Source organism: Salvelinus namaycush, chromosome 40, assembly GCF_016432855.1.
Source record: "Salvelinus namaycush isolate Seneca chromosome 40, SaNama_1.0, whole genome shotgun sequence".
NCBI lineage: Eukaryota > Metazoa > Chordata > Actinopteri > Salmoniformes > Salmonidae > Salvelinus > Salvelinus namaycush.
Window position 1 is genome coordinate 18,639,938 of NC_052346.1, and position 72,089 is coordinate 18,712,026.

The 72,089-nt window shown below is 44.8% G+C and overlaps 2 protein-coding genes and 1 long non-coding RNA gene across 3 annotated transcripts in view; 1 reads left to right on the plus strand and 2 right to left on the minus strand.

Annotated features, from left to right (window-relative positions):
• Positions 1–307: 307 nt before the first annotated feature.
• LOC120033603 (transmembrane protein 131-like) lies at positions 308–31,643 on the plus strand. The gene is made up of 35 exons (XM_038980021.1): positions 308–487; positions 1,677–1,738; positions 2,968–3,008; positions 8,554–8,622; positions 10,487–10,607; positions 11,527–11,643; positions 11,976–12,179; positions 12,361–12,511; positions 13,301–13,357; positions 13,501–13,671; positions 13,789–13,897; positions 14,061–14,214; positions 14,480–14,650; positions 15,138–15,248; positions 15,466–15,600; positions 16,079–16,183; positions 16,461–16,547; positions 16,662–16,890; positions 16,991–17,244; positions 18,330–18,439; positions 18,615–18,681; positions 18,789–18,943; positions 21,264–21,406; positions 21,703–21,889; positions 22,024–22,209; positions 22,476–22,634; positions 22,787–23,196; positions 23,393–23,672; positions 24,163–24,302; positions 24,491–24,655; positions 24,850–25,129; positions 25,380–25,504; positions 27,372–27,563; positions 29,624–29,784; positions 30,555–31,643. Exons 1-35 carry the CDS (start codon positions 364–366, stop codon positions 30,843–30,845), a joined length of 5,523 nt encoding a protein of 1,840 aa, XP_038835949.1. The 5' UTR covers positions 308–363; the 3' UTR covers positions 30,846–31,643.
• On the minus strand, positions 21,189–22,181 carry LOC120033604. Its single transcript, XR_005473969.1, has 2 exons — positions 21,983–22,181; positions 21,189–21,440 (listed from the first exon to the last, which is right to left on the minus strand). It is a non-coding gene; the product is annotated as an uncharacterized LOC120033604 (long non-coding RNA).
• Positions 31,644–67,653: 36,010 nt separating the features above from the next.
• LOC120033686 (sodium/potassium-transporting ATPase subunit beta-233-like) overlaps positions 67,654–72,089 on the minus strand; it is a 10,554-nt gene continuing 6,118 nt past the window's right edge. Inside the window, exons 3-6 of the mRNA XM_038980121.1 lie at positions 70,238–70,393; positions 69,714–69,898; positions 69,380–69,463; positions 67,654–69,111 (exon numbers count right to left, since the gene is read on the minus strand). Of these exons, the coding sequence (XP_038836049.1) occupies positions 68,851–69,111; positions 69,380–69,463; positions 69,714–69,898; positions 70,238–70,393 (686 nt within the window). The 3' untranslated portion in view covers positions 67,654–68,850. The remainder of the gene's footprint in view (positions 69,112–69,379; positions 69,464–69,713; positions 69,899–70,237; positions 70,394–72,089) is intronic.

Here is a 72,089-nt window from a genome sequence, read left to right on the forward strand (position 1 = left end):
TATACATAGCGCCTGTCTAGTCTTAACTAAACGTTAAACATTTAACTCCTATAATTTAAAAAAAGAGAGAAATCTATGAAGTTTGGAACTGCTGATAAAAAATATTATGTATGAACATGGAACATAACTTTTATGACTGTTGCATGTGAAATAGAAAATAGAAATTAAGGATGTAAAAACAATAAAACGTGTGTTAAGGTCGAGGGGCAAAGACCAAAGTATTTGTTCTTGTGCTGTTGCCAAGTGCCAACTGCACCGTTCACAGTGTCCACAAAGTTTCCTCGTGTCACTGCTTGCCAGTTCTTGCGCTCAATGTTTATAGCTAGGAGCACACGATCATAGTGATGCAGTCAGAGCAGAAGAATGGCGCAAGCAGAAAGAACACCGAGTTTCCTTCACTTGCCAGTGAGGGGAAAAACGTCTTGTTTCGGATATCTTCGGGTTTTATTTTTTGCACTTTTTCATATAGCTCAGGCAAATAAACAAGGTTTGTATTTTTAGTTGTCATTTTTTTCGCTACATTTAGCCAGCAAGTGTACTATTGCTAGCTAGCAAGCTTAGCTACCGTTAACGACCTAACGTTAGCCTGTGTTCAAGACTAGAGCCAAGGTGTCCAGTGATTGAGGGGGGTGTCGGCTTGTATTTGGACTGGCTTAGTAAAGGACATGGCTCAATAGCTAAATGTAATACTTGGTTGCATTATGATCAAACTAGCTATCTAATATATTCACACATTCCTAACCAGTCCAGTCGCTTCTTTAACGTGTCGGTAACGTCGTTAGCCAAGCTAGCTAAAGTGGCCTTTGAGATTTCAAGCGGTAACGGTATCTAACTAACGTAGCTAGCTCAATTGTTTTGCTAGCTCCAGTCATGTTTCACTGAATAGCCTGAACTTAGGTAACTTACGTAATCATTTTGGATATCTATCGCTAGTCCTGAGTAACTTGTCATCAACCTTCACGTAGCTAACGTTAGTGCTTGTCACACTGGTTTAGCTGTTCTTTTAAACCAGGAAATAAGTGGTATTTTTAGTTTGGCAAGACCGACAAGTTCAAGTTCATTTATTTGTCATTTACATATAAGCTACACATGATATACATCATGGACTGGAGTACAGTGCAACGAAATGATTACTCATCATAGGTGTGTTTATTTAGCAGGTTAGCGTTTTTCTTAGTGGTTTGCTTTGCTAACAAGCTATCTAGCTAGCTATCCTAGTAACGTTATGTTTCATACAGTCAGAATTAAGCCCATTCCTCACTAGGATTCAACATCACAGTAGCTAGCTAGATGGCTACAGTTGTTTAGGGAAGCATTCGTTTCCTAGTACACCTTCCCATATCCAATGAACTGTGACTTTGAAAAACAAAAATGTAGCCTATAGCTAGGGTAAAAAGGAGAACTGTTTCCACCAGCAGTTTCAATGTGTGAAGCAGTAGTGGGTTGAGTTTAAATGCCACAGTTGAAATGCTTCCTGTCTAAAGTATGGCTGTTTCCTGCATTGCTGAACATAATCATGACATGTTTAAGGAATGCACTGAAAATAATAGCAGAGACATGGATATTTTCATCTGTTTTCTGCTCTGTTTACAGTTGTCAAGTCAACTCTGCCACATCCGGCAGAATGTAATTATGGGGGGTCTTTTAATAACTGTTGACAAATTGTGTCTCCACAGCATTCATCCAATCAGACACAATCTTAGAGGTACTTCACTTTGGCGAGGGAGGCCTCTTGCAGGTAAGACACTGTTTCCTTACACTCCCCTCCTAGCGACCACAGACAGGCACATGACCCTCCCTATACAACATGCACAGCTGAACACACTACCACGCTACTATGTAGTTACTCAGTAAACACGAGGCGAATAGCAGCCTTTGAAATCAAATATAATCGCTGTAAAAATTAAGATGAGGTCACTATCTTCTCAAAGCTGTAACTTTCACTTTCTCTGCTATATGTATTTTTACCCACGTAGTCTGTGGTTAGCGTTTATCAGGTGTCCTTGGTCGTGTGCTGTTCAATGTTTCAGACGAGACAAATGACAGACAGGACTTCTGTGAGATGTCCAAAAGGACATTATTGACAGTGATACTACCCAGATATCATAGTTTACAAACATGTCACTGTTATAGAGGCTAGCTAGCTCTGGTCGGCCCGGCGGGGTCAGCACATCTTTGTATCCACTGTCCATCCCACATGTCACTGCTCTGAAAGTCAGTCACCCCTCCTCTCTCCACCACTGTTCACCTGAGCACTTGTGCTGATTGGCCTTAACAGAGCAGTTGAGGGCTCAACTCATTTAAACCCCCTGTGGAGTGTTTGGATAATAGATAAACATCCCCTCTTTATCTATGATCAAATAGGCCCAGAATTGCAAAAAAGTTGAGGGAATGGTAAGAAACAACAGGTAGACTGCCACCACTTCACAGGTTAAATGGTCCTAGATGAACAAGGGCAGTAGTTGTGTAAATAGAGATGCTGCATAAACATGGCCACGGCCCGTTTGATTGAAGGAGGTCCATAGTCAGAGACGTTAAGCTTTTGCTGGTTTTGATGCTTGAATCACTGTAGTGCAAAATATGCATTTTTCAATTAGCAGTGAGTTGGATATAGAGTTAATACAGCACATTCTGAATCCAATGCAAATTGGGCACCAGTGTTGGGTTCAATTGATGGGTGTCAGACAAGGCCTTTGTGGTGGAAACACATCAGTTTGACTGCTGTTATAAAACAAAATGACATCATGTCAGTACTGCTCAAATTTGCATGCACCAGCACGTCTTACTTATTTGCCTATGACTTTCTGCATCTAGACCTGGTTTGTTTGTTCTGATGATATCATTAGGAGTGGGGTAACTTTCGTTTTGTTCCTACATTTTGAGCCGTGTCATATCAGACTAGAGCTATGAAGATCGCCTGCTGCTCATCTGATGGTTACCTGACAAGGATTTTTCTTTGTTTTACAGATAGAGCCTGACCTTCACCTGGGTTCATATCATCAAAAAAGGTATGATGTATATTTTTTTATTATCTTTGAATGCACCTATGACTGTCTCTGAGAGAACTATATTTGTTGTTGCAGGCCACAATGACTGTAAACACTTAATTCATTAAACGTCCTTATGTAACACCAGTTGTACCTAGATAGATAGATAGACTCTAAATGGGAGGGTAAACCCTGGCATTAGAATCACATCTCTACTCAGCTTATCTATGCCTGAGTTTTTATGGCTGCTAGCCAATTCCATATGTAGCGGCTTGGGTTCGTTGGAGACTGATCCTCCGGTTGCCACACCTTGTTCTCATTTCCATCAACATAGTCATGCTCTTGGAGGTGGGGCTGGTTAGCTGGCTGCTGGGAGGTGGAGCTGGTCGACTGGCTGCTGGGTTTCACTGGAGGTAGACGACGGGAGGGTGTGGGTCTGTGTGTGTCCTAGTCACTATGGAGACAGTGGAGGGATGTTAAGAGTTTTCAGGAGGCTCAATCAGAGCCCCCCTGCACCAAGGCAGTGTTAGGATCACATCAGGAGGGGACTGGGTTTACATAGCATGTGGACAGACATCATCGTTAAAAGAGAGAAGTGGATTCCATAAAGTCTCACCCTGTGAAGACCTCGGTTGTGAAGTTTTCAGCCAAACTAGGTGTCAGTTCGCTACACTTAACCTTGGTGGCATTTAGAAGAACCGGTCTGAAACATGTTAATCCTCTTGAATAATCAGTGTGTGTCCTGCCTTACATTCCTCAGGCCAGGTTAACCGTCGCACTCAGCCAATGAGGTTTCTCCAGATCAGAGGCCTGTCTCTTTCCTTAAGTAAACACACACACAGGTGAACTAAACAGGCTTCCAGGGATTGTTTGGCAATCTGTGTCTCTGTGCTAGGGTCACAAAGTAACTCAATCTGCACAGTGCACTCCACACCGGCGGCACACGCCCATCAGGCAGAAGTACATGTGGCGTGACATAATAAGTTGGTCAGATCATCATGAGAACCACATCAGAAAACATGGATGGGGTGGAAGGCCACAGTACAGCATGTCATCGTGGCGATTGTCAACATCAGCAGGGTTTCTTTCCCATGACGTTGTGTGTGCCCTAGGTCTGTTTTGGTGTAAAAATCTATTAGTGTAAAAATAGCCAAAGCACAGGCCTTGATTAGGATATTTGAGTGCTTCTCTCCAGGGCTTTAGTGGCTCCTTCACATGAATATATTTGGTCGGAAAGTGTCTCGCTCCACCTTTTTCACTCTCCTTCATCTGCTCTGAAACTAACAGAGACTATTATGGTGGATGGGATCATGTGAGTTTTAGTAAGTTTCACAGGGATCTCCTCTCAGTATTTACTATTTTCTACATTGTAGAATAATAGAGAATGTCAAAACGATGAAAAAACATGTGAAATCATGTAGTAACCAAAAAAAGTGTGAAAAAAATCAAAGTATATTTGAGATTCTTCAAAGTAGCCACCCTTTGCCTTGATGACAGCTTTGCACACTCTTGGCATTCTCTCAACCAGCTTCACCTGTAATGTTTTTTCAAGGAGTTCCCACATATGCTGAGCACTTGTTGGCTGCTTTTCCTTCACTCTGCAGTCCTCATTTGGGTTGAGATAGGGTGATTGTGGAGGCCAGGTCATCTGATGCAGCACCATCACTCTCCTTGGTCAAATAGCCCTTATACAGCCTGGAGGTGTGTTTTAGGTCATTGTCCTGTTGAAAAACAAATGATAGTCCCACTAAGCGCAAACCAGATGGGATGCCGTATCGCTGCAGAATGCTGTGGTTAAGTGTGCCTTGAATTCTAAATAAATCGGTGTCACCAACGAAGCACCATCACACCACCACCTCCATGCTTCAAGGTGGGAACCACATATGCGGAGATCATCCGTTCACCTACTTTGCGTCTCACAGAGACATTGCGGTCTAATGTCCATTGCTTGCGTTTTTTGGACCAAGAGAGTCTCTTCTTATTGATGTCCTTTTAGTAGTGGTTTATTTGCAGCAATTTGACCATGAAGGCCTGCTTCACGCAGTCTCCTCTGAACAATTGATGTTGAGATGTCTGTTACTTGAATTCTGTGAAGCATTTATTTGGACTGCAATCTGAGGTGCAGTTAACGTTAATGAATTTATCCTCTGCAGCAGAGGTAACTCTGGGTCTTCCTTTCCTGTGGCGGTCTTCATGAGAGCCAGTTTCATCATGGCGCTTGATGGTTTTTGCGACTGCACTTGAAGAAACGTTCAAAGTTCCTGACATTTTCAGGGTTGACTGACCTTCATGTCTTAAAGTAATGATGGACTGTCATTTCTCTTTGCTTATTTGAGCTGTTCTTGCCATAATATGGACTTGGTCTTTTACCAAATAGGGCTATCTTCTGATTGTCTCAAATGCATTAAGAAGGAAATAAATTCCACAAATGAACTTTTAACAAGGCACACCTGTTGAGTAGGTGGAATGAGTAGGTGTGTCAACTTTTGACTGGTACTCTGTGTGTATGTGTGTGTGTGTATATATATATATATATATCTCACACACACACATGTTGCCAAAATGCAATCTGGATAACAATTTTAATCATATGTTGATAGTTAATGTACCAATTATATGACAATGGAACAACACACAACATTCAGATTTTACTGACTTACAGTTAATTTAAGGAAATCGGTCAATTAAAATTTATTAATTTGGACCAAATATATGGTCCAAATTGTCCCCAGCACAAGGTGCACCTGTGTAATGATCATTCTGTTTAATGAGCTTCTTGATATACGTCAGGTGGATGGAATATTTTGGCAAAGGAGAAATGCTCACTAACAGGGATGTAAATTAATTTGTGCACACAATTTGAAAGAAATAAGCTTTTTGTGCGTATGGAACATTTCTGGGATCTTTTATTTCAGCTCATGAAACATGGGACCAACACCTTTTTTTCCCCCCATGTTGCATTTAATTTTTTATGTATTCATTCTGATAGGCCCTAATAGCAACAGCTCATATCGATGCCAATGGAGTCCCCTCACGCCTCCCTCTCTGTTCACCGTTGTCCTCTTAGTTGACTTGATTCCTCTCCATTGTTTGTGTAAACATCCCTAAGGGCAATTATGTTTATAGCTCTCTTATCTAGAAGTGTTGGGTTAAACCAGTGCTTAGATTGGAGGAAGTTGGTATAACCCAGTTGAAGGAAGTGATGTCCCAAAGGTATAGAAATTAATTTAATTATGAAATGGAATGGCACTGAATGGTCTCTCTGCATAAAGTGAATTGCTTGAAGAGCAAGGAATTGGATAACAATTGAGTTCAATTGAGAGATCAATACAAATGGAAAAGCAAGGTGGTGAATGGATTGTGTCTTGTGTATGCATGTGTCTTTTTAAAGTCTGACTTGATAATGAAGGTCAATGTCCAGACTCCAAGGCAGCATGTGTGTATGAGGATGCAGGCGGTGCTCAGAAGAGCCTTATGTTGTGGTTATTGTCTGGTACGGCTGCAGGTGCCTGTTCTATTACACCGGAGTGTCTGGTCTACTGTTTCTAACAGCTGAGATGCCGTGTTTGCTCTTCGTCATTAATCTCTGAAGATTATCTCACAAATGGTTTATCAAGACACAACTTTTTCAGCACTACAGATTTAGCAATTTAGCAAAGTTCTGCTTTGGCTATTTAGATCAGTTTCGATTCAGTTGAAAGAGCCCTCATGGTTAACTTTTATTTAACTAGACAAGTTAAATATGCAAGCCTGGCAATTTTCCTTTCACTTTGACTTGAGGTTTCTGTTCACAACACCAAGGACTGATTGACCACAAAAGCATGAAATAACACAGTGGCTTATGTATTTTCTCTCCAGATGATGAGTAGTGTTCAGCTTGTAAATAGTAGTTATTCATTGTCTAGTCAGCATCGTGTTGAGGCCAAGATTAGATTTAGTAACACGTGGTTAATCTGTTTTCTTAATTTTATTAACCTTTCTCCGTTTAATTTTTGTCTTTCCGTGGCTTAGGCGTCACACCAGTTATTATATATAATGCAATAGGTGTCTATTTATCATGGTTCCACCTCTTCTGGCTAGCAGCCAGTATCATTAGGTTTCTTTTACATTTCTCTACAATATGCAGAAGATTCATTATCTGATTCACTTTATCCCCTGGCCAGCATTCAGCAGGTTTAAAGTTCTCTAGACAATCTCTATAATATGCAGAAGAGACTTTTGCGTTGTTCAGTTGCTTAGTTGGAACAGGAAATGGCTTGTGGCTTTTTAGTCACGATGCTGACTGACAATGCATCTGTTCCTTTTTTTATAGGCTAAACGTCGCACCTCTTCTCCACCCACGGCGAACTAACACCGCCAAGCCTCCCATCTATCTATCTGCTGACATTGCTTAAAAAAACATTCAGTCTACATCAGAAGTTGGCCAATGCACGCCACGCAGAAAAGCCATGTCCTAGTATTTGCATTTTGAAACCTCAAGAATTTCGAGTGATTGACTGTTCCACGGGGGGCTTTTTCAGTCAGTCAGTGGCCCATTATGACCATTAAACAACGCATGATGTGGCTTTGTTTGTACTCTGAAGCTATAGGGGGAAAACTACAGGGAATTTACCTCTGTTTACATTCTAAATAATATGATCTACAATTAATATAAGCTGAACACCGTCTGCATTGTTCGCCACCTGCAAATGTATGTTCAAACACAATTATAAACGCTGCAAAATGCAGGAGTGGAGGAGTCATTCTGAGAGAGGTCTGGTTGGTTGTAGAGCTCCTCTGTAAACACACAAACATACACACAGACAGAGGGGTGTGTGTGATTTACCCAGTTGAAGGTCAATCTCCCATAGCGACATTAAGAGCATGTGCAGTTCTTTTCCGCCTCGCTCTCTTAGAACACACAAGACCACAGTAGTAGCACAACTAAGTTGTAATGTACAACTATGACTTCATAGAATTCATTTGTATTCCAAGTGTAGGCCTTGGAATACAAGGAATAATAAAACATATATTCCTTGTTGCACTCCTACTTAAGAAGCAAATGAGTTCCTGACATTGCATAACATTGGTCATGGATCCACAGTGACACCTTTTTATGACTTGCCTGTGTGCTGTCGGCTTATACGTGTTGTTCAGTGAAGTCATACTGTCTGTGGCGTGTGCAGGGAGCGGTTTCCCTTTTGGGTGCCTTGTTTCTCATGGAAATATCTTGTTTGTCTGAGCTGAATACACATGCAATGAATTCTGTTTAATGCATATCTCTGACTTCAATTTTCTTTGCAAAAACTATTTTGGGGGGAAATTACAATATGTACTCATAGTCAGTCAAAATGATATAGGGAAAACAACTTTGCAGTAGATCACTTGTTTTTGCAAAGCAGGTTTGGCAGGTTTCCTGTCTTGTTTTGGCGGTTGCCCTGAGCTTTTACATATTAACCTGATTCGTGTTACACACACACACTTTTTTTTACATGTTAGGCAATAGGAAGTAGGACTGCAGCATTAATGAAAAGTCGTCCTTGTTTCCCTTCTCTTCCTCACTATGGTTCCTCTTTTTCTCCCACAGCTCACCCTTACAGAGAGGGAACAGCAGGCCCATACGCTTTGAGCCGCCAATGCTGGACTTCCATGAACAGTGAGTTAACTTCCTCTACCTACAGATACACCTGCAAGTAGCCTAGCGCTTAGAGCGTTGGGCCAGTAACCGTGAAGGTAGCTAGTTCGAATCCCCAAGCCAACAAGGTGAACCATCTGTCAGTGTGCCCTTGAGCAAGGCACTTAACTCTAATTGCTCCTGGGTCGCTGTTGATAATGGCAGACCCTGGCCGTGACCCCACTCTCCGAGGGTGTCTCACCCCACTCTCCGAGGGTGTCTCAGGGAGAGTTGGGATATGTAACAAAAACACATTTCCAATTCACACATGTGTTTAACATAGGGCTGGGCGGTATACTGTATTTTACTATATACTGGTATTTATGCACGGACCGGTTTGGGTTTTGAATGTTTGGTTTGTTAAATGTGATATGCCGTGTAACGTCCATTTTTATAGTTTACTCCTCTACTTGAGTCATCCCTCCTCTCTCCATGCTGCTTTCCACACAGACCTAGTCCCACCCCCTGTCACTCAAGGAGCGCATTTGTTATTGCTTGACCACGACACTTTCGTTCAGACTGCATGGTCAACGCATCATATGCAACAATGTTGATGACAACGATGTTGCCACTTTGATCTTAATATAAATCCACAAGCCTTCTATAATTACATTATTTGTTTGATTCTTACATCTGCAAACAGCTAGTTTGTATTTTCTTAGCAACTTAAGCTAAATCGTGTTAGCCAGCTAATAATAGTACTGAGTCAGAGCAAACGTAGCTAGCTAATACAGCCTGATACCAGTACTGGTGGATGCTTAAATCAGCATGTTTGTGCAACAGTATCTTCTAAATCAAAGAGGAATAGGCAAAGAATGAATATGTTGGCTATATGAATAAAGATTTAATGTAGCCAAAGATTATAGGGTCCCCTAGGAAACACTGAACATCACTTTGGTTCCTACCCTGTCACAATAACTCGTCCATGGCATTTTCATTTGTTGTCATGTCAAACAACACTGTATTCAAAGTGCCCACTATTATTTATATTCTAACTATAGAATTATAATAAACATTATTTTTCCATGATTCTAAAAGTTCACCCAAGTGTTTTGATCTAAATCACAATTGCAACATTTGGTTAAAAATAAGGCCTAGTATTTTTGCCCATATCATGGCAGTGTGGAAATGATCTCAAATGAGTCCAGGAAATGCGGAAATTGATGGAAATGCAGGAAATTATTTTAGGTTGAAGTTGAATTGAACAGTATAAAACAATCAGAATGGAGAAAGACCTATTGAAATCATTTAGAATATATGTGTTGCCACCGTAGGGTCACACACTACTCATAAAGCAAATGTAGAACTTTTATTAATCAAAAACATAAAATACTGTCAAATTTGAAAAATACCATGATATGATATTTTGGCCATATCGCTCAGCCCTAGTTTAACAAGCATTTCGCAACACCCGCAATAACATCTGCTAAATATGTGTATGCGACCAATACAATTTGATAATACAGACTTGTACATGTGTGAAATGGGACAAATTCAACCATCAACTATTCTGTTTATTTTCTTCCCGTCACTTTGTTGAGATTTACATTCTGTGCATCACCCTCTCAGATCATTTGACAACTTGGCATTGATACGTTTTAAACGTGCTCTTATCTGCTGGGTATTTCCACAGTTAAGAGAAGAGGCCTCCTGGAGCATGATCGTTTTATCAACATCTGTTAGGAGAGACAAGGAAATGGAAATAAAACAGATTTTCTTTGAGGCTCCATTTGACCCCATTAGGCCTATATGTTTCTGACGGCTGTGTTTCTGACAGCTATATGTTGGTGCAACAGCTATGTTTGTGCGACAGCTTTCACAACATTGTTTCTTTTCCTGTTCCCAGGCCTGTTGGAATGCCAAAAATGGAGAAAGTTTATTTGCACAATCCTAGTGCAGAGGAAATAAGCTTGATATCTATATCAGCAACAACTGCACATTTTCATGCATCATTCTTTCAAAACAGGGTGAGTAGCTAATAAGTATAACCCTATGGCTGTGTCCCATTCCACAAAGATGCAGCAGTTCAAGGCAGGATGTCAAAATTGGCGTGTCACAATCCCAAGGCACCTTTAAATGCTGCCTACCAATTTCATCTTAAATGTCAGTTACCTACTGAGGAAAGTGCTACCTACAAATGTAGGTCCTTTTGGAGCAGGCAGGTAGGCAGCAGGCAGGTAGGCAGCTAGCTTCCTTTTGGTTTGGGACACAGCCGATGTCTCCTGTCTTGAGGTGTCTCCTCTTCTACAGGCATACGCATGGCTTGTTCAAAGGCTGAAAGAATAAGCCCTGTGTTTGTCGGTGGACAGAGGCTCATTTATCCGGCCATTCCGATTCCCCTGCCTGTCAGTCTGACCATGTGACCTGGCTGTTATGGGTATCATGTGCTGGTTTTGTACTTTTTGAAAAACAAGAGGCACGTGCTCAACTGTCAACATTCCGCCATCTTGGGCCTTTTAACTGAGTTGTAAAATTCATGACAGCTCTGAATCCAGTGCACTCCTGAGCAGAGGAGATGGTGAATGGTGTGACTGCTGCTCAGCATGTTTGAGTCCTGAGAGTAGAGCAGGAAAATCAAGTCAAATAAGGAAGCATGTTGGCTGGAGCAAAATACGCCCTCTTTCCACCTGGTCTTTAAACAATGTTATTGTTAAAGAGATTTGTTTGTCTGGCTGTCTTCCAGTATCTTATAAAACGATCTATGGCATCATGACAAGAATCTTCATGTTTACTGCTTTATCACACCCAAGACTGATCTTAATTGGTTGGTTACATTTACAGTTCCAAAAGTAGCTTGACCTTTTGATTCCAATCTTTTGATTGGATAATTGTTGTATTCTTTCTCTCCAGTTAATTCATCCCATCCCTTCTCTTCTCTCCCTGTAGATAATTCCACCAGGGGGGAATACGTCGTTTGATGTGGTCTTCCTCGCTCGAGTAGTAGGAAATGTAGAGAATACTTTATTTATTAATACCTCGCATCATGGAGTGTTTACATATCAGGTGTGTATGAATACATATGTTTAAGGAATCATGTCATATCTATACTAATAATTAATCATGGAGTGTTTACATGTCAGGTGTGTATGTTTACATAATGTGTCACTTTGTATACTAATAATTCTGTAATATGTCTGTCTACTGGAGGTGTGTTCCTGGACACTGTATATAAGGATCCTTTGTGGGTTGCATTTTCTGCTGGTTTTCTCCCTTGCCTGCCACTTGGAAACCAGTTGACACTGTGATCCTCAGTCTTAGTCCCTGCTGTAGGTCCCTGCTGTAGGTTCCTGCTGTAGATCATGAGTCTCATGTTGTTGGTGTCTTATCCCCTGCAGGTGTTTGGTGTGGGCATCCCCAACCCCTACAGGCTGCGGCCGTTCATCGGGGCCCGAGTCCCAGTCAACAGCAGTTTCTCTCCACTCATAAACATCCACAACCCACACAGTGAGCCACTGCAGGTAGTGGAGATGTACTCTAGTGGAGGAGACCTGCACCTGGAGCTCCCCACAGGGCAGCAGGGAGGAACGCACCATCTGTGGGTGTGTATAGATCAGGACAGTCGGGGGCTTTTAGATTATTATCCTGTTACTTCTACACCATTAGAATTGGAATTGAGACAAATACCTGACCAGAACGGAATTTTAATTGGGCAACTACTTGACCCCTGAATAGAAGGACTAAACATGTCTTTTCTGTTCTTTCTTCCTGTGTGGTTGTCAGGAGATTCCCCCGTTTGAGACGAAGGGAGTGATGAGAGCCAGTTTCTCGTCGAGAGACGCAGACAACCACACGGCCTTCATCAGAATCAAAACGAACGCCTCCAACCAGGACGAGTTCATCATCCTGCCTGTAGAGGTGGAGGTCACCTCGGGTACGTTTCCAATAGCAACGCCTCACACCATATGTTTCCAATAACAATGTTTCCAATAGCAACGCCTCACACCATACGTTTCCAATAACAATGTTTCCAATAGCAACGCCTCACACCATACGTTTCCAATAACAATGTTTCCAATAGCAACGCCTCACACCATACGTTTCCAATAACAATGTTTCCAATAGCAACGCCTCACACCATACGTTTCCAATAACAATGTTTCCAATAGCAACGCCTCACACCATACGTTTCCAATAACAATGTTTCCAATAGCAACGCCTCACACCATATGTTTCCAATAACAATGTTTCCAATAGCAACGCCTCACACCATACGTTTCCAATAACAATGTTTCCAATAGCAATGTTTCCAATAGCAACGCCTCACACCATACGTTTCCAATAACAATGTTTCCAATAACAATGTTTCCAATAACAATGTTTCCAATAACAATGTTTCCAATAACAATGTTTCCAATAGCAATGTTTCCAATAGCAACGCCTCACACCATACGTTTCCAATAACAATGTTTCCAATAACAATGTTTCCAATAGCAACGCCTCACACCATATGTTTCCAATAACAATGTTTCCAATAGCAACGCCTCACACCATACGTTTCCAATAACAATGTTTCCAATAGCAACGCCTCACACCATACGTTTCCAATAACAATGTTTCCAATAGCAACGCCTCACCATACATTTCCAATAGTAATACTTCTATACTTATCTGTGACTGGCTGATTGAGACATCTCCTGATCCTGTGTGTCTTTGTCCTCAGCACCAGGAATCTACTCCTCAATAGAAATGTTGGACTTTGGAACGCTACGCTCACAAGGTATGCTGTGTTCACTTCACGTTTATACCCTCATTCTCCAATGGGTCAGGCTTTCGTCAAATATTTGAGTGATTTGGACGTTTCAAAATGGATCTTGGGTGATTTGATGAGGTTATTGTATTTTCTGTTGAAACGTTTTACAGATCGACCAAAGCAGTTGAATTTGCATCTTCTCAATTCCGGGGCAAAAGATGTGCAAATAATGAGCGTTCGAGCGACGCCGTCAAACGATGCCATCACAATAGACTTCAAGGCCATCACGCTAAAAGCTGGAGAACATAGATACACCAAAGTCGCCACTATTAGTTTTGATGGTAAGTGAGCTATATTGCTCAGTACTCCCCATACCTTCTGGAATTTCTCCTGCATATTGCACCTCTGCCTTTTTGTTCCAACCTGTTTTGACACGGTTTTGTTTTTTTGATTTCCAGCATCGAAAGTTCAAAAAGCTTCCCAGTCCTCTGGTAAAATAACAGTAAAAGCGAAAGAGAAAAGCTACTCCAAACTTGAAATCCCATACCTAGCTGAAGTTCTAGATGGGTAGGTTTTTCTGTTTCCTTGACCAATAACAATGACAAGTAGTTTATTTAACCAGTGAAAAGAGAAGTATTTTTATAATTTATTTACTTTAACGAATCACTATTACACAATTTCGGAACATTTGAAACGTCTCCACTAACTCTCCTCTCCATCTCTGTGTCAGGTATTTGGGGTTTGACCATACGGTCACATTGTTCCACATCAGAGACAGTGTGTTAGAGCCAGTGGTCAAGCCCATCCACCTCACCAACACCTTCCACTTTGCCATCCGCATCCATGACGTGTCCCTTCCAGATGAAGCCAAGACCATGTTCTTAGTGAGTAACTGTTATGAACTGTATCGTGTTCCAGAGGCCTGTTGCTGTTGGCCAACTCAAAGCTTGCAGGCTTTTGTTCCAACCCAGCTTAAATACAATTACTAATCACGACCCTCAAGTCTTAAGATAAGAACTAGCTACTTTATTGATCCCTGAGGGGACTTTGGTTTGTCAAGTATTAAACGTGTTGAACCGCTCTGTTGTCCTCTGAGTGTGTCCTAAGGTGGCAGCGTATATATGAACGGTCCCGTGTTCTCCTCCTCAGGTGCAGAACTTCAGTGAGCCGGTGTTGATCCCCCCTCAGGAGTCTCGCTACATCTTCTCCCTCCACTTCCAGCCCGTCCGGCCCTCCAATCACATCGACAGCAACATCCTGCTGGTCACCAACGCCTCCAAGTTCCACCTCCCCGTCCGCGCCTACACTGGATTCCTGGAGGTACTGCAACACACACACACACTGGGGAAATAGTGTACACACACAAATGAAATCCTTCACACACTCAAGTACATTGTGGGGGAAACACCTGCAAATGCATATTGTTACGAAACCCATAACTAGAACTTGACCTCTTGGTTGCCCATCTAGGCAGATTATCATTTGTTCAGATGGTGACTAAACATAAATATGTGCAAAAAGGAAAATTCTGAACGGGCATACCTAAACGAAAGATTTCAAATCAAAACGAAAGGCCCCAGGGCCACCAAGCCAACCAGCAGAATCACGTCTTGCAAGCTGGGACACTGACTGACGATCACCTGATGTGCTTATCAACCTGGCTGAACAAGGTTCCTGCTGCCCCCTGGAGGAATGGTGTGTGGAAGTGTACCCTGGATAGGGTGTTGGTGCATGTCCTAATACTAACCTGGCCCCCATATCATAACAATATACTCTCATTTTTCTCTTCCTCCCCTCCTCCCAACAGCCCTTTGTCCTGCCGCCCAGTCTGCAAGAGAACTTCCTGGACTTTGGTGTTCTCAGCGCTACAGACACCAGCAGCATCCTGTTTGTGGTTGTCAACAGCAACCCCATCGAGGTGGGCTCACCCTCAACACCCCTCTGCTCTGTAGACATCCCATAATAAAGCAGTACAGCTCTTTTTGAATGCATGCGTAACCATGGGTAACTATTTCAATGCTTCACTAGAGGTGGCTACCTAGTATCTCTCCTTCACCTCAACTTGTTTGAAAACAGATTGGATTAGTGTGACGGAAAAGGACACGAGTCATTTTCTCACTCATTCACTCGTACAGCTGGTGATCCAGCCGTGGCTGCTGACAGGAGAGAGTCTGAGTGTGGAGCTGTTGAAGATCGAGAAAGGCAACAGAACCACGGTGCTGTCCAAGACCAGAGAGCTACACAGCGCCTCAGCTTCTCCTCACAAAACGGTAACAGCATCACAACTACTACTGTCCCTGGACTGGCAGAATCTAGCGGTACTTGGTTGGAGATAATGGATGTCATTAAAGCCTGCTATGAAATATATGTTCTCTCCATTTTCTTTTCCTTGAAATATTAGTTTATTTTTTAAACATGTTCGTGTCATGCAGAGTGACTCAGACATTCATCTTTACATAGCTTGGTGGGACAATCACATTTTCACTTAGTCGGGGATTCAAACCAGCAACCTTTCTGTTACTGGCCCTACCTCTTAACCACTAGGCTACCTGCCGCCCCTACATATTTTCTATGTGAGCACTCTCATGGTCCTGTACAGATGGAGTAGAAAGGAGGTGTGTATAGATAACTACAAAATGCTGTGTTCATCTGCTAGGAAACACCAACAAAGTGGCCTTGTGTCAGAGCAGCAGGTAAAGTAGATGGAAATCAGGAGGCTGACTGACGGCTCTGTTGTTCCACCTGCAGGTGATCCTAGCCTCGGGCTACTACGCTGCCTTCCGGGTCACCCTGGTGGCTAAAGACCTGGAGGGGGCCTACGACGGAGCTATCCACATCACAACAGACTACCAGGTATACCTGTCAACTGGCCCGTTGAAGTGCTACTGTCACTAAGTCCTGCTATTTGAGTTGCTACGGCAACTATATATGTTTTTTAGTTTTGTGAAATTGTTCTATTTGGCCAGGGCTCACTTGAAATAGAGAAGTCAATCTCAACGTAACTTCTCTGGTTAAATAAACGACACACACACATAAACGAAAATCAATACATAAAATGCATTCGTTTGTTCATTGCTCCTGTGTGATGTTTAAGAATTGTTAGTGATTTTCATTCCTTTTCTGTAAACAGATATTAACGATACCAGTGAAAGCAGTCGTTGCAGTGGGCACGTTGACCAGCTATCCCAAACATATTGTCCTCCCGCCATCTTTTCCGGTTAGACTAACTATATATTACTTGTCGTAGATTGCTATATTGTTTTGAGTGTATCAAAAAAGAAAATGTATTTTGCCTCTATAATATTATCTATGTGTTTTCTGTCCCTCCCAGGGTAAAGTAGTGCAGCAGAGTCTAAGCATGGTGAGCTCGTTCTCTCAGAAGGTGACCCTGCAGCAGATCCACTCTCTGACTGAGGACTCACGTTTCTACTACAGGAGACTGAAGAACAACCGGGACGAGCTGGAACCCAAACGCAAGTCGAAGGTCGCCAAGATTTATTTTGACGCCAGCTTGCAGTGTGGCGACCACTGTTATGTGGGAGTACCGTTTGTTCTGAAATGTGAGTATTTTTGGCGTTATTCTTTAATGGTTTCTGGTTAGTTTGCGCTGTACTTAGCGAACTTGTTCTTAATAATTAAAACATCTTGAACTTCTTTCAGCTGAGAGCAGACCGCCTGGGCTGTCAATGCAGGAGGATATGTGGGATGTGGATGTAGATTTGTATCAAATGCTCCGTCGGCGATGGAAAGCGCTGAAGGAGAGTTCAGGACACATGGCGGAGGCGGTGTTTGAGGCCAACGCTGACCTCCAGAAGAACATTGAGACCAGAGTGTCAGCTCAGCTGAAGTGGCCTTCTATCATGAACTCTTCCCAGCAGGTCCTGTTCCCTCTCACCAGCCTCACCAGCTCATCGGTGAGGCGGATTCATTAACATCTGTTCTATGAGAAGATCTCAATTGCATACTCCTCACGTCCTCTCAAAACCCATTGGATGAGAAAGCCAAACCTCCTCTAATGGGTTTTGAGGAGGGGACAGGGCGCGAGGAGTATGCAATTGAGATCTTTCCTATGTCTAGCTTAGAATACTATACTGAACAAAAATATAAATGCAACATGCAACAATTTCAATGATTTTACTGAGTTTATAGTTCATATAAGGAAATCAGTCAATAGATTTTTTTTTTAATTGGGCAATAATCTATGGATTTCACGTAACTGGACAACTGAGGAGCCAGGCTCAGCCAATCAATACGTTTTCCCCACAGAAGGGCTTTATTACAGACAGAAATACTCATCAGTTTCATCAGCTGTCCGGGTGGCTGGTCTCAGACGATCCCACAGGTGTGGAAGCCAAATGTGGAGGTCCTGGGCTAGCATGGTTACATGTGGTTTGTGGTTGCAAGGCCGTTTTGACATACTGGCAAATTCTGGCGGCTTATGGTAGAGAAATTAACATTCAATTATCTGGCAACAGCTCTGCTGGACATTCCTGCAGTCAAGATGCTAATTGCGCACTCCCTCAACTTGAGACATCTGTGGAATTGCGTTGTGTGACAAAACTGCACATTTGACTGTCCCTCGCACAAGGTGCACCTGTGTAATGATCATTCTGTTTAATGAGCTTCTTGATCTGACACCTGTCAGGTGGATGGATTATCTTGGCAAAGGAGAAATGATTACTAATAGAGATGTGAACAAATTTGTGCACAACATTTGAGAGAGAAGCTTTTTGTGCATATGGAACATTTCTGGGATCTTTTATTTCAGCTCATGAAACATTGTACCAGCACTTTACATGTTGCGTTTAGATTTTTGTTCAGGATAGATTGGCAGGCCCAGGGGGGTTCCCTGACCATGTGGCCAGAGCAACTCTAAACTAAGGCTATAACTAGAGCCAAGAGTTTTCCTGGTCAAGTCACACAGTCAGGAACAACTCGGGGTCCTGTACATGCTACTGTATTGAGCCTTCTGTTCTAACCAGCAGTCTTCTGTTGCCAGGAGATAGAGGTTGTCTTGGAGAACCCAGCTGACGTTCCTGTCTATGTCCAAGTCCTGCCGTTAGCCCTCTATCCCAACCTCCCGGCCGTCACCCACAAACTGGCACAAATGTGAGTAGCCTTCAATATGCACTTGTAGTTTGCTAATAGTCATTTTGTCTGTCACCCCTTTTGGCAAGATGTTTCATGTCACACTGATGGGGTTTCTCCACCATAGAGTTAGAATGAATAGAAAATAATTCTAGAAGGTTTTCTATGGTCTTAACTTATTATTCTTTCACGCCAGGTTTTCCCTGGAGAGGCTCCCACACTTCAACCCCGACACAATGGAGTTCCAGGTACACAGAAACCACGTGAGTTTACTTTGCTCTGTCTTTTATTCCTGTGTTGTGCCAGTTGATCAAATACAATCATTTCGCAATGAATGTTTGAGACTTGACTCTCTCCTTCCCCTTTGCAGACGCCCGTGGCCAGAGGCAGCGCAGGCTTTGCCGAGGGCTCGACGACACAACCCTACGTTTACAACCTAATGCTGCAGCCAGAGGAAGTGAGGTCGCTACGTGTGAAATTCTCCCCCGTCAGCAACCACACTGTTTCCTCTCTGCTTATGCTCAGGCATGTTACCATATAGCCTGTAGGACTTAACCAAATGTCCACTTACATAAGTCTCTTGTTTGTGTCCCAAATGGCATCCTGTTCCCTATATTGTGCACTACTTTTGACCAGCGTCTATGGCGGTTGTGGTCAAATGTAGTTCACTATATAGGGGATAGTGTGCCATTTTAATGTACAGTGTTTATTTATTTTTGATTTTATTTAACTAGGCAAGTCAGTTAAGAACAAATTCTTATTTACCATGACGGCCTAGGAACAGTACCTTGTTCAGGGGCAGAACGACAGATTTTTACCGTGGCAGCTCAAGGATTCGATCTAGCAAACTTTCGGTTACTGGCCCAACACTCTAACCACTAGGTGCCGTTTATGCTAACTGCTTGAGGTCAGGATCACTCTGAAGTTCCGGCAAGCTCTGATGTTGCTTCTTAAAATCTGCACCTCTTTGAGGGCAGGGTGCTGATTTGAGACGTTGAGCTATGAATATCTCTGTTGGACTGAGGAGGACGGGCAGAAGAGCAATATAGTCTCCCAGTTGCTGTAGCAGCTACAGGGTTACAGAGAGAAGTCAGCAGTCAGACCATACAGTGGGGCAAAAAAGTATTTAGTCAGCCACCAATTGTGCAAGTTCTCCCACTTAAAAAGATGAGAGAGGCCTGTAATTTTCATCATAGGTACACTTCAACTATGACAGACGAAACGAGAAAAAAAAATCCAGAAAATCACATTGTAGGATTTTTAATGAATTTATCTGCAAATTATGGTGGAAAATAAGTATTTGGTCAATAACAAAAGTTTATCTCAATACTTTGTTATATACCCTTTGTTGGCAATGACAGAGGTCAAACGTTTTCTGTAAGTCTTCACAAGGTTTTCACACACTGTTGCTGGTATTTTGGCCCATTCCTCCATGCAGATCTCCTCTAGAGCAGTGATGTTTTGGGGTTGTTGCTGGGCAACACGGACTTTCAACTCCCTCCAAAGATTTTCTATGGGGTTGAGATTTGGAGACTGGCTAGGCCACTCCAGGACCTTGAAATGCTTCTTACGAAGCCACTCCTTCGTTGCCCGGGCGGTGTGTTTGGGATCATTGTCATGCTGAAAGACCCAGCCACATTTCATCTTCAATGCCCTTGCTGATGGAAGGAGGTTTTCACTCAATCTCACGGCCCCATTCATTCTTTCCTTTACACGGATCAGTCGTCCTGGTCCCTTTGCAGAAAAACAGCACCAAAACATGATGTTTCCACCCCCATGCTTCACAGTAGGTATGGTGTTCTTTGGATGCAACTCAGCATTCTTTGTCCTCCAAACACGACGAGTTGAGTTTACCAAAAAGTTATATTTTGGTTTCATCTGACCATATGACATTCTCCCAATCTTCTTCTGGATCATCCAAATGCTCTCTAGCAAACTTCAGACGGGCCTGGACATGTACTGGCTTAAGCAGGGGGACACGTCTGGCACTGCAGGATTTGAGTCCCTGGCGGCGTAGTGTGTTACTGATGGTAGGCTTTGTTACTTTGGTCCCAGCTCTCTGCAGGTCATTCACTAGGTCCCCCCCGTGTGGTTCTGGGATTTTTGCTCACCGTTCTTGTGATCATTTTGACCCCACGGGGTGAGATCTTGCGTGGAGCCCCAGATCGAGGGAGATTATCAGTGGTCTTGTATGTCTTCCATTTCCTAATAATTGCTCCCACAGTTGATTTCTTCAAACCAAGCTGCTTACCTATTGCAGATTGTCTTCCCAGCCTGATGCAGGTCTACAATTTTCTTTCTGGTGTCCTTTGACAGCTCTTTGGTCTTGGCCATAGTGGAGTTTGGAGTGTGACTGTTTGAGGTTGTGGACAGGTGTCTTTTATACTGATAACAAGTTCAAACAGGTGCCATTAATACAGGTAACGAGTGGAGGACAGAGGAGCCTCTTAAAGAAGAAGTTACACGTCTGTGAGAGCCAGAAATCTTGCTTGTTTGTTGGTGACCAAATACTTATTTTCCACCATAATTTGCAAATAAATTCATTAAAAATCCTACAATGTGATTTTTACCTATGATGAAAATTACAGGCCTCTCTCATCTTTTTAAGTGGGAGAACATGCACAATTGGTGGCTGTCTAAATACTTTTTTGCCCCACTGTATATCTTTTACAGCCTTTGACTGTTTTTTAAACTTTCTCGATAAGTTCATTTGTCGACTTGGCCATATTGGTGGTTGTGTGGATGAATGAATTGCAATTTGAATCATATCGTTTGTGTGAATAAAATATAAACTGCTGTTTATTGTTCTACTGATTGTTAACTGTATGTCTCTCTGTCTCAACAGGAACAACCTGACGGTGATGGAGTTCCTGGTGGTGCAGGGTCAGGGCAGCTATGAAAGGCTGAAGGTAGGGGGCAAGGCCCCGGGACCAGGGGGGTTCCTCAGGTTCAAGATGACTGAGTCTCTACTGAAGGACTGCACAGACAGTGAGTGGTCTAGAATCCAGTTTGTTGTAGATCCCTGCATGCACAGACAGTGAGTGGTCTAGAATTTAGTTTGTTATAGATGTCCTGCATCCACAGACAGGAAACCATTACTAATAGGTGGGTTGAACTCCGAGAATAGTCTTGCAGAGCCCTTTTGATAGTTTGTTTATGCTTGTGTATTTGTGTAAATTATATATTTGATATCTAGACACACAACCCTCTGCAGCTAAAAATAGATATGAATGAAAGAGGAAGTTGTCAGAGGTATGTGACTAACTTTGTGAACCTTGTTTCAGAAATGAAGTCGAAGGAGCCGAACGTCACTCTGAGAAAATCCTTTAAGTTAGAGAACACTGGACAGCTGGAAATTAACATTCAATCCACTGAAATAAACGGACGTCTCTGTGAGGGATTCGGCTTTAAAGTCCTTAATTGCCAAGAGTTTTCACTAAAACCCAATGCTTCGAAAGAAATCGTGATATTGTAAGTAAACCTATAGCTAGCTGTTAAAAGATAGATAAATATCCCATGAATCACTACAATTGTTTTGTGCTTGCTTTGTTTAATCACTAGTACCTCCAATGACCAACGTTGATATGTCTCTTCATCTCTCTCAGGTTCACGCCGGACTTCACAGCCTCCAGGGTGATCCGGGAGTTAAAGTTCATCACCACCGGAGGCTCTTATTTTGTGTTCTCCCTCAACGCCTCTCTGCCCTACCACATGCTGGCCGCCTGTGCTGCTGTCCTCCCCAGACCCAACTGGGAGCTGGAGCTCTATGTCATCATCTCTGTCATCATGAGGTGAGAGGAGGAGCCTCACAAATAGAACACATTATAATTCTATGGGCGGAACCCCACCTAGACCGTGTGTTCCCTAGATTAGTTCAGCGGCCCAGTATCCAGAACTAGGCTCATAGGTTGCACCCCATATATCATGAATTATCTTGGCATATCAGCCTTTCTACATGTTCAAAATACATTTATTTAGCTATATTTCTTGGACAGATATTTCCCCTGTATGTAAGGCTGTAAGGATAACTAACGTTGCCTCTATCTGTTGTGCCCAGCTCTATGTTTCTGCTGGTGATTGTAGCGGCCTATCTGGAGGCCCTGGGGATCTGGGAGCCGTTCAAGAGACGCATGTGTTTTGAAACATCCAGCACCTCCATGGAGACAGGGAGGCCCTTTGACCTCAGGGAAATAGTACGACTTCAAAGCGATGCACAGTGAGTTTGTTTTCTGAATTTTTTGTGTAAACTTTGTCTGACATATGTTGACGTTAGTATCTGAAATGGTTTGATGAGTAGATCAGAGATGTTTAGTATGTAAATATAATTTTATTCTATAATTACTAACTTCTCAGTATTTTGTCTCCCAGTATGAATGGGTACGGTGGAGAAGCCAACCACAACTCCCTGCGAGGGATGCCAGGCTCTGCCTCCAGGGCTGCTAGCAGGAACACCAGAGGAGGCCACAACCGAGGCCCCACACAACCCCCGATCCCCCCCTCCCAGCCAGGCTCCAAAGTCTCCGACAGCACCCCCTCCTCTGGCCAACAGGCCAGCCGCAAGGCCCGGAGCCCCAAGCAGCCACAGCCAGCTCCAGAGAACCAGCAGCACCCCTCACAGGCTGGTCCTTCAGCCCCAGGAAGAAATCCCCTAGATGGGCCACGCCGGCACAGCTCGGAGGACTCGGACTATGTGAGCCTGGTGGAGACCATGGATAAAGACCTGGACAGACCAGAGTCTGCTGAGGAGGGGGGGAATCAGGATGCAGTTCATGGAAAAGGTACCTACCTGGGTATTAGTATTAACCCTGAGAAACATATGCTTTTGTGTTGAATTTGGATGGCCCTTAAAATGTGATTACCTGCTTATTTAACAACTGACTCATTCAGGGGTACACAGTACGAACACTCCTATTATTGACAGGGTTTTATTCAGTTCACACAGTGTAATGAATCTGTCATCTTCCCTCCTTCCAGCCAGTGCAGCCAAAGGGAAAGTGCAGCAGACTAAAGCCAAGACCCCGAAGAAGAAGGAAGAGAGGGAGAAGAGGAACAAGGGAAGAGCTCAGGGAGGAGAGGAACTGAGGGAGGACAACGATGACAGCTCCTCCACCACCACAGAGAACTCCAACCCAGACATAATGGAGGACAACAAAGGGAAGAAGAAATATGATACTCCTGAAGCTCACTCAAAGTCCAAGAACAAGAAGCCAGCAGCCATTACAAAGGAGAAGAGCCAAATGGATGCAAAGTCTAGGTGGGGTTTAGTTAATTTTTATTTAACCTTTATTTAACCAGGTAAGACCCATTTGAGGTTAAAAACTTATTTCGCGAGGCTGACCTGGCAAGAAGGGAAAACAGGGCAATAGCAACGTGTACATTATATTACCCAAAAAATACAAAATACACACAAGACAAAGTGTCAGAAGTTACAGATACAGTTGAAGATTAGAAAACAACTGCAGCTATCACAAACCGTGTCGTCGATCAGAGTCTTAAGTTTGGTTCCTCTTTGGTTATTCCGGCTTGTACTCATTTTTCTCAATGACCTCGATACAAAATTCAAATTCTGACATGCTCAGCTCTTAGTAAGTTCTGTACATCTTTGGGTCGCTGTAGCCCAGGAGTAATCTGACTTGTGTGAAAAAGAGGGACAGCACTCACAAATAAAGCATTCCTTTTGTATTGTTCAGACGTGATTGAGCTTCCAGACATTGACCACTTTATTCCATGTTGTTTTTCCACAGCTCACTGGAGCTTCCATACGTTACCCCACTGGAAAACAAGCGCAAGAGCTTCAATTCCAAGAACGTGGTGGTGCAGCAGGCCCTGGCCAGCAGCTCAACAACAACTACCATAACAAGACCCATACCTCCTAAACCAAGAGGTCAGTTACTACCTTTCCAGCTAACTGACCTTTTGACCTTTCTGTTTTCTCTCATTGACATGGCAAATGTCTTGTTTGGGTTCTACCTGCCTTTTTTCTGCTGACTTGGGCGACACCTTTTCAGGACTATGTAGGGTTATGTTTGAGTCTAGTAAGTGGCCCTCTCGTTCCCTCCTCTCAAACCCCAGTGCCTCGTGTGAAGCTGGAAGACTTCCGCCCCTCTCTCCTGGCTAAGTTCCTGTTCAACGAACCGGTGGTGCAGGAGCTGGGGAACAGCAGCGGCTCAGAGGGGGAGAAGGACATCTCTCCTCCCCCGGAGTGGGACTGTGTACCCCTCCACATAGCACACAATGGTGAGTTACGTAGTGCACTACCACAACCCCCTCATACCTGCTCCAAACCTGGTTCCCCACCTCTTCTAGCATATTAACTATTTTTAACTTCCTGAATCAAGCATGTATCAATCCAGTCTTTCATATTAAAACAAACCAATTGAGTATTGTGATAAAGGCAGCCATATGACATGCATCTCCCCGTTTCCTCTCAGCTGTGGACAGTCTCCAGCAGATCTCCCTGCAGACCATGAACGCTGATCCCTTCCTGAAGAGACCCATTGAAACCCCTCCCTCATCTGATCCCTTCCTGAAGAGACCCATCGGAACCCCTCCCCCTCCCTCGTCTGATCCCTTCCTGAAGAGACCCATCGGAACCCCTCCCCCTCCCTCGTCTGATCCCTTCCTGAAGAGAACCATCGGAACCCCTCCCCCTCCCTCGTCTGGCTTCTCTCTGTATGACTCCTATAGCGGCATGGTCAACACTGCTACCAGGTGAACAAACCTACAACAACAGAGACCTGCACAGCTCTTCATCTTAAACTGATCTAGAAGTCATACAACTATCTGTGTAGTTAACTGTGCCAGAGTGACATGAAACATACACAACCTAAGGGGTGATGAAAAGAAGAATGCATAAAGAATAACCCCAAAATATATGTAGATCAAGATAAAAATGTAATCTACATCCAAGAGTGGTTATTTCTAAATACCAAAGTCTTCTTTGTTTCTGTGTGTTTTCCAGCGAGGTGGGTCTGATGTCTACTGCATCAGGCATAAAGAACAAGCTGACCAAGTCAGTCTCCGTACCTGGTCAGAACGGGAACCCTACCTTCGCTGCTGTGGCGGCTGGATTCGACAAAAGCCCAGGTCAGTCAGATGTCCGGTCTCTGACCACTTCTTCCCTCATGTCCCAAATGGACCCCTCGCCCCTACACTCCAGCCCCTACACCCTAGACTCTAGCCCCTACACCCTCAGCATCTGTGTAAAATTGAGATGATCGGATGTGTCTAAGCAATATGCAACAACAGGTGTGGACTAACAGTGAAATGCTTACTTATGGGCCCTTCCCACGACGCAGAGAGATAGAGAAATAATAGAAACATAAAAAGCGTAATAATAAATACACAATGAGTAACATTAACGTGGCAGTATACACATGGTACCAGTACCGAGTCCATGTGCAGGGGTACGAGGTAATTGAGGTAGATATGTACATATAACTAGGAATAAAGTAACCGATAATAAACGGTAGCAGCAGCGTATGTGATTAGTATAAGTTAGTGCAAAAAGGTTAAATGCAGATCGTACGGGTAACTATTTAGCAGTCTTGTGGCTTGGAGGTAGAAGCTGTTCAGGGTCCTGTTGGTTCCAGACCTGGTGCATCGGTACTGCTTGCTGTGCGGTAGCAGGGAGAACAGTCTATGACTTGGGTGGGTGGAGTAAGTTTTTCTCTGACACTGCCTGGTATAGAGGTCCAGGATGGCAGGGAGCTCGGCCCCAGTGATGTACTGGGTCGTACGCACTACCCTCTGTTGTGCCTTGCGGTCGGATGCCAAGCAGTTGCCATACCAAGCGGTGACGCAGCCAGTAAAGATGCTCTCAATGGTGCAGTTGTATAACCTTTTGAGGATCTGAGGGCCCATGCCAAATCTTTTCAGCCTTCTGAGGAGGAAGAGGCGTAGGCGTGCCCTCTTCTCGACTCTGTTGGTGCGTTTGGACCATGGTAGATCTTTAGTGATGTGGAATTTGACATTTCAAATTCTGATATGCACTTTGAAGATTTTTGAATAAGCCAACAAGACGAGTACTGAACAGCAAAATCACTAGCCTATGTCAATGTACTATCCCCCATAGTAGAAAAGTTGACATTCTATTGGTCAGGTTGTAGAGAAAGAAATGGCCTATTCCATACAGACTCTGTGACAGTTGTGGGACGAGAGAGCCCAAATTCATACAAAACACTGTTGCCAAAAGGGCACCGCACATGTGAGAAGAAAATATATGTTAGAAATGTAGAAAGAGAGGAGATCTTATGGATTACTCTGATGCAAGGTAAGACATGCCTCATATGTATTAAAACATTCAGGTTTCAAACAATGAAGTATATGTTTTCAAAATGCATACTGCCTTCAGCTCCTTGCAAAGTGGTGTGTGGCGCGCTGATGGAGCCTGCCTTCCGTTGCCGTTTGAGATGCTGCAGCATCTGACAGATTTTCCTCTCAAAGGCTCTGTATCTGTATAATGTACGCGTGTGACAAATAAGATGCATAACAAATATACCGTAACAAACGGCAATTGAATTCCACAAAATTATGCAAATTAACCTATAGACTGATAAGCATGACCAGTCAAATGTATTTAGGCTAAAAAGCATTATTCCGCAATGGGATTTTTTTCTTCTTGACACCAGTTTTATCTATAGGCATTTAAAAAAAAAACTGACATAGACATAAAAATGGTATCCGTGAGTTAATTTGGGGGGAAGTAGAGAAAGGGCCTCCTTTCCAAAATCTTGAAGTGTCCCTTTAATATTATAGATCGCACACCAGCTGTTGTTAACAAAGAGACACGCTCCTCCAAGGTGGAGTTCTTACCATATCGCATCTACCTATCCAGTCCTTTCAGGGGGAAGGGATTTGGCTAGGGGGTTGATATGGGAGTGAATAAAGAAGCTCAATGTGTCCACTCCTGTAGCTGTTGTGCTAACCTGCTGTTCTCTCCTCCGGCCACCAGGGTGCAGTGCAGCGAAGGCGGCTGTGGGGAGCAGAGACAGAGATGTCCTCCAACACCTCTCCTCTGTAGAGAGTGATGGATCAGACAGCTCGGGGTTGTGGAGCCCTGTAGGGAACGGCAGGAGACCCAGCCTAAACTCTGTCAACTCCTTCTCAGCCTTCGGACCCAGCAACACCTTCAACCTGTCTGGAGGTAAGCAGTTAGAAAAAGCAGCCAGAATACCTTGTGAAATGCATGAATATGTCTAACTGGGACACAATAACACCTGCACTCTGTACACTCTCTTTCGAGATAAGATCGCATGGAACAATGTGTTGTGATCTGTTACATGGTGTAGGTCCCTGAGTCTTTCATGGACATGTTACCGTCCAGGAAAAACATGGCCCTGGACGAGGCTGTTAAATTAACTACATTGAGTGTACAAAACATTAGGAACTTTCCATGACATAGACTGACCAGGTGGAAGCTATGATCCCTTATTGATGTCACCTGTTAAATCCACTTCAGTCAGTGTAGATGAAGGGGAGGAGACAGGTTAAAGGGATTTTTAAGCCTGGAGACAATTAGGACATGGATTGTGTAAGTGTGCCATTCAGAGAGTGAAGGGACAAGACAAAAGTTTCACAGTGCCTTCAGAAAGTATTCACTACTTGTATTTTTTTCAAATTATGTTCTTATAGGCTGAGTTTAAAATTCATTCAATGGAGATTTTTTGGTCACTGGCCAACACACAATTCCAGATAGTCAGCGGAATTACAATAAGTCACAATAAGTTGCATGGACTCACTCTGTGTGCAATAATGGTGTTTAACATTTTTCAATGACTACCTCATCTCTGTACCCCACACAATTATCTGCAAGGTCCGTCAGTCGAGCAGTGAATTGAATATCCCTTTGCGCATGTTGAAGTTATTAATTACACTTTGGATGGTGTATCAATACACCCAGTCACTACAAAGATACAGGCGTCCTTCCTAACTCAGTTGCCGAAGAGGAAGGAAACCCCTCAGGGATTTCACCATGATGCCAATGGTGACTTTAAACAGTTACAGAGTTTAATGGCTGTGATAGGAGAAAACTGAGGATGGATCAACATTGTAGTTACTCCACAATATTAACCTAATTGAAAAGAAGGAAGCCTGTACAGAATAAAAAATATTCCAAAACATTTGGCAAAGCAATTAACTTTTTGTCCTGAATACAAAGTGTTATTTTTAGGGGCAAATCCAATAAAACACATTACCGAGTACCACCATTTTCAAGCATTGTGGCGGCTGCATCGTGTTATGGGTGTGCTTGTAATTTAAGGACTGGGGAGTTTTTCAATATACATTTTTTTACATAATGGAGGTAAGCACAGGCGATTATCCTAAAGGAAAACCAGACACTGGGAGATTAATTCACCTTTCAGCAGGATAATAACCTTAACCACAAGGACACATCTACACTGGAATTGCTTACCAAGAAGACAGTGAATGTTCCTGAGTGGCCGAGTTACAATTTTGACTTAAATCTGCTTGAAAATCTATCACAAGTATTGAAAATGGTTGTCTAGCAATGATCAACAACCACTTTGACAGAGCTTGAATAATAGACAAATATTGTACAATTCAGGTGTGCAATGCTCTTAGAGACGTACCCAGGAAGACTCACAGCTGTAATTGCTGCCTAACGTGATTCTAACTTGTATTGACTCAGGGGTGTGACTACGTATGCATTCATACCCCTGAATGTAAATTCATTTTCAGTATATTTGCAAACATTTCTACAAACATTGTCATTATGGGGTAGTGTGTGTAGATGGGTAAGAAAGAAAATATATTTGATTAATTTTTTAATTCAGGCTGTAACACAAAATGTGGAATACGTCAAGGGGTATGAATAGTTTCTGAAGGCACTGTAAGTGCCTTTTCAACAGGGTATGGTAGTAGGTACCCGGACACCGGTTTGAGTGTGTCAAGAACTGCAACGTTGCTGTTTCTTTTCACACTCAACAGTTCCCCTGTGTGTATCAAGAATGGTCCACCACCCAAAGGACATCCAGCTAACTTGACACAACTGTGGGAAGCATTGTATTCAACATGGGCCAGCACCCCTGTGGAACGCTTTCAACACCATGTAGTCCATGCCCCGACGAATTAAGGCTCTTCCGAAGGCAAAAGGGGGTGCAACTCAATATTAGGAAGGTGTTCCTAATGTTTTGTACACTCACTGTATATGGAAAGCAGTTGACGTTTGACTGTGCTGTGTAGTGTTCAGTGGGATGACCTCGGGGAGGAGTGCTATGGAGCCCCAGCAGAGTTGGCCTGAGTTCAGACATACCACCCCGTCCGTCTGGCCAAACGAGTCCCTGCAGCCTCTACAGCCCTGGCCCATCCAGCCCAGCTCCAGCTCCCCTGCTACCCCCACCACGGTAAGACCTCTTTCACTGCTCCATACTTATGTCAAATGGCCTGCGTCTCTCCTGACACCCTACAGTATTCCCAATGTAGTGCACTACTTTTGACCAGAGCCACATTGGAATACGAAAGTATCTATAGTGTAGGATGGCTGTCAGGAGAGACGCAGGCAATTTCCCAGGTGAAACGGGGTATGATTTGGGACGTTTACATGGGCACCAGAAATGTCTTCAGTGTTGGAGTCACACTTCATTTAGTTGAAGGCCTAGTGAAAACAGAAAATCACATTTTTGATTGATGTTTCCACACTGAGGTTGGAATAATACTGTGAAATTGTGAAGATTATGTTAATGTACTTTTTTTGTGTAAAGCTGTTTGAAAAGTAGGCATGAAATTTCAGCCTGTTTTGGTAGGAGGGAGTTTTTGCCTTCCATGGTGACATCGCCATGTGGTAAATTAGTTAATATACCAATAAGAAAGAGTTCTAAACCTCTCTGCCAATAACAACTTATTTTACAATTTCCCCTCCCTACTCAGACCACTCCCAGACAGTCACAGCTAAATTCTTCCTTGAGAAATTGCTCTTTGCTAAGAAGATATTTTGTCTTTTTGACCATTTTAATTTAAAACAATCACTGTATGTTTAATTGTTACCCAGAAATGATTTGATATTGAGATAAAACCGTCTGCATTGGACCTTTTTTTAACGTCTGTTCCACAGACATCAGACTGTACGAGTAGTCCAGGTCCCTAACGGTCAGCCTCTCTCTCCTCTCTCATCCAGTCCATCCTGGGCAGCAGTAGCATGTGGGGCTCCAGCCCTCCATTCAGCCCCTCCATCTGGTCCACCAGCCCCCCCTCTGACTCCCCCCTACACTCCTTCTCTGCTTCCTCTGCCTCCCCCCTGACCGATCTGATGGGTAGCACTGACAGTGGAACCCAGCTCCCGGCCCCAACAAAGCCCTCCCCCACGCAGCTGAGCCCCTCCTACAACCCCTGGAGCATGTGGAGGCCCACCTTCAGTAGACGAAGCTCGGAGCCCTGGCCCAACCAATCGGACAGCAGCACCGGCTGAAGGGGATGTCACCGCGGTCTCCTCCCACTGATAGACTGAGAAGAAGAAGAATGCATTTTCCCCGGTTTTGAATTTCACCAAATTCATATTATAATGTACACATTGGATTTCTAAGCAAATTATGTCCTCAGAATGTGTCTGTTTCTATGACGACTTGGCAAACTTATCAACAAAACAATATTAGTAGAAGAATCATCAAAGAAGAATCCTTATCAGACTGACATAATATGGTTAAATGCGGCTGCTTTTTTCAATACATCCTCGGTAATGTTTTTGATAGCAGTGACGGACCTAAATGCAATCAGGAAAAACCTGAGAAATAATATTCTGTTCATTATTTAGTACTGCTGTTTTGGCATTACAGTAGAGTTACTTATTGGAATCAAGCACAGTGTTTAAGCCTTATCATCGCTCCATTAGAGATTATTATTTAAGGGTTACAATCAGTTAAGACTGGCAGTAAAGGGATTTTTTTGGTGAAAATGGTCATTTTCATGACTGCTGTGTCAAGTCAATGCCAGTGGCATCAGAAGACCACGACTTTACGTTTCTATGCCATTGCAACACATTTTATTTGTCAAACAACTCACAACATTCATGGCCAATATTGGCGAGAGATGCTTTTTAAGTTATTTTAATGACCACGCTAAGTTTTAAAGTCTGTTAAAAGAGAGGGTTTTCATTTCCTTTTTAAACAGTTTGAAAAATGTTGGTGGATACAAAGCTTCCCCTCTTTCTGACATGTTGGAAATGTGGGACATTTGTCACAGCTTCCATATAAAACATATGAGACAGTTATCATGGTGTAAAATGTGATTTATTTGGTATTATGTATGCCTTAATCATTTTTAACTCCTGTTATCTAATCAATGCTACTTCTTGAGTCAATAGCTGAGGGCGTCAGGTAGCCTAGCGGTTAAGAGCGTTCGGCCAGAGTTAAGAGCCCACTCCTTGGGCTACTAGCTTCCGCATTCAACAACCCGGTCGCATTCCGCTTCGCTCCACAGGTAGTATCACATTTCACTTCATTTCATTACAGTACAACGGTTTGATTTGTTTGATCTTAGCTAGCTACATAGCCGTCTTTGTATCAAAGATAATTGTGTAGTTTAGAGCGATTTTCTAGGTTAGCTAGCCAGCTATTTTCGTCCTTTTAACGTAACGTAACGTAATCAACACTGCTAGCTAGCCAGCTAGCCACCGAATAGCAGCACTGTAGAATCTATTACATTCAACGGAACAACGGAACGACTTGATTAGTGTAGTGTTAGCTAGCTACACAGTTGTCTTTGCCGTCCTTGTATCTAAGATAACTGGAGTCTAGAGTAATTTTCGGTTAGCTAGCCAGCTATCTTCGTCCGCCGCGCTGCCGTTCCCCTACCTAGTCAATACTGCTAGTCAACACTGCTAACACTGCTAACACTGCTAGCTAGCCAACTTCTACCGAATAGCAGCACTGTAGAAACTATTACATTACAACGGAACGATTTGATTAGTGTAGTGTTAGCTGGCTAGTGTTAGCTAGCTACATAGTTGTCTTTGCTGTCCTTGTATCTAGGACAATTGTGTAGTTAGACTAATTATCTGGCCAGTTACCGAGGTTACCTAGCCAGCTATCGAGGTTACCTAGCCAGCTACACTTTCAAACAAAGTCAACAACGCAGCCACTGCTAGCCAGCCTACTTCAGCAGTACTGTATCATTTTAATCATTTTAGTCAATAAGATTTTTGCAACGTAAGCTTAACTTTCTGAACATTCGAGACGTGTAGTCCACTTGTCATTCCAATCTCCTTTGCATTAGCGTAGCCTCTTCTGTAGCCTGTCAACTATGTGTCTGTCTATCCCTGTTCTCTCCTCTCTGCACAGACCATACAAACGCTTCACACCGCGTGGCCGCGGCCACCCTAACCTGGTGGTCCCAGCCCGCACGACCCACGTGGAGTTCCAGGTCTCCGGTAGCCTCTGGAACTGCCGATCTGCGGCCAACAAGGCAGAGTTCATCTCAGCCTATGCTTCCCTCCAGTCCCTCGACTTCTTGGCACTGACGGAAACATGGATCACCACAGATAACACTGCTACTCCTACTGCTCTCTCTTCGTCTGCCCACGTGTTCTCGCACACCCCGAGAGCTTCTGGTCAGCGGGGTGGTGGCACCGGGATCCTCATCTCTCCCAAGTGGTCATTCTCTCTTTCTCCCCTTACCCATCTGTCTATCGCCTCCTTTGAATTCCATGCTGTCACAGTTACCAGCCCTTTCAAGCTTAACATCCTTATCATTTATCGCCCTCCAGGTTCCCTCGGAGAGTTCATCAATGAGCTTGATGCCTTGATAAGCTCCTTTCCTGAGGACGGCTCACCTCTCACAGTTCTGGGTGACTTTAACCTCCCCACGTCTACCTTTGACTCATTCCTCTCTGCCTCCTTCTTTCCACTCCTCTCCTCTTTTGACCTCACCCTCTCACCTTCCCCCCCTACTCACAAGGCAGGCAATACGCTTGACCTCATCTTTACTAGATGCTGTTCTCCCACTAACCTCATTGCAACTCCCCTCCAAGTCTCCGACCACTACCTTGTATCCTTTTCCCTCTCGCTCTCATCCAACACTTCCCACACTGCCCCTACTCGGATGGTATCGCGCCGTCCCAACCTTCGCTCTCTCTCCCCCGCTACTCTCTCCTCTTCCATCCTATCATCTCTTCCCTCTGCTCAAACCTTCTCCAACCTATCTCCTGATTCTGCCTCCTCAACCCTCTCCTCCCTTTCTGCATCCTTTGACTCTCTATGTCCCCTATCCTCCAGGCCGGCTCGGTCCTCCCCTCCCGCTCCGTGGCTCGACGACTCATTGCGAGCTCACAGAACAGGGCTCCGGGCAGCCGAGCGGAAATGGAGGAAAACTCGCCTCCCTGCGGACCTGGCATCCTTTCACTCCCTCCTCTCTACATTTTCCTCTTCTGTCTCTGCTGCTAAAGCCACTTTCTACCACTCTAAATTCCAAGCATCTGCCTCTAACCCTAGGAAGCTCTTTGCCACCTTCTCCTCCCTCCTGAATCCTCCTCCCCCTCCCCCCCCCTCCTCCCTCTCTGCAGATGACTTCGTCAACCATTTTGAAAAGAAGGTCGACGACATCCGATCCTCGTTTGCTAAGTCAAACGACACCGCTGGTTCTGCTCACACTGCCCTACCCTGTGCTCTGACCTCTTTCTCCCCTCTCTCCAGATGAAATCTCGCGTCTTGTGACGGCCGGCCGCCCAACAACCTGCCCGCTTGACCCTATCCCCTCCTCTCTTCTCCAGACCATTTCCGGAGACCTTCTCCCTTACCTCACCTCGCTCATCAACTCATCCTTGACCTCTGGCTACGTCCCTTCCGTCTTCAAGAGAGCGAGAGTTGCACCCCTTCTGAAAAAACCTACACTCGATCCCTCCGATGTCAACAACTACAGACCAGTATCCCTTTCTTTTCTCTCCAAAACTCTTGAACGTGCCGTCCTTGGCCAGCTCTCCTGCTATCTCTCTCAGAATGACCTTCTTGATCCAAATCAGTCAGGTTTCAAGACTAGTCATTCAACTGAGACTGCTCTTCTCTGTATCACGGAGGCGCTCCGCACTGCTAAAGCTAACTCTCTCTCCTCTGCTCTCATCTTTCTAGACCTATCGGCTGCCTTCGATACTGTGAACCATCAGATCCTCCTCTCCACCCTCTCCGAGTTGGGCATCTCCGGCGCGGCCCACGCTTGGATTGCGTCCTACCTGACAGGTCGCTCCTACCAGGTGGCGTGGCGAGAATCTGTCTCCTCACCACGCGCTCTCACCACTGGTGTCCCCCAGGGCTCTGTTCTAGGCCCTCTCCTATTCTCGCTATACACCAAGTCACTTGGCTCTGTCATAACCTCACATGGTCTCTCCTATCATTGCTATGCAGACGACACACAATTAATCTTCTCCTTTCCCCCTTCTGATGACCAGGTGGCGAATCGCATCTCTGCATGTCTGGCAGACATATCAGTGTGGATGACGGATCACCACCTCAAGCTGAACCTCGGCAAGACGGAGCTGCTCTTCCTCCCGGGGAAGGACTGCCCGTTCCATGATCTCGCCATCACGGTTGACAACTCCATTGTGTCCTCCTCCCAGAGCGCTAAGAACCTTGGCGTGATCCTGGACAACACCCTGTCGTTCTCAACTAACATCAAGGCGGTGGCCCGTTCCTGTAGGTTCATGCTCTACAACATCCGCAGAGTACGACCCTGCCTCACACAGGAAGCGGCGCAGGTCCTAATCCAGGCACTTGTCATCTCCCGTCTGGATTACTGCAACTCGCTGTTGGCTGGGCTCCCTGCCTGTGCCATTAAACCCCTACAACTCATCCAGAACGCCGCAGCCCGTCTGGTGTTCAACCTTCCCAAGTTCTCTCACGTCACCCCGCTCCTCCGCTCTCTCCACTGGCTTCCAGTTGAAGCTCGCATCCGCTACAAGACCATGGTGCTTGCCTACGGAGCTGTGAGGGGAACGGCACCTCAGTACCTTCAGGCTCTGATCAGGCCCTACACCCAAACAAGGGCACTGCGTTCATCCACCTCTGGCCTGCTCGCCTCCCTACCACTGAGGAAGTACAGTTCCCGCTCAGCCCAGTCAAAACTGTTCGCTGCTCTGGCACCCCAATGGTGGAACAAACTCCCTCACGACGCCAGGACAGCGGAGTCAATCACCACCTTCCGGAGACACCTGAAACCCCACCTCTTTAAGGAATACCTAGGATAGGATAAAGCAATCCTTCTGACCCCCCCCCCCCCCCCCCCCCCCTTAAAAGATTTAGATGCACTATTGTAAAGTGGCTGTTCCACTGGATGTCATAAGGTGAATGCACCAATTTGTAAGTCGCTCTGGATAAGAGCGTCTGCTAAATGACTTAAATGTAAATGTATGTAATCCCCAAGCCGACTACGTGAAAAATCTGTCTGCACCCTTGAGCAAGGCACTTAACCCTAATTTGCTCCTGTAAATCAATTTAAGAGCGTCTGCTAAATGACTAAAATGTAAATGTCTAACCTCCCTTCCTCTGCTCCTCCCTCTTCCAAACTCACCTTTTTGAGTTGTTTCAGGTCTGCTCCACTAGGTGGCAGCACAGCTCTAGAATAGAATAATAATATACTACAGAATAGACAGGTTGTATTGAATGCAGCTTGTATCTGGTGGCGGTCGGTGCCTGATCAAGGTTGTAATCATTAGTTCAAACAGTTGCATGCAAGAGTTTCTATTGGTCAAATTCAGGTAGGTTTATCCCCGTTTTTGTTCCGTTTGCTTCCGTTTAAGAAACATTTTTCTACAATCGGTGGAATGAATACACCCCTGATCACCTGCACACACAGTTCACTTTCATAGCAGCCACATACAAACAGCATCATCACTTTGCTTGTTGTATAATTCCTACTTGAATCTACATGCTCTCCTCCTCTCACCTTTACCCTTCGCTTGTGGACTTCAGTGCAGCTGTCTGTGACCAGGCAGATTTCTTTTTCTTCCAAGCCAAACCTTTATACCACAACCACTACACACAGCCTACATCGTTGTCAATTTCACCCTATTCGCAAACATGGTCAACATGGCTACTATAACTAACGCTTTAGTAAACCAGCAGTGTACAGCAAGCAGTTTAGCAGTTACACCGACTGCTAAGCTTACCTTGACTTGGAAGAGTTCCAGTGTTGGATAGCCTTAGCCAGCAAGCTAACATCAGCATTCCTCTCTGAGTAGGCTAAATTAGCTCGCTGCATTAGCTAAGTGAAAAAAATACAATGACTATAGTCAGCTTTCTCCCTGTTGCTTATTCTTAATTTAAGAAATACATTATTCAAAACAAACTATTGTCTTTCCCTCTGAGTCAACTACTTACATTTTATGCACTGCTGTGCTAGCTAGCTGTAGTTTATGCTTTCAGTACTACATTAATTCTCTGATCCTTTGATTGGTTGGACAACATGTCAGTTCATGCGGCAAGAGCTCTGATTAGGTTGGAGGACATCCTCTGGAAGTCGTCATATTACTGTGTAAGTCTATGGAAGGGGGTGAGAACCATGAGCCTCCTAGGTATTGAAGTCAATGTACCCAGAGGAGGACAGAGGCTAGCTGTCCTCCGGCTACACCATGGTGCTACCCTACAGAGTGCTGTTGAGGCTACTGTAAACCTTCATTGCAAAACAGTGTTTTAATACATTTTTGGTGACGTGAATATATTTACTATAGTTTAATCTAAAAAGGTTTACTTTTTAAATGTTTAACTATTTATATTTTCTGAAATTCACTGAGTAGGATGGTCCTCCCCTTCCTCCTCTGAGGAGCCTCCACTGCTTGTATCATATTACTCTGACAAGGCACCTGATATGATGCTTACCCATGCAGAATCAGATCTACTGTGTAGTGTATAAAACAAGTTCCCCGCAATGGGTGTAGCCTAATTCTCTTAGTATTTCTTACGATTGAGGACTGCTTTATTAACAGTATGGCAAGATACATCCAGAGTGATTCTCTATAGAACTGATGTTGACAAGACGTCAGGGTTCTAGGTGGACTGAGGGCTATGGAGAGACTGTCTCTATTTACATGTCTGTTCTCTGTCTAGAGAATAATCCAGATATCAGTGACTGTAACATACCAGGTATTATAAACTGGATTGTCCGAGCCCTGAATGCTGATTGGCTGACAGCCGTGGTATATCAGACCGTATACCACTGATATGACAACATTTATTTTTAGTGCTCTAATTACGTTGGTAACCAGTTTATGATGGCAGAAAGGCACCTTGGGGGTTTGTGTTATATGGCCGCATTGCGTAGTGTGTAAGAACAGTCCTTAGCCGTGGTATATTGGCCATATACCACACACCCTCGTGCCTTATTGATTAATTATCTCCACTATAACGAGTAATTTCTTTTAGTGTTCATCCATTCTGTACATCGCCACACGTTCTTTCAGCTGCCATTTTATCCATAATTTACTGAACTCGGCAAAAAAAGAAACGGCCCTTTTTTTAAGGACCCTGTCTTTCAAAGATAATTAATAAAAATCCAAATAACTTCACAGATCTTCATTGTAAAGGGTTTAAACATTGTTTCCCATGTTTGTTTTAATGAACCATAAACAATTAATGAACATGCACCTGTGGAACGGTCGTTAAGACACTAACAGCTTACAGACGGTAGGCAATTAAGGTCACAGTTATTAAAACTTAGGACACTAAAGAGGCCTTTCTACTGACTCTAAAAAACACCAAAAGAAAGATGCCCAGGGTCCCTGCTCATTTGCGTGAACATGCCATAGGACTGCAGATGTGGCCAGGGCAATAAATTGGAATGTCTGCACTGTGAGACGCCTAAGACAGGGAGACAGGACGGGCAGCTGATCGTCCTTGCGGTGGCAGACCACGTGTAACCACACCTGCACCGGATCGGTACATCCGAACATCACACCTGTGGGACAAGTACAGGATGGCAACAACAACTGCCCGAGTTACACCAGGAACGCACAATCCCTCCATCAGTGCTCAGACTGTCTGCAATAGGCTGAGAGAGGCTGGATGAGGGCTTGTAGTCCTGTTGTAAGGCAGGTCCTCACCAGACATCACTGGCAACAATGTCACCTATGGGCACAAACCCACCGTCGCTGTACCAGACAGAACTGGCAAAAAGTGCTCTTCACTGACGAGTCGCTTATCGTCGAAGGAATGAGCGTTACACCGAGGCCTGTACTCTGGAGCGGGATCTATTTGGAGGTGGAAGGTCCGTCATGATGCTGTGACACACCGCCCCAGACCATCGGACTGAGCTTGTTGTCATTGCAGGCAATCTCAATGCTGTGTGTTACAGGGAAGACATCCTCCTCCCTCATCTGGTACCCTTCCTGCAGGTTCATCCTGACATGACCCTCCAGCATGACGATGCCACCAGCCATACTGGTCATTCTGTGCATGATTTCCTGCAAGACAGGAATGTCAGTGTTCTGCCATGGCCAGCGAAGAGCCCGGATCTCAATCCCATTGATCCCATCTGGGACCTGTTGGATCGGAGGGTGAGCGCTAAGGCCATTCCCCCCAGAAATGTCCGGGAACTTGCAGGTGCCTTGGTGGAAGAGAGGGGTAACATTTCACAGCAAGAACTGGCAAATCTGGTGCAGTCCATGAGGAGGAGATGCACTGCAGTACTTAGTATCTGGTGTGGCCACCAGCTGCGCTGACTGTTACTTTTGATTTTGAACTCCACTTTGTTCAGGGATGCATTATTCCATTTCTTTTAGTCACATGTCTGTGGAACTTGTTCAGTTTATGTCTCAGTTGTTGAATCTTATGTTCATACAAATATTTAAAAAATGTAAGTTTGCCTTAAACGCAGTTGACAGTGAGAAGACTTTCTTTTTTTGCTGAGTTTGTTTGCTGCTGTTTATAAAACTGAAACGGTTTAAATGAGAATATATATATATATACCGTTGCAGTTGAAATAATTCCTACTTCTAAATGAAGTAGGGGTCGTAGTCCTGCTGGAAGACCCACAATCTTCAATGGAGACCCCATTTTTGGACACTGGGTTGAACATTGGACTCCAAAACACCTACTAATCTGCTGATTTCATGATGCTTGCGCACGTTCAAGGCCCCCCCAGTAGCAGGAGCAGTGAAGCAACCTCGCAGCGTTATCAAACCTCCCCCGTCTGATTGTAGGGAGGGTGTTCTTTTCATTGAATGCTTCATTTGGTCATCTGTAAACACAGTACTGATTTGTATTGCCAAATACATTTTCCCTCAGGATTTAGGATTGTTTAAGTGGGTTTCAATCTCTGTCTCTGTTGAAGGTTGTGGGTCTTCCAGCAGGACAACAACCTCAAACATGCATCAAAAGTATCCTGGAATGGTTCAAGAAGAGATACTGGACTGTTCTGGAGTGACCAGTAGATACTACATATGAATCTCATCCAAAACCTATGGCGAGAGGTGAAAACAGCATTTGGTGGAGGGCACCCCTCAAGCATTTAAGCATTAGAGCAGTTTGCTACTGAAGGGTGGACCAAATTGCCAGTAGAAAGGTGCAGCAAGCTCATTGATGGCTACAAGAAGTATTTGTTGGCAGTTATCTTGGCCAAAGGCCGCGCAACCAAGTACTAGCTCCATGGTGCCAATAATGTGTGTCTATTTTCTAAATTATAATAGAAACATAAAAATAAAATTGGTTATGCAAAGATAAAAATGTGCGGTGTGGAGAACAAAAGTTAACTTATTCTTAAAAAAATAGGGAATTATTTAAGAAAAGTGCAATGGTGCGGCTACAACTGTATATATCTTTTTTCAAACGGACATTTTAATAATCACCCAGCTGTGTTGTACTTGATCGGTGATTGGAGCCCAGTTACAGTGTGATGTCGTTCTGTTATAGCCACACAATGGACTGTTAAATGTGGGATGAGCCAGATGATCCATCTCCTTGGGTGTAGATTAGCCTAGCCTAAGGTCTGATAGGCCTCTGGAATAGAGTGTAGATTAGCCTAGCGTTAGGTCTGATAGGTCTCTGTAATTGGGTGTGGATGAGCCTATTGTTACGTCTGATAGGCCTTTGTAATGGGGTGTGGATGAGCCTAGCCTGAGGTCTGATAGGCCTCTGTAATGGGGTGTAGATTAGCCTAGCGTTACGTCTGATAGGCCTCTGTAATAGGGTGTAGATTAGCCTAGCGTTACGTCTGATAGGCCTCTGTAATGGGGTGTGGATGAGCCTATTGTTACGTCTGATAGGCCTCTGTAATGGGGTGTGGATGAGCCTATTGTTACGTCTGATAGGCCTCTGTAATGGGATCCCCCTCATCTCATTACCTACTACCCTTGTGCATGGATCCTCTTCAGTAGAGAGAAAAACGTTATGAAACGGAGAGGTTCTACCTGTACTGTTGTAAAATGTTTTCAACACGACCCTGAATCTTAACAGATACCCATAGACTACCAGTCATTGCACTAACGCTACTTAGCATGGCTCACTAAAATACATGACCTCTAACTTCCTTCATACTGGACACAGAGACATACACATGTTCATCTGACTCTGGGGAACTAGATAAATGGCCTCATTTGCAAAATTCAGAATTATCCCTTTAACCCATTTTAAAACCCAACCCTACTGAACACAACCTTGTTCCTGCTCCATCGCAGGAGCAATGGCTGCTGACAATAGATAAGCTCTGGGAGATGACCTCATCGTGGCTGTGTGTGGAGGACATGGCTATGATGCAGTGGGGGACAAACTGAACTGTCATTTCTGAAAGGGTTCAAGTTGTTGAGGATTATTTAGCTGGTTCAGAAATGGTGCTCTGAATCATATCCAGCCTTATGAACTGGGTGGTTCGAACCCTGAATGCTGATTGGCTGAAAGCTGTGGTATATCAGACTATACCACGGGTATGAGCCTACCACTGTGCATCCCACTGCTGGCTTGCTTCTGAAGCGAAGAAGCGTTTGTCTTGGTCGGTCCTTGGATGGGAGACCGCATACTGCTGGAAGTGGTCAGATCGAGGCACCCTTTCCTCTGGTCTAAAAAAATATCCCATTTCCCCACGGCAGTGATTGGGGACATTGCCCTGTGTAGTGTGCTGTCTTTCGAATGGGATGTTAAACGGGTGTCCGTCCTGACTCTCTGTGGTCACTAAAGATCCCATGGCACTTATTGTAAGAGTAGGGGTGGTAACCCTGGTGTCCTGGCTAAATTCCCAATCTGGCTCTCATACTGTCATGGTCACCTAATCATCCCCAGCTTCCAATTGGCTCATTCATCTCCTCTCCTCTCCCCTGTAACTATTCCCCAGGTTGTTGCTGTAAATGACAATGTTCTCAGTCAACTTAGCGGGTAAAATAAGGGTTAAATAAATAAAAAACAATTATTTTGCTGCTCTAATTACGTTAGCAATAAGGCACCTCAGGAGTTTGATATATGGCCAATATACCACAGCTAAGGGCTGTGTCCAGGCACTCCGCGATGCGTCACACACAAGAACAGCCCTTAGCTGTGATATATTGGCCATATACCACACCCCCTCTGGCTTTATTGCTAAATTATACAACAGATACAATATGCTATGGAGGATCTGATGCTGTTCTTCTAGAAAGCTGTGTCTGCATCCCAAATGGCACCCTATTCCCTATATAGTACACTATTGACCAGAGCCTTCTATAGTACACTATTGACCAGAGCCCTATATAGTACAATATTGACCAGAGCCCTAGATGGTACACTATTGACAAGAGCCTTCCATAGCACACTATTGACCAGAGCCCTATATGGTACACTATTGACCAGAGCCCTATATGGTACACTATTGACCAGAGCCCTATATGGTACACTATTGACCAGAGCCCTATATGGTACACTATTGACCAGAGCCCTAGATGGTACACTATTGACCAGAGCCCTAGATGGTACACTATTGACCAGAGCCCTATATAGTACACTATTGACCAGAGCCCTAGATGGTACACTATTGAACAGAGCCCTATATAGTACACTATTGACCAGTGCCCTATATAGTACACTATTGACCAGAGCCCTAGATGGTACACTATTGACCAGAGCCCTAGATGGTACACTATTGACCAGAGCCCTAGATGGTACACTATTGACCAGAGCCCTATATGGTACACTATTGACCAGAGCCCTAGATGGTACACTATTGACCAGAGCCCTAGATGGTACACTATTGACCAGAGCCTTCTATAGTACACTATTGACCAGAGCCCTATATGGTACACTATTGACCAGAGCCTTCTATAGTACACTATTGACCAGAGCCTTCTATAGTACACTATTGACCAGAGCCTTCTATAGTACACTATTGACCAGAGCCCTATATGGTACACTATTGACCAGAGCCTTCTATAGTACACTATTGACCAGAGCCCTAGATGGTACACTATTGACCAGAGCCCTAGATGGTACACTATTGACCAGAGCCCTAGATGGTACACTATTGACCAGAGCCCTAGATGGTACACTATTGACCAGAGCCCTAGATGGTACACTATTGACCAGAGCCCTAGATGGTACACTATTGACCAGAGCCCTATATGGTACACTATTGACCAGAGCCCTATATGGTACATTATTGACCAGAGCCCTAGATGGTACACTATTGACCAGAGCCCTAGATGGTACACTATTGACTAGAGCCCTATATGGCACACTATTGACCAGAGCCCTATATGGCACACTATTGACCAGAGCCCTATATGGTACACTATTGACCAGATCCCTATATGGTACACTATTGACCAGAGCCCTAGATGGTACACTATTGACCAGAGCCCTATATAGTACACTATTGACCAGAGCCCTATATAGTACACTATTGACCAGAGCCCTATATAGTACATTACTGACCAGAGCCCTATATGGTACACTATTGACCAGAGCCCTATATAGTACACTATTGACCAGTGCCCTATATAGTACACTATTGACAAGAGCCTTCCATAGCACACTATTGACCAGAGCCCTATATAGTACACTATTGACCAGAGCCTTCTATAGTACACTATTGACCAGAGCCCTATATAGTACACTATTGACCAGAGCCCTATATAGTACACTATTGACCAGAGCCCTATATGGTACACTATTGACCAGAGCCCTATATAGTACACTATTGACCAGAGCCTTCTATAGTACACTATTGACCAGAGCCCTATATAGTACACTATTGACCAGAGCCCTATATAGTACACTATTGACCAGAGCCTTCTATAGTACACTATTGACCAGAGCCCTATATAGTACACTATTGACCAGAGAATAGGGAATAGGGGAATAGGCTATGTGCCGTTTGGGACGCACAAGAATAAGTGATTATTGAACCCCAACAGCAGGTTACCTATGCTGTGCTGTAAGGTAACAAGCTCATTAGCCTGATACGGGGATGCTAATTGTCTTGGCTTTATCAATCACCCGTCCTGTTAGCCGTGAAGGTCAAGACTGTCAGGCAGTGAAGGCATTGTGGTGGCTGCTGCATTGTGCTGCTGCTCCATGTCATTCAGTACAAACGAGGACGGCTCATAATAATGTCTGGAAAGGAGCGAATGGAACCATGCGTTTGATGTATTTGATACCATTCCACCTATTCTGCTCCAGCCTTTACCATAAGCCCGTCTTCCTAATTAAGGTGCCACCAACCTGTGATGTAATTACCCGTTCTGCTCCTTTGTACTGCTGCTGACTGTCAGGTTTGAGCTAGAATCTGTGCGTGTGCGTGTGAGAGTGGGTACTGGATATTCAGGGACGTGCAGCTATAGTAAGTCGTGACTGCCTTGGAAGTCAGTGTGCAGTGCTATTTGTTGTACTTTGAGAGAGGCTCTGAGAGACTATGTCTCAGAGAGGAGCTGTATGTCTCTGAGAGGAGCTGTATGTCTCTGAGAGGAGCTGTATGTCTGAGAGGAGCTGTATGTCTGAGAGGAGCTGTATGTCTGAGAGGAGCTGTATGTCTCTGAGAGGAGCTGTATGTCTGAGAGGAGCTGCATGTCTCTGAGAGGAGCTGTATGTCTGAGAGGAGCTGTATGTCTCTGAGAGGAGCTGTATGTCTCTGAGAGGAGCTGTATGTCTCTGAGAGGAGCTGCATGTCTCTGAGAGGAGCTGCATGTCTCTGAGAGGAGCTGCATGTCTCTGAGAGGAGCTGTATGTCTCTGAGAGGAGCTGTATGTCTCTGAGAGGAGCTGCATGTCTCTGAGAGGAGCTGCATGTCTCTGAGAGGAGCTGCATGTCTCTGAGAGGAGCTGCATGTCTCTGAGAGGAGCTGCATGTCTCTGAGAGGAGCTGCATGTCTCTGAGAGGAGCTGCATGTCTCTGAGAGGAGCTGCATGTCTCTGAGAGGAGCTGTATGTCTCTGAGAGGAGCTGCATGTCTCTGAGAGGAGCTGTATGTCTGAGAGGAGCTGTATGTCTGAGAGGAGCTGTATGTCTGAGAGGAGCTGTATGTCTGAGAGGAGCTGTATGTCTCTGAGAGGAGCTGTATGTCTCTGAGAGGAGCTGCATGTCTCTGAGAGGAGCTGCATGTCTCTGAGAGGAGCTGCATGTCTCTGAGAGGAGCTGCATGTCTCTGAGAGGAGCTGCATGTCTCTGAGAGGAGCTGCATGTCTCTGAGAGGAGCTGCATGTCTCTGAGAGGAGCTGTATGTCTCTGAGAGGAGCTGTATGTCTGAGAGGAGCTGCGTGTCTGAGAGGAGCTGCGTGTCTGAGAGGAGCTGCGTGTCTGAGAGGAGCTGCGTGTCTGAGAGGAGCTGCGTGTCTGAGAGGAGCTGCGTGTCTGAGAGGAGCTGCGTGTCTGAGAGGAGCTGCGTGTCTGAGAGGAGCTGCGTCTCTGAGAGGAGCTGCGTCTCTGAGAGGAGCTGCGTCTCTGAGAGGAGCTGCGTCTCTGAGAGGAGCTGCGTCTCTGAGAGGAGCTGCGTCTCTGAGAGGAGCTGCGTCTCTGAGAGGAGCTGCGTCTCTGAGAGGAGCTGTATGTCTCTGAGAGGAGCTGTATGTCTCTGAGAGGAGCTGTATGTCTCTGAGAGGAGCTGTATGTCTCTGAGAGGAGCTGTATGTCTCTGAGAGGAGCTGTATGTCTCTGAGAGGAGCTGTATGTCTGAGAGGAGCTGTATGTCTGAGAGGAGCTGTATGTCTGAGAGGAGCTGTATGTCTGAGAGGAGCTGTATGTCTCTGAGAGGAGCTGTATGTCTCTGAGAGGAGCTGTATGTCTCTGAGAGGAGCTGCATGTCTGAGAGGAGCTGCATGTCTCTGAGAGGAGCTGCATGTCTCTGAGAGGAGCTGCATGTCTCTGAGAGGAGCTGCATGTCTCTGAGAGGAGCTGCATGTCTCTGAGAGGAGCTGTATGTCTCTGAGAGGAGCTGTATGTCTGAGAGGAGCTGTATGTCTGAGAGGAGCTGTATGTCTGAGAGGAGCTGTATGTCTGAGAGGAGCTGTATGTCTGAGAGGAGCTGTATGTCTGAGAGGAGCTGTATGTCTGAGAGGAGCTGCATGTCTGAGAGGAGCTGCATGTCTGAGAGGAGCTGCATGTCTGAGAGGAGCTGTATGTCTGAGAGGAGCTGTATGTCTGAGAGGAGCTGTATGTCTGAGAGGAGCTGTATGTCTGAGAGGAGCTGTATGTCTGAGAGGAGCTGTATGTCTGAGAGGAGCTGTATGTCTGAGAGGAGCTGTATGTCTGAGAGGAGCTGTATGTCTGAGAGGAGCTGCATGTCTCTGAGAGGAGCTGCATGTCTCTGAGAGGAGCTGTATGTCTGAGAGGAGCTGTATGTCTCTGTGAAGGAGCTGTATGTCTGAGAGGAGCTGTATGTCTGAGAGGAGCTGTATGTCTGAGAGGAGCTGTATGTCTGAGAGGAGCTGTATGTCTGAGAGGAGCTGTATGTCTGAGAGGAGCTGTATGTCTCAGAGGAGCTGTATGTCTCAGAGGAGCTGTATGTCTCTGAGAGGAGCTGTATGTCTCTGAGAGGAGCTGTATGTCTCTGAGAGGAGCTGTATGTCTCTGAGAGGAGCTGTATGTCTGAGAGGAGCTGTATGTCTGAGAGGAGCTGTATGTCTGAGAGGAGCTGTATGTCTCTGAGAGGAGCTGCATGTCTGAGAGGAGCTGCATGTCTCTGAGAGGAGCTGCATGTCTCTGAGAGGAGCTGCATGTCTCTGAGAGGAGCTGCATGTCTCTGAGAGGAGCTGCATGTCTCTGAGAGGAGCTGTATGTCTGAGAGGAGCTGTATGTCTGAGAGGAGCTGTATGTCTGAGAGGAGCTGTATGTCTGAGAGGAGCTGTATGTCTGAGAGGAGCTGCATGTCTGAGAGGAGCTGCATGTCTGAGAGGAGCTGCATGTCTGAGAGGAGCTGCATGTCTGAGAGGAGCTGCATGTCTGAGAGGAGCTGCATGTCTCTGAGAGGAGCTGTATGTCTGAGAGGAGCTGTATGTCTGAGAGGAGCTGTATGTCTGAGAGGAGCTGTATGTCTGAGAGGAGCTGCATGTCTCTGAGAGGAGCTGTATGTCTCTGAGAGGAGCTGTATGTCTCTGAGAGGAGCTGTATGTCTCTGAGAGGAGCTGTATGTCTCTGAGAGGAGCTGTATGTCTCTGAGAGGAGCTGTATGTCTCTGAGAGGAGCTGTATGTCTCTGAGAGGAGCTGTATGTCTCTGAGAGGAGCTGTATGTCTCTGAGAGGAGCTGTATGTCTCTGAGAGGAGCTGCATGTCTGAGAGGAGCTGCATGTCTGAGAGGAGCTGCATGTCTGAGAGGAGCTGTATGTCTGAGAGGAGCTGTATGTCTCTGAGAGGAGCTGTATGTCTCTGAGAGGAGCTGCATGTCTCTGAGAGGAGCTGTATGTCTGAGAGGAGCTGTATGTCTGAGAGGAGCTGTATGTCTGAGAGGAGCTGTATGTCTGAGAGGAGCTGTATGTCTGAGAGGAGCTGTATGTCTGAGAGGAGCTGCATGTCTCTGAGAGGAGCTGCATGTCTCTGAGAGGAGCTGCATGTCTCTGAGAGGAGCTGTATGTCTCTGAGAGGAGCTGTATGTCTCTGAGAGGAGCTGTATGTCTCTGAGAGGAGCTGTATGTCTCTGAGAGGAGCTGTATGTCTCTGAGAGGAGCTGTATGTCTCTGAGAGGAGCTGTATGTCTGAGAGGAGCTGTATGTCTGAGAGGAGCTGTATGTCTGAGAGGAGCTGTATGTCTCTGAGAGGAGCTGTATGTCTCTGAGAGGAGCTGTATGTCTCTGAGAGGAGCTGTATGTCTCTGAGAGGAGCTGTATGTCTCTGAGAGGAGCTGTATGTCTGAGAGGAGCTGTATGTCTGAGAGGAGCTGTATGTCTCTGAGAGGAGCTGTATGTCTGAGAGGAGCTGTATGTCTGAGAGGAGCTGTATGTCTGAGAGGAGCTGTATGTCTCTGAGAGGAGCTGTATGTCTCTGAGAGGAGCTGTATGTCTCTGAGAGGAGCTGCATGTCTCTGAGAGGAGCTGCATGTCTCTGAGAGGAGCTGTATGTCTCTGAGAGGAGCTGTATGTCTCTGAGAGGAGCTGTATGTCTCTGAGAGGAGCTGTATGTCTCTGAGAGGAGCTGTATGTCTCTGAGAGGAGCTGTATGTCTGAGAGGAGCTGTATGTCTGAGAGGAGCTGTATGTCTGAGAGGAGCTGCATGTCTCTGAGAGGAGCTGCATGTCTCTGAGAGGAGCTGCATGTCTCTGAGAGGAGCTGCATGTCTCTGAGAGGAGCTGTATGTCTCTGAGAGGAGCTGTATGTCTCTGAGAGGAGCTGTATGTCTCTGAGAGGAGCTGTATGTCTCTGAGAGGAGCTGTATGTCTCTGAGAGGAGCTGTATGTCTCTGAGAGGAGCTGTATGTCTCTGAGAGGAGCTGCATGTCTCAGAGGAGCTGCATGTCTCTGAGAGGAGCTGCATGTCTCTGAGAGGAGCTGCATGTCTCTGAGAGGAGCTGCATGTCTCTGAGAGGAGCTGCATGTCTCTGAGAGGAGCTGCATGTCTCTGAGAGGAGCTGCATGTCTCTGAGAGGAGCTGTATGTCTCTGAGAGGAGCTGTATGTCTCTGAGAGGAGCTGTATGTCTCTGAGAGGAGCTGTATGTCTCTGAGAGGAGCTGTATGTCTCTGAGAGGAGCTGTATGTCTCTGAGAGGAGCTGTATGTCTGAGAGGAGCTGTATGTCTGAGAGGAGCTGTATGTCAGAGAGGAGCTGTATGTCTCTGAGAGAGAAGCTGTATGTCTCTGAGAGAGGAGCTGTACAGTATATCTCTGAGAGAGGAGCTGTATGTCTCTGAGGGGCTGTAGGTCTGGAAGCACTGGTGCGTCTTATCTCGATGATGAGTCACTGTGTCTGAGAGTGCTGCTTACACCACTGCTGTGTATACTAAACAGTCCTGCCAGCACCTCTCTCCTCTGCCCTGCCTGCCCCTCTCTCCTCTGCCCTGCCTGCCCCTCTCTCCTCTGCCCTGCCTGCACCTCTCTCCTCTGCCCTGCCTGCCCTGGGTAATCACTATGTGGATGGGATGCATCCTTCCTTCTCTACCTCTTTTGTTGATGCGTTCAGAGATCGGACATGACAGGATTGTTTAAATAAAGCTCTGCACCAGGATTCAGGATGATTCTTGATTTCATCCATCAGAGATTATTACAAAGGGAGGAAGACATTACAGCTCAGACATGATCCTTACTCAGCCATGGATTATCTCACATAGATTCTCTCTCGTCCTCAAGTCCCCCTCTTTCACTCCTTCAGCTCAGCCTCTCACTGAACTGGCAGACGGAGAGTTCATGGCAACACTCCCGTGGCTGCGGAGTTCACCTCAGTTAATAGCTGGAAACAGATGGTGGCAGCACCAGCCCACTCAATGTACATTTCATAGACGTCTAGAGACTGCAGCCTTTGCAGACAGTGATGTGGAAAGGAAGGACTTGTGTTCAAAGAAACTCCTTGGCATAGAGAAGGAGAGAGGGTGGGAGAGAGTGGGAACAGGGTATTTAATCATGTTAGACAATAAAACGATTTTTAACTCCGCCTCCCTTGGGAGACTGTTGTGGTTTAAATTCTCCCATCTTGCATGTTCAGTAAATAGCCCGAATCCATCTATCCTTAACTTGGAGATTGTTATCTTAAAGCAAGCACACCTCTTTTTTTAATGGTGGTTAGCAGTATAGAGTTTAAATGTTAATGATGAGCAGCACAAGATTAGTAGAGTAATATAATCAATGAACATACTGTAGTTCCTAGCATAACCTGTTACTATGGACAAGCTACAGTCATGTTTAAAGATAACTGATCCTCTGTGCTATTCATATAATGGTGCATTCCTCTTTCATTGTCGTTCCACGGTTGACTAAATGTGCTGTGTTGTGAGGAATTTATCAGCACTAGATCTACTTAGTCAAGCTTAACATGAAAAGTGCTGATTGTAGTTGTAACTTGGAAGTCAGTTATCATGCTTGTAAGGTGGTATCATACAATAGCAGTTAAATAGTTTGATGGGAAGTGAAATTGAGTAATTATTACTCATCTTTTATTGGATACAGCAGGTTGTAAATGACCCACTTTTAGTGATGCTTAAATATAGGAGTTCCTGATAATCAAAGCGTTAAGGAAGGGTATCTGAGTTCCTGATAATCAAAGCGTTAAGGAAGGGTATCTGAGTTCCTGATAATCAAATCGTTAAGGAAGGGTATAGGAGTGCCTGATAATCAAAGCGTTAAGGAAGGGTATCTGAGTTCCTGATAATCAAAGCGTTAAGGAAGGGTATCTGAGTTCCTGATAATCAAAGCGTTAAGGAAGGGTATCTGAGTGCCTGATAATCAAAGCGTTAAGGAAGGGTATCTGAGTTCCTGATAATCAAAGCATTAAGGAAGGGTATCTGAGTTCCGTAGACGATGTAGATCTGAACATAATGAACCAGAGGAAGCGCTACCTCACATACCCTCTTTCTCTAGACACGTCGGAGGTCATTGAGTCTTAAAGGAGCATCCATCCTCTTTGCTGTTTGCTGTTTCATCAACACTGCTCATTACAAGTCAAGGTCAAAAAGCTCTCTCTCTTCTCTCATTTTTTACATTACTGGTGAGTGGTTCTGGATCCGACACCTATGATAGTGTTAGGGGAATCATGCCTCTCTCATATGTTAGGGGAATCATGCCTAGAACATATGTTAGGGGAATCATGCCTAGAACATATGTTAGGGGAATCATGCCTCTCTCATATGTTAGGGGAATCATGCCTAGAACATATGTTAGGGGAATCATGCCTAGAACATATGTTAGGGGAATCATGCCTAGAACATATGTTAGGGGAATCATGCCTAGAACATATGTTAGGGGAATCATGCCTAGAACATATGTTAGGGGAATCATGCCTAGAACATATTTCCAAGGAATCTGCTGATGTGAGGTGGGTACAGAGCTGGGAAAGCAGGGAAGTGTCACCCGATGCCCAGAGGTCACCTCTACTTCCCTTAACTGTACTGAATGATCTATGAGCGGTGCAGAGTCGACCAGCACTAGGCACTGACGGACCATGGAGAGTTCATATCTTTGTCATTTACCTGTCTGAGTTTTCAGCACACTGTTCCTGAAAGAGGACTCGGGAAAGGTCCCGGATCTCTGAGATCACATCAGAGCCATGTTCTCTCTTCTCTCTCTCCTTGTTGAATGACTGACAGTTGCGTTCAGCCCGGAGGTTGTGTGTTTCAAGAATTCTGCGAGAGAGAGAGGAAGAGAGGTAGGCTACTGGCATCAGCATTTTCCTGCGACATTGCAGTGACTTTGCAGTACGGTTACACAACGCTAGCCAGAGCAGGAAAGGCAAAGTGCTGCCCCAAAGCTTTTGCTGTGAAATCAGTGTGATTATGAGCCGTCAGAAAAAATACATCTAAAGGAAGTGCTGAGTAATCATGTGTGTTTGAGACAATGTGTCTGTCTTGTATGTGTGTCTGTACTGTTAACACGTGTGTGTGTGTGTTGGAAATATATTAGAGGAATTTGAACGTATCACAGGCTACTTGGTCCTGTGTTCTTATAGCTCTCTGTTAGTTGGTCCTGTGTTCTTATAGCTCTCTGTTAGTTGGTCCTGTGTTCTTATTGCTCTCTGTTAGTTGGTCCTGTGTTCTTATTGCTCTCTGTTAGTTGGTCCTGTGTTTTTATTGCTCTCTGTTAGTTGGTCCTGTGTTTTTATAGTGCTCTGTTAGTTGGTCCTGTGTTCTTATTGCTCTCTGTTAGTTGGTCCTGTGTTCTTATTGCTCTCTGTTAGTTGGTCCTGTGTTCTTATCAGCAGTGTAAAGTACTTGAGTAAAAATACTTTAAAGTACTACTTAAGTAGTTTTTTTGGGTGTCTGTACTTTACTATTGATATGTTTGACAACTTTTACATTTACTTCACTAAATTCGTAAAGAAAATTATGTACTTTTTTACTCCATACATTTTCCCTGACTCACAAAAGTACTCGTTACATTTTGAATGCTTAGCAGGACAGGAAAATGGTCCAATTCACACACTTAACAAGAGAACATCCCTACTGCTTCTGATCTGGCGGATTGTTTGTAAATTATGTCTGAGTGTTGAAGTGTACCCGTGGCAATCAATACATTTTAAAAACAAGAAAATCGAGATTTATACTTTTGCTTTTTGATACTTAAGTATATTTCAAACCAAATATTTTTAGACTTTTACTCAAGTAGTATTTTACTGGGTGACTTTCACTTTTACTTTAGTTATTTTCTACTAAGGTATCTTTACTTTTACTCAAGTATGACAATTGAGTACTTTTTCCACCACTGGTTCTAATAGCTCTCTGTTTATTGGTCCTGTGTTCTTATAGCTCTCAGTTAATTGGTCCTGTGATCCCACTGTATATAATATGATGCTAAGGTGATTTTATTCTGATTGGGATACTCTGATGCATACAAGACATTAGAGATGTTCTCATTATGTTAGCTCCCAATCAACAGCACAGCATACCGTAGTTATGTCACTACTGGCCCAGAATATCCTATTGTTATTCTGTGTGTGTGTGTGTGTGTGTGTGTGTGTGTATGCCGATGTGCGTCACTCACGTACTAAAGCCACAGAGTTTTTTTGACCCACGTCCCCTTCGGATTGTTCCAAATCCCTGGGACCTGATACCCCCCCGCCTCGGAGCATACCACGAGGCCAGCGACCTGTGAAATCCCAAATCCAGTGTATAGCTATGACCGCGAGACACTGAGGAGACAGGACAGTGTTTGTGGAGTGTGTGTGTGTGTAGTGTGTGTGTGTGTGCTAAACACATGACCCCGTCCTGCCAGGCCGCCACCGTTCTGTTCTCTTCTGATGAGATCTGTCTCCTATGAACTTTAAAGCTACAGCAGCTGGGTGGTGTCTGTCACAGTGCAGTGGAGGGCAAGGTACACACACACACAGGTCACTGGGGTCATATATGTTTACATTTACATTTAAGTCATTTAGCAGACGCTCTTATCCAGAGCGACTTACAAATTGGTGCATTCACCTTATGATATCCAGTGGAACAACCACTTTACAATAGTGCATCTAACTCTTTTAAGGGGGAGGGGGGGGTAGAAGGATTACTTTATCCTATCCTAGGTATTCCTTAAAGAGGTGGGGTTTCAGGTGTCTCCGGAAGGTGGTGATTGACTCCGCTGACCTGGCGTCGTGAGGGAGTTTGTTCCACCATTGGGGTGCCAGAGCAGCGAACAGTTTTGACTGGGCTGAGCGGGAGCTGTACTTCCTCAGAGGTAGGGAGGCGAGCAGGCGAGAGGTGGATGAACGCAGTGCCCTTGTTTGGGTGTAGGGCCTGATCAGAGCCTGAAGGTACGGAGGTGCCGTTCCCCTCACAGCTCCGTAGGCAAGCACCATGGTCTTGTAGCGGATGCGAGCTTCAACTGGAAGCCAGTGGAGAGAGCGGAGGAGCGGGGTGACGTGAGAGAACTTGGGAAGGTTGAACACCAGACGGGCGTATATGTGATGGTTATGGGCTGTCATTGAGCTGTTTAGTAGAAACGTCTAGAGGCTGTGATAATGTTGGATTTTGTAATCATTTTAATAATTGCTGCTGCATTACTTGAACTATAGATACATAGATTAGTGTCTGGGACACAATCATTGTCTGTTCAAAGCTATTGCTTATCAGCTAAAGAAATACCAAACTTGAAGCAGAAAATTCAAATTGAAGGCTGGTATGTTTGCGAGCTTCTAGATGCAAAGCTTTGGAAAGGTCTTAGAAAGATATCTTTACCTTGCTAGTCTTGTTGTAGTACGTCATCAGAAAGATGGAGCAGAACTCAGCACCTCAACTCAACAAAGTTTTGGTGGAAAGTTGAAGAGCTACACAGTGCTTCCACTTCTGCCCAGCGGGTGTATTTGACTCACACAGCTCTTCAGCAGAGTTTATTTATAGAAGGTCTCAGTGGCTGGGTACCATCTTTGTCTGGAGAGGACGAGGTAAGTGCTCTACTCTTCCCTGATATCCAGCTTGACCTGTGGGGGTGTGTGGCAGTACACTGAAGGCTTCAGTGTGTGTGGTTCTCATATTCTGTGGGATGGATGAGTAGTCTGTTTAAGGGCTGTTCACTTTTAATGGGCTCTCTGCTCTGCTGCCCCAGCCACTAGGACTCATCAGGCCACTAGATCTACAGAGTTCTCTTGACGTGCCTACACACACACACACACACACACACACACAACAGTACTTTAGTATGTTTCTGACTCCAACTAAGTCACATTTCGGAATACATTACCCAGCTAGCACATAACCTTCTGAGAACCATATGTTTCTTAGAGCTTGGTGAGAGTGAGGTTGTGCTCTGATTATTTTTGTAAACAACCTAACAACTTTCTGGGAATGGTGCAGGACAGTTGCTTGGTTCTGCAACATTGTCAGAACATTTAAGGAATTTTACAAAAAAACAACTATTTTCTTAGTATTTCATTCCTTTAACAGAACGTTTCCTGGAAGTTCAAACATGGTTACATTTAATTAAACTTTTTTTATTTTTTTGATTACCTCCCATTAAATTGAATGTCACTTCTACTTTTTAAAGTTATTTTCAATTGGAAATTACATTAAGTACCGAGCTTGAACAGACAGTTTGATGTCCTGTAAATTAAGTCCATTATCATCATTCTAAATTACCAAAAGTGTCATTATGGACTTGCTGTTCAGAGTCCCATGTTGCTGTTCAGAGTCCCACGTCGCTGCCCAGAGTCCCACGTCGCTGCCCAGAGTCCCACATCGCTGCCCAGAGTCCCACTGGACTGTCCAGAGGGTGGGTGAGCAGCCAAAGTGAAGGTGTTAAAGCAGTCCTGCCTCATCCATCAGAGGAGGAAACACAATGTTTATCTGTTGCTAGGCAGCCAGGGAATGCGTCTCCTAGCAACCTGAGCTACCTGCGGCGGTGGGGGGGGGGGGTTATGCAGTGGTGAGGCCCATGTGATGGCTGCTGCAGCTCTTGGAGAGCTCAGGACAAAATCTCTGGCTCGGCTGGAGCAGGGAATGACGGCATCACCTCAGCAACGCTGAATGAGATGGGAGGAGGAAGTAGCAGAGGAGAGGAAGGACACATGAAGGTGGACTAGGGATGCTGGCGGTAGGGAGTGGCAGTGGCAGGGAGACATCTCTTTGTTGATCCAGTAATGTAAAGCTTAGCAGCAGCTGGGATACCAGGGAATAATTTCTTACAAAAATAGTTCTGGTGCTCCTGTCCTCATGCTGAGCATATTTAGATCACTGGATGTGCATTGGACACTGTATCCTGTGTTTGATTAAAGGGATATGATGCCATATGAGTGGGGATGCAGAGAGGGGCTAAGGCCTACTTCCTCTGTCAATTTACTATCTGTTCTAATAGGTTACTATTACTACACTAGAGCAGGGGTTTCTAAACTTTTTAAACTTGTGACCCAAAATGACCGTCCCCTGTGACCCTAATCGTTCTCCAATGACCTAAATTAAGAAGAGATATACAAATAGTGTGTGATTATAGATTATTCCTGTAACTCGCGACTCACCTCAGATGCCCAGGGCCCACTTTGGGTCCACTCATGGTTTAAGAAACCATCCTCAAGAGGATAGGCATGATTCCTTTATCTCACTTGTACTTTCTTCGGTGTGAATTGAGGACAATGCAGCAGCTCTAAGAATAGCAAAGTGAAATCATTGGAGGTCAGCTTATGCTCAGGGCATTAGAGGAGCTGCAGTATCAATAGTGCTGACCTCTCTGCTCCGTTGGGATCTTGGATGAGTCTGTGTCAATAGTGCTGACCTCTCTGCTCCGTTGGGATCTTGGATGAGTCTGTGTCAATAGTGCTGACCTCTCTGCTCGGTTGGGATCTTGGATGAGTCTGTGTCAATAGTGTTGACCTCTCCGCTCCGTTGGGATCTTGGATGAGTCTGTGTCAATAGTGCTGACCTCTCCGCTTCGTTGGGATCTTGGATGAGTCTGTGTCAATAGTGCTGATCTCGCCACTCTGTTGGGATCTTGGATGAGTCTGTGTCAATAGTGCTGATCTCGCCACTCTGTTGGGATCTTGGATGAGACTGTGTCAATAGTGCTGACCTCTCTGCTCCATTGGGATCTTGGATGTGTCTGTGTGAATATCCACTGTTGAAATGGGAAACCAAATCTGGTGATATGACACCACTTTTAAATCCCAATGACACCCGCTTCCTTACTGTTTGGTGTACTGCTTTTGACAAGAGCCCTACCTGGTCCCATATGGGCTATGTGTACCTATATGGGCTATGTGTACCGTCTTTTGACATAAATCGAGTAGCTGGCTAGCATGGACGCAAAATGTGGTTCTGGGTGAAGAGATTACCCTTCAAGTTCCCAAATCTCTTTGTAACACATCTGAAACCTCTCACTTTCCCCATGCCTGTTGCTTAAGCCCTTTTCTAGACTAATCCACAACTAGAGTCTAATGTAACGTATCTGCCCTTCCCTGCTGTGCTGCAAGTGGATTTATGAGAGCTGGATTTGTAGCAGCCATGTCTAGCTACATACGTTTCCATTATTTATTTTTGTCATACAGTGATTATCTCCACACAGGATTTACCCACTTATGGTTGCCATCTACGATGCTTTGCTCTGAGCCAAGGTGCTTCAAGTCAATGTGGGCTTGAAGCTGGAGCCCACATCACAAGGTTTGAAACATCCTATAAGGAATCTAAATGACCTGTGGGAGATGTTGAACTTAATCAGATACCTCATGACATCATCAGATAAGTCCATCTCTGTAGAGAATAGATTATGTTTCAGGAGGTGCTGCATTACCGATTGAAGCAGGCAGCTGTATGTGCCCAATGTGCCCAACAACTGAATGCATTCAACTAAGATGTCTTCCTCTCTGAATCAGAGGTGCAGGTGTAACAGTTTAACTTTAGACCGTCCCCTCGCCCCGACACAGGCGCGAACCAGGGACCCTCTGCACACATCAACAACTGACACCCACAAAGTGTCGTTACCCATCGCTCCACAAAGGCCGCTGCCCTTGCAGAGCAAGGGGAACCACTACTTCAAGGTCTCAAAGCGAGTGACGTAACCGATTGAAACGCTATTAGCGCGCACCACCGCTAACTAGCTAGCCATTTCACATCCGTTACACGGGGGGCTGCCATAATTGACATCCACGTCTTCGGAGCACGGGGAACAGTGGGTTAACTGCCTTGCTCAGGGGCAGAACGACAACCTTTTGGTTACTGGCACAATTGGTAAAGCTATCCAGCATATTGTCAGATGTTCCTTCAGAGAAACATTTGTTTGCCTTTATATTGTCTAACGATTATATCTGTGACATTTCCTGAGATATGACGTTTATGGGTCATTATTTGAAACGTCCAGCAGCACGGAGACAGACTAGCAGGATGTATTTTCCGCTCTAATATCTCTGAGAAGACGAGTATGTCCAGGACAAGCTGTCAAACTCACTGAGCTGTGTCATAGAATATTACTAGCGCAAATTGCCAATATGCTGGACTGTAGAGAGAGCACGATGAGAACTCTGCTGCATCAATCTTGATTCCCTGTCTTGTCTATCCACCAAACCTAGTCTCTGTCCACCAAACCTAATTGCAGCATTACCGCAAAAATGTAAGATGTAAGTGGAAGGGGAAAAAAGTAAGGAACTTGTCTTTCAGCTCTGCATTAAAAAACAAAATTGGTTAAAGAAAATTGTGATAAATAAAAAAGTATACCAGTTTCATTTAAGGACCAAAAAAATAACTGCCATATAGATTGCAAAAGGGATTTTCGATGTACCGATTCCATGGCACATGGTTCATGATCTGATACGCAAAACGACGCCGTATTCAAAACGTAGAAATGTTTATATTTAAATTATTATACAAAATTCTTGCAACCAATATAATGTTATATATATGGGGGATACAACCTTCCCAGCTCTGCAGATTTTGCTGCGAGGAGGCAGAGTCATTAGATCATTTATTTTGGTACTGTCCATACGTAGCTTGTTTTTGGTCACAGGTCCAGGAATGGCTAAAGAATTGTAACATTTACCTGGAGCTAACTCTGCAGACAACACTACTGGGTGATTTGAAAAGTCATAGCGTAACGTCTGCTTCCAACTCACACTCTCAAACACGTAGGTCCCCTGAACGCCACTCACTCTCCAGATACCAATCACCTGAATTCTGATCACCTGTTCACACACCTGTATGTCATTATCACACCTATTTAGAACTTGCACCCCATCATTGTGAGGTATTGTTTGTTTTGTGATACACGGCGGTTCGAAGCGCTGGGTTTCCCGTAATTTACTCCTCCCGTGTATGATAGTTTTTGCCTGCCTCACTAACGATGCCTTTTGCCTATTCCCTGCCTGTACTTTAGCCTATCGGATTTCCTGTTATCAACCTATTGCCTGATCTCCCGGACAAAGTTACTAGCCCTTTCCCTGCCTGTACTGTTGCCTTTTTGGACCCCCTGTGTATGACCTTCTGCCTGCCCCTGGACCCAGCTACCTGCCTCCTCCTGTGGTCCTTTACAATAAATACCTGCTGCGCCCTGCGCTTGAAACCAGCTCTCTGTCTCCCTTCGTGTTCATTACACATAGTCAATTGCTCAATAATATAATACTTTTAGCAAAAAATGCTATCTCTAATTTACAATCTGGAGAAACTCTGAGAATGTGAAACATCACAGCACAGTTGAAACATATATGGCAAATAGATATCCAATATGGATGGTGTTAAGAGATAGATGGGAGGGGTTGAATGGAGCTGGAGGGTGGGACTAATAACAAGATAACATGTAAAATATACTGTGTCTGTAAAATGTACATAGATTCAGAACTTATGTTAAACATAACAGTAAAAAATGTATGGCAAATAGAAATCAAACTGGATGGACATCAGAAATAGATGAGGTTGAGGGTAGAACTAAGAACAAAATATAACTATTGTAAAATAGATTGTGTCTGTAAAATGTATATAGTTTGCATAAGCTGGAAGTAGAAGCCTAAGTGTTGTTGTTCATTAGTTTACTCCGATTAGGGGAGGGGTGATAGGGTTAGTGGGGATTAATAAAGGAAAGTATATTTAAAAAATATTTGTATATAAACTCTGCAAAAAAAGAAACGTCCTCACACTGTCAACTGTGTTTATTTTCAGCAAACTTAACATGTGTAAGTATTTGTATGAACATAAGATTCAACAACTGAGACATAAAGTGAACAAGTTCCACAGACATGTAACTAACAGAAATGGAATAATGTGTCCCTGAACAAAGGGGGGGGGGGGGGGTGGGTCAAAATCAAAAGTAACAGTCAGTATCTGGTGTGGCCACCAGCTGCATTAGGTACTGCAGTGCATCTCCTCCTCATGGACTGCACCAGATTTGCCAGTTCTTGCTGTGAGATGTTACCCCACTCTTCCACCAAGGCACCTGCAAGTTCCCGGACATTTCTGGGGGGAATGGCCCTGGCCCTAGCCCTCACCCTCCGATCCAACAGGTCCCAGACGTGCTCAATGGGATAGAGATCCGGGCTCTTCGCTGGCCATGGCAGAACACTGACATTCCTGTCTTGCAGGAAATCATGCACAGAACGAGTAGTATGGCTGGTGGCATTGTCATGCTGGAGGGTCATGTCAGGATTTGCCTGCAGGAAGGGTACCACATGAGGGAGGAGGATGTCTTCCCTGTAACTCACAGCGTTGAGATTGCCTGCAATGACAACAAGCTCAGTCCGATGATGCTGTGACACATCGCCCCAGACCATGACGGACCCTCCACCTCCAAATCGGTCCCACTCCAGAGTACAGGCCTCGGTGTAACGCTCATTCCTTCGAAGATAAACGCAAATCCGACCATCACCCCTGGTGAGACAAAACTGCGACTCGTCAGTGAAAAGCACTTTTTGCCAGTCCTGTCTGGTCCAGTGATGGTGGGTTTGTGCCCATAGGCGACGGTGATGTCTGGTGAGGACCTGCCTTACAACAGGCCTACAAGCCCTCAGTCCAGCCTCTCTCAGCCTATTGCGGACAGTCTGAGCACTGATGGAGGGATTGTGCGTTCCTGGTGTAACTCGGGCAGTTATTGTTGCCATCCTGTACCTGTCCCGCAGGTGTGATGTTCGGATGTACTGATCCTGTGCAGGTGTAGTTACACGGGGTCTGACAACCAGCTGTCCATCCTGTCTCCCTGTAGCGCTGTCTTCGGCGTCTCACAGTACGGACATGATCTTGCTTTGTAGTATACCCCTCCGATCTGCTCTGGGTAGTTCACTCCTTGTTGATCACAGGGTTTGTGTTGAGTTCCTAATCCCTGCTTTTGTTTGGAGGAGAATGGGACAGCTACGGGCCAGTGCAGATTGACCTGAGGGATTTTCCAACTCCTCCTTATAGGGCACAATAAAGGCTTTATCCCTGCAGATGCCAGACCAGAGCAATGCCCCCACCAACAACAACTAAATACCAAGCTATCGGGTGACGGACTGGAAGGAATAAAAACAGGGATTCTGAAATAGCATTTGAGTCTAAAAATCCCTCTGTTAAAATCAAATGAATGGTTTCGAAATGAGTGCTTGAGAAACGAGTTGTAATTAAAACTCCTCTGAATTGAATATACAAGTTACATTTGAAGGACTTATAGGAAGGGAGTGGTGAGGGAAATAAACCAACTGGTGGTTTCAAGAACCACAAAACTGCAACAGCTTAATTTGACTCCTCCGAAACAAGCCAAAGCTTTGCATCAACACCAGTAACCACAGGCCCACTAGAGAGCGGTAGCTTAGATATGACTCTAAAACACTAGGCCAGGAAAGTTAGCTTACATTTTCATTGTATCTACTGTACACAGCCACCGTATAGATTTATATAGGGGTTGAAGGGCGACATGTTGAGAAAGCCTTGACGGAAGAACACCATCAATGCACAAAAACAACCTCACACAGTAGGCTACAGATGTTAGATCTTAATTTGACCAGTTTCTAACAGCAGGAAAATAATCCTGCAGCAACAGGAAATGTGAATTATTGTGTGGATTATAATTAATGGACATTTTTGAAAGGGTTGATACATTTTTAGTTAGGACAAATCAAGTCAGACATTTAAAGTGTAAATTACAGACTTTAGAATCCTTTTAAAACCTTGAATACACTACAAGTTGCATTTCCTGCTGTAGTACATTTCCTGCAACAACAGGGTGATCAAATTAAGATCTTACATCTGTACTTAGGTTACATGGACGTCCTCCAGGGCACTATCTGTAAAGTGAAACACTATGCCGTCTAACCAGGGATCATGGAGATAGTTGCCAGGGCGACAATGATTGCTATCATCCTGATGGTGTTTCATTTCGGGGTGTTCTAAAATGACTTCTGTCACATAGCACTTGGCATTGGGTGCGTGTTTGTGACACAGTTTTTTGCAGCTAGCTAGGGGAAACTCAACTGCTCTGCTGTAGAGGTAGTTCTTCACCCCCCCCCCCCCCCCCCCCTGTCTTATTTGAAACTGACAGCTTGTTAACATTGTACAGGTTCTATGGTAACAGACAGTACATCTCCCGCTCTGCCCTTCCCCCTTCCCTTCCAACCAACTGAAGATGGGCTATCATCATGTCTGTGGGTCACATGATAACCTCTAATCAGCAGGGATGACCTTATTCTGGTTAGCTCTTCTGTTTAGCTGTATTTAATAGATTAGTTCTTCCTACTACACACAGAGGTCACACTGCTCCAATCCACCCTTCTCCTCACAGAACAGCTCTCATGTGGCTTCCTCAAGTTCCCTCTTCACGAAACACATGATATCATAAAACTACAGATACAATAAAACTATAAATACATAAAACAACAATACCCCCACTAGCTTTCTCCATTATGGCATGGATGTCATTTTAGTCCTCTTTATGGGTTTATAAAATAACACACTGGGATAATCTTGGTGTGGGAGTTCTCACTTTTAGTGTGGTTTACTGTTTGTATCTACACCCAGGAGGGATTTTTCTCACCACAAAGTAGTGCAGCAACGACTCACAGCTGCCCCCTGTCCATCCGCTGTCCGTCAGCATGACGGATAGGCCCCAGGTCTGACACTACTGGGAATCCAAGCCCCAGTTCTGACACTTCTAGGATTCCAAGCCACAGCAGCATCTATAGGATACAAAGAGCAGCAGGATTTCCAGTTGGAAGTTGCCCATAGGCACAGGTCTGAAATCAGTTTAGTCTCCCCCCAAACCTGACCTTAATCACTAGGGAGGGAGATGTGAAACTGTCCTTACATCAGCATATAGGGGCAACTTTGTCATACTCCTGGGCCTTGCTGACACAAGGGCGGTTTATGTTTCACCTTGAGATGTCTTGCAGCTGGACGTTTACTCTCTATCAAATACATTTCATGTGTGCATGTATCTCTACCAGCCTTCACTCTCAAAGCTCTAAGCCCCCTTAAGTACCACTCTAAAACTGAGATTGCTTGTTGCCACGTAACGCTTCATCCTATTTTAAACATTCCGTCCCCTACCCCCCTCCAACCGGCTCATGTCAGCCAACATTGCCTCTCTTCTATGCAGACTCTGAGGAGCATCCGTGTTATTATCATGCTCCCTGGCTGGCTTTATTCTTAGCTCTGCTCAGATGTGATAAAAGCCAATTGGCCAATCAGGTGGAGCCTCTCCCCTGCCGAGCCCAGTGATGTCATCAGACACCCCCCCCCCTCCCCCCCTGTGACGGCCAAGGACCACAGAGATCACCCAGCCATGTTGCTACTACTAGCACCTGTAGGAGGTCACATGACCAGTGATGCTGTAGGAGACCCATCCCCGAAGCTGGGAGGCCAGGAGGAGGTCTAGGGGCTATGTGTGATGGGGGATAGGTGGGGGGGAACCAGTGGAGCACATTCACGCTCATGTGGCATGTGTGCAGCCAGCCTGGCCTGATGCCATGGCGCCTGTTTAGCTCCTGTCTGATAGGTCTGTGGGGAGGCGGGCTGCTCTTCTCCTCTCCTGGTTTCAGGCTTCGCTGAGGGATGGGACACACAGACCCACTCTTCTACCTTTCCCAAACTAGAGCTAGCTAGTAGATACAATAATGTTTCTCTCTCCATAAATGCTCCATGTGTGAACCTACAGTGTAAAACCCATCCTACCCCAGAAAATGAGTGTCTATTCTCCACTTATACGTTTACACCATTCTGTACACATTTGACAAACCACTTCATGACATAGGCATGTCCCTAACAGGTTATTACGTGGGACTGTTCTGTTCCTCCTCTAGTATTTGTTACATACTAACCTGAGAAGGACGCTAATTTGAAGCTCAGACAGAAAATCTGAAAACCCTTCAGCACCTGGTGAACACTGATGACACCTCAGTGTGTAGGTGGTCTTCCCAGAGACCCCACAACTCTCATCTTCTCGGCCAATCAGGTTGTGTGTACTCCTTTTGCAGCCCCTCCTCTCAACTCTCTCTGCAGGGATGCAGTTTTTACGTAACGGTAGTAGGGTATTGACTTGCAGGTACATGGGGCCTCGTCTGTTGATGTCAATGTCCTCTCTCTTCAAGGTGTCCTAGCTGTCAGTGTTGTGATGAAATGTAGGCCTATGTGCCATTACACTCTCTTGTAATAGACCTCCCTCTTACTTACTCTCTCATGCCCTCTCTATTTTCCCTCTCTCTCTGCTTCATTTTATGCATAAGACCCCAACTCTTTATAAGACTCCTTCTCTCTCTCTCTTAACCTCTCCTTCTCTCTTTCTCTCTCTGAATAGCCTCGTTCACATCTTGCGCTAACATGTGAGTTTCGTGATCTGATCAATGTGATCCAATCACTATCTGATCAAGGTTTGTCGCGTCTACACATTGTATTAAAATGTGTCTCTTATCTGTCCACTGTGTCCGCATTGTGGCCAGATTAGCTGGTGCCAGATAGGCCGGTGTAATGATGGCCGGTGTAAATGGTTTGACCAGCTAGATCTGTTTACACTTGATTAATATCCTGAAACAATGCGTGTCTGACTACGGTCTAAAAATGTGGGCACAATCAGAATGTGGACAAGATCAGGACAAAGGGTGCATGTTAGAACCAGGTATCAACTGGGCTTCTCTTTCTCTCTCTCTTTCTCTGGCACAGAACACCTTCCTTTGAAACACAAAGCGCAGTACTTAAAACCAAGTTCTGGGAACGAGGCAGAGCCTTTCAATGCAGACAGTGCTATCTGTCTCAATAGAACCTAGGATGGTTGTACAGTAATGATGATTGTCAGTTGTCTATCAGTGTGTAAAGGTTTCCACCACCCCATAGTCTGTGAGTAGTCTAGAAACAGGGAGTAGAGCCAGGTGAGAAAGTGAATCCAGTGCTGCTGCTCCATATGTCTGCCGTTCTCAGTTCTCTCTGGGGACCAGGTCTCAGTGTAGCAGTCAATGAATAAGTCAGGATGATAGACAGACGCAATACGGTAGCAATAATCAGCCAGATATGGGCCCCTGGAGTCAGGTTCAACATCAGAAACACTGCACTGAGATGTGTGTGTGTGGATACTGAGAGGTGTTTGTGTGTACTGAAATGTGTGTGTGTGTGTGTGTGTGTGTGTGTGTGTGTGTGTGTGTGTGTGTATTTACAAGTGCTGTAGCCTACTGTATGTGCATCAGTGAATAGTATGTGTGCTGTGATAATGATGTTAAAGAGAGTGTGTGTTGTGATGAGGTTAGAGAGAGGGTGTGTTGTGATGAGGTTAGAGAGTGTGTGTTGTGATGAGGCTAGAGAGAGGGTGTGTTGTGATGAGGTTAGAGAGAGTGTGCGTTGCGATGGTGTTAGAGAGAGGGTGTGTTGTGTTGTGGTGGAATGAAAATCCAGAAAGTTTCCCAACCCAAGACCATGGGCCTCAGGTTAGCTAAACTCTAGTGTTGTCTGTCATGGCTCTGTCCTCTGTGCCCTCTGCTCTTCTCCCAGTGTCCTCTAAAGGCCACTCCTCTCTGCAGTGCCCTGGCTCCTGGCCCACAACAGGTTCCCCGGCCACTCATCTCACACACTGTCTCATTAAGCTATCACCTGCCTGCCCGCCTGCCCGTCGCCTAGTTGACTGACACTGTGCTGGGACCTCCGTCCGCCATGCCCCCGAGGCTAGCGCCAGCTCCCGCCACCGGTCACAAGATACGTCTCTGTCTCGTGATGTATCCCCATACAGGAGCCTGAAACAGAACCCCACTGTTGAGCCGCTGCCTCTCCTGTCCTGATCACCCCGGCTACTTCATGTAATTACAGAAAGGGAAGCTAGCCAGGTCTCAACATGCGGTCAGGGACTATGTTAAAAATGATACCCTATACCCTATACAGTGCACTACTTTTGACCAGGGGTAGTGCACTATATAGGTAATAGGGTACAATTTCAGATGCAAACAGGCAGTCAGTCCACCAGTCAGTCTACGCTGCCTGGACACCCTCACCCTGGCCCTGTCACAGCACTACTGAGACGGTTGGAAAATGCACCGTCACTCCACTCCTCCTTATTTGAGGTCCCGGTGGCAAACACACAGGGCTCCCATTCATTAAAGCCTTTCTGATGGAAAACCCAAATCGAGTTGCTGGGATTAAGTTTCAGCTGCTGCGTGTGTTAGAGACAAACTCCAAGAGGAGGAACCTGCGGTGGTGGAGTAACTGACAAATGAGGCAGGTAGGCCTGAGGAAGGAACCACTTCAGCTACTCAATATGGCTGTCATCCCTCAGATTACTGTGTTGTACTTGACTTGAAGATTGCTCACAACAACCTCAATGTTTATTTAAGACAAGCTATATCCCTTCTGATAAAAACTAGAACCAGAGCCAAACTGTATCAGGGCCCTATTCAATCCGCAAAGTTCAGCTTTGTAGCGTGATTGAAATTTAAAGGCAATGTTCCCGCTTTAGCGGGACTGCATTCGCGGGAAATGCTGCACGTAGGCTCAATCGGAAATGACCTTCACATTTCTATCGCTGATTCAATAACGCTTCAGCTTTCCATATTGCATAGAGCCCTCAGTTGAAAGCTCGCCTTACTGCAGTCCAAGATGAACTCTTAAGGAGCCTACCTTTACTCCTTCAGGTCCAAGGACCTTCTGTTATCTTCTGAGGTAGACTGGCTCAAAACAGCCAAATACTCCATTTAAATGTGATAGCGATCCGGTTCTAGAAACATTAAGCCATTTACTTACTAATTTCACAAATACAAAATATAGAATTACTGTACATCACAGTAGGCTGCTGAGGGGAGGTCGGCTCATAATAATGGTTGGAACGACGCGAATGGAATGGCATCAAACACCTGGAAACCATGTGTTTGGTGTATTTGATACCATTCCACTCCAGCCAATCCCACAAGCCCGTTCTTCCCAATTAAGGAGCCCCCAACCTCCTGTGATGTACACTGTTTTAGGCTTTATCACAGTTGCAGCCGACAGTATTTCTCAGTGACAACACATTTCTGGAGGACTTGTTCCAATAGACACAGGTGTTCGGCGAATGCTAGATAGCTCATTAGCACAGCTCTGTCTTCCGTCATTTCTTTGGTAAACACGTGCTGTAACCTGGCGATATGACCGTGTGGGAACACTAATCCTAACCCTATAAAGGTGTTTATCAATTTACCTTTTTGTTTTAATAAAATGATTTCTTGCTGATATGAAAGATGAGGTCCTGATGAATGTTAATGTTCAGACCGAGTGTTGGGGCTCTTAAAACTCCCCAATACAGAAGATGCCTTCGTCCAATGACTCTTATGTGTAAAGAAATGGACCTGAGAGTCATGATCAAGGACTAGTCCTTTCCACATGGGCTCCCGAGTGGTGCAGCGGTCTAAGGCACTGCATCTCAGTGCTAGAGGCGTCACTGCAGAGCCGGGTTCGATTCCAGGCTGTATCACCGTGATTGGTAGCCAATTGGCCCAGCGTTGTCTGGTTTAGGGTTTGGCTGGGGTAGGCTGTCATTGTAAATAAGAATTTGTTCTTAACTGACTTGCCTAGTTAAATAAAACTTTCTATTTTTTGAAGAACGAGCAGCATGGTCAGAGTCACCCAGGTGATGTGTCATAAGCCTGGAGGCTAGCTGAGCTGTGGTAGCCATGGCAACTGAGGCTAGTAGCTAAAAAACCCATATAATATCCTTTACGTAGCATTGACAGCTCTCTGTAACATCCTTGATTTCTAGGTGGTTTGTAGTCTTTTCCAAGCCGTCAGTGTAATAAAAAGAATAATCATTTGACAAGCGGTTTCTCTATTGTCACGTTGTTGCAAAAAAAACTGGTCAAATCAAATCTTTTGAAATGCACCGAGTTGACCTTGACAGTCACTAGCTGTAGGAAAACAGAGGACAGGCAGATGCACCAAGGGGAGCTGGTTTGGCAGCACTTATTCCTCCTTGATCTGTAAGCATCTGGTTAGAGTTGATAAGGAGTCCGTTTGGATGAAGATGGTCTCCTTTTAATTAAGGGCTTTTCAAATCTAACAAGTGTTTTTGCAGGGTTCAAAATGCATAAACAAACAACCCTTTCCTTGCCAATCCTCACTATTCTCTGAACACTAGATACAACCAGAATGTTTCAGTGAACAATCAAAGACTAGGGTAGGAATACAACGGTCTGATGTGGTTCCATTTCCATTGTCACTGATCTGAAATGACAGGGAAAGTCACAGCAATAAAGCAGAGATTATAGCTAGGGGTTTGTCCTTTTACCTGTCCTGTTCTTTCAGATCAGTGCTTATTGAAAGGAAATGAGACAAGGAGAGGACTCCACTTTAGACTAGTGCGGTGTGTCCTTACAGCGGGGTATTGGTCTTGTTTGAGAGAAACTGGAATAAAGAAAGTTGTGTTTTCATCATTTTATTTCAGTTTTTTTTCTTACTGGGATTAAATAAATGACAAGAGCGGATGAGAACTCCTGATAACGTGACTGATGTTAGACATTGACGTTTAGCACTTAACATCGACAAGAAATCCTAAAAACACGGGGTACAGCACTGCTTCTGATAAGATTCTCAACTTGGACCAGTGACTTTGGTATTGTATTTATACATTACACTTTTCTGCAGAAAAAATTAAATAAAAAAAGTACAACCGCATAAATATAAAACTCCTTCCACCATGTAAAATGGCTGAAACATTCATCAGAAAATTACATCACGTTGTGAGATGACGTGACGTAATTGAGCAAAACAATCATCTTTAAAAAGCAGAGTTAGCACCGTTGCCGTACAAAAGGCAAAAGTAGCCTAACAACGCAGAGACACAACTCGACATTAAGAGTGAATCAAACAGAACGAAAGGAAGTAAAAGCCTGAAACAATAACGTAATAAAACCCTTATCCCACATTTAAGGGATTCTAAAAGAAAAGCGATGTAAAAATTATCCCACAATCAATCAGATAAAAGGCAAAAATAAGGAAAGAGTAGGCCTAGTTCCCTGGAGTGCAGCCTTCCCCTCACACGGGTCAGAAGAGATCAGAGAGTACCGTGTCAATATTTTTAAATGATTAAGTATTCATATATAGTATATACACATCTTGGACTGCTAAAGCTTGCTCACATAAGTAAACAGGTTACAACATGGCTTGGAAAGGACCAATGTATGCGACTACTGCACTGTACACTCCAAAAATATGTATAGAAACCACACAAGGCAGCAATACGGAGGGGGGACAAAACACTGCTCGCTACACATCAGTAGTGGAATTACAATTTACAGTCATAAATGAAACATGTCCCCATGGCTCAAGGAATATTCTTCATTTACAGTAGAATAAATACTTTATGCTATTGCTACTCCTCCTGCGACTTACATTCTAACCCTAGACAGAAGCAGAGAAGCCAGTGTAAAGCAGACAGATGAAGTGTCGTCCCGTATGTTAGGAGTTTTGTTCAAGACTAGTTGTGATTTTTTTTTTTTTTACTTAACTTTGTATTTCCACCCCAACTCCCTTTCCTAAATTATTTTGTTACTTTTGAGAAATGGTTGGGGAGGGAGAGGGGGCTGGAGAGAAAAAGTGCTATGAACCTAACTGTGGTCATAAGTTGGTGACAGTGAATTTAACGTCAAATTTTCCTTGGAACTTGTCCTTCTCGCTGTAGCCAATGTTCTCTCCGTAGGCTCTGCACTCAATGCGCAGCTCGGTGTTCATGGTGAGGTTGACGAACTGGAGGGCCACTAGGGGTTGCAGGTACTGGGGGTGAAGCAGCTTGCCGTAGTAGGGGTAATACTGGAGGGGGAAACCTTCACCAATGCCGTAGTACTTCACCTCACCGATCTTACCGGCGTCCTCCTCTCTCTGCAAAGAGATTGGGTGAGAGAGTCAAAAGGAGAAAGGCGGTGCTATTTTTGGTCATTCTGACGTCTGACCTTCACCCAGAAACACATTTACAATAGCTGGTTTAGTGACAGAATGGGGACTATTCCTCGAAAGCAATTCTAGAATTGCTAGAATGAACATTCCCTTAGGCTTCAATGTTGCTTTACTGACTACTGTCAACCGACATTGGAATGATCAATTGTGATTCGATGTGGTTCCATCTAATTCTATGTCTGGCGTACTGTACCTTGTTGGTGCAGAAGATGGGCATGACGTTGGGCTGGACCTTGGTCTGGGCTCCCTCAGGGATGCTTTCATTGGAGCTGGGGGGCTGAAAGAATGGAGGACAGGTACACAGTGAGCGAAGAGGCAAAACAATCTGCTAAAAACAGTAACACTTCTACCTAAGAAAGTTTATGTAGATTTTGTATTCAATAATGTACTACTACTTTGGGGGAAATATGCATAAACTAACAACCAGGGGCCACTGGAAATATCAAAGTGACCAGTTTGTACCAGAGGTCAACTTTTCATATGTCCTGGTTGATAAGGCCTGAAAGCCATGTCCTGAGGATATTTACCCTTGGCCTGAAGTTGACGATCCTGTTGAGCTTGACGATCAGGCAGGGTTTTCCTTCCTTGAAGCCGAAGTCTCTGTCGTCCATGCCGGAGCAAGGCCCAAGCCAGCTCCTCTGGAAGCGACAGGCCTTCCTGATCCCCACATCACTCTCCAGGTCGCCACGGTTCTTATAGTCATCCGGTTGCTCTGAAGGCAGGAGGAGAAATCACAAATAAACAACTGAGCACAGGAAGCCACAGCTGCTCACTTCAACTAATTCATCAAAAACAAATTACAAAAAAACTCCTTCTCTGAAGAAGCCAATACACAATTCCATTCCATGTCCTGGCCACTTAGTTCCTATCCCACCTGATGTTAGAACGTCAGAAAGGATTCAATAAGCAAAAGGCTAGAAGATGATGGTACCACCTCCATCTAAGTAGAGCTTCCACCACACAGAGCACCTCTTAGGTCTGTGTCATGGCAGGGGGTAGGACTAGGAGCTAGGGGGAGGGGGTAGAGAGCGGAATGGAACACTTCCTGTACCTCCACAATCCTCGTATTTCATCTGGTCCCGCTGTTTGTCGTCGTCGTACATAACCAGGAACTCTCGCATGGCCTTAGTGTAAGCCAAGTAGGTCTCCACATCATTCAAGTTGAAGGCGATCTCGGATTTGTCGGAGCGTGGGGTGTGTGATAGGCCTGAGAACAGACAGTCACCATCAGTTTCAATGTTACAGAAGTAAAGTACTATTAGCAATACACACTTTTATAATAGGACAATAATGTTTCAGTGGACTTGTGACCATTCTATTTACACTAACTCACAATAGTACTGCAGTTACAGAGATAACCTTACTGAGTATGAAACCAGTTAAGAACAGTCAGTGTAATTTGCTTTCTAATGAAGTCTTTCAGTGAGGCAGTCATCCATTGAAGAGTCCACACTTTGGAAAACAGTCTTGAAGAGGAAGACAAGGTGAATCCCTGTCATTGTTCTTAGCAGGAAAGACGGGTCAGTAAAAGGGAAAAGCCCATTTCAAACAAAAGACAACTGTCTCTACGCTACGGCACAAGATCTAAAACACGTCCACCCCTATTCTCTTCTACTTCCTTATTTACAACCAGCCCATCCCAGCCCCCACACTAAGTTCCATATTTCATGACCAGAAAACTAAAGAGAACTCTAACTGGACTGAGTGAGGTGAGGAGTCTGAAGAGTGTAACGCTTCTCTCCTCTGTCAGCTTGTGAGATAAAGAAATAGTCTGACTCTTCTCTTTCTGCGTGTTAGAGCCATCAGGTGTCCTCTTCGTTGTGACGACCTGGCCCAGTTATCAGAACTCCTGTGGAAAGTAATGCACTATCAATGCCTAGCTACCTCTCCTCATCTCCTAATGGAGGTTCCCTGAGCCGACCATGGCTATATATACCCGGACAGACAAATGACTGGGCTGGGATACTGGCTTTAGACCTAATTCAAATGCAGCTTACATGTCTTCAACAGGAAAGGGTTAATGCTCTGTGGAAGGGCACTGGTGCTGTGGGATTGGGTTGTGTTGTGTAAGGGGAGAAAATAAAGTAGAGAATAGCATCTGCCGTTGACAGTTTACCACAGAGCTCTCACTGGTAAAGGAAGCAAGCAATGACTACCAGAACTTCACGGTCTGTTTTAACTCTAGTCAAAGGCATCAGGAGAGAGCTCCGTTAGGGGACCACACTGTAAAGTTCACGATTAGCACTTCTCCCTCCATTTCACACCCACGTGATCAGAACAGACTCCAGTGAAACTGACTAAACCGCTCAGAAAAAGGAAGCTGTGGAGAAAGACATGAAATATGCAACGTCCAATAATGGGGAACGGGAACAGTTTTCGTTCTTTAAACATTACATTCCCTAACAAATTGGGAAGAGAGGTCTCCGCCCATGTAGGAGGCCTTTAGAGGAATTAATTGCGACACTTGACTGACCCACTACCTACACCAAAATGTCCAATACGACATGAGCATTTAAACAGTAGGATTGCAGTAACTGGAATAACACGTGAACTGAATCCTTGACTACTAGACCAGAGTTCATTTTGACAGAAGCAATTCTGTACATCTTTGCCAAAAATCTAATTTCACCAGTTTGTTATTGGACGTAAGCATACTACTGTACAAGCTAGCTACAAAATAGTTCCACATGCTGCATGCATGGATGACACCCACCGTTTACTTGAAAGACAAGAGTCCTCTGTGTCTGCCCTCAAAATGCCGGCCTGCTCTCTGGCCCATATAGTGCTAATGTCAATTCAGCTGATATCTCACAGTGGGACTCCCTTAACGAGTTAAAGTGTGAAATTCAATAAGAGGATGTTTGACAGACATAACCCACCCCTCTGAGATATACAAACATGCA

Coding starts and splice junctions, on each gene's coding strand:
- LOC120033603 (XM_038980021.1), top strand. CDS start 364: ATGGCGCAAGCAGAAAGAACACCGAGTTTCCTTCACTTGCCAGTGAGG. Junction 8,623..10,486: donor ATGCTGGACTTCCATGAACA/GTGAGTTAACTT, acceptor TCCTGTTCCCAG/GCCTGTTGGAATGCCAAAAA. Junction 18,682..18,788: donor TCCAGGTACACAGAAACCAC/GTGAGTTTACTT, acceptor TCCCCTTTGCAG/ACGCCCGTGGCCAGAGGCAG.